The 72,089-nt window shown below is 35.2% G+C and overlaps 2 long non-coding RNA genes and 2 pseudogenes across 3 annotated transcripts; all 4 read left to right on the forward strand.

Moving 5' to 3' along the window:
* The first annotated feature begins 1,725 nt into the window (after positions 1-1,725).
* LOC107516201 lies at positions 1,726-9,285 on the forward strand. Its single transcript, XR_001598214.2, has 3 exons — positions 1,726-1,835; positions 3,386-3,465; positions 7,864-9,285. It is a non-coding gene; the product is annotated as an uncharacterized LOC107516201 (long non-coding RNA).
* Positions 9,286-9,407: 122 nt separating this feature from the next.
* Positions 9,408-31,089, forward strand: LOC118610054. Of its 2 annotated transcripts, XR_004953758.1 has the most exons (4): positions 9,408-10,031; positions 28,009-28,209; positions 28,299-28,392; positions 29,089-31,089. It is a non-coding gene; the product is annotated as an uncharacterized LOC118610054 (long non-coding RNA). The 2 variants fall into 2 exon arrangements; XR_004953757.1 differs by having other exon boundaries at positions 28,009-28,392.
* Positions 31,090-35,683: 4,594 nt separating this feature from the next.
* Positions 35,684-35,799, forward strand: LOC118610623 (annotated as a pseudogene).
* Positions 35,800-55,867: 20,068 nt separating this feature from the next.
* On the forward strand, positions 55,868-55,986 carry LOC118610340 (annotated as a pseudogene).
* Positions 55,987-72,089: the final 16,103 nt, after the last annotated feature.

The following is a 72,089-nucleotide window of genomic DNA, read 5'->3' on the forward strand; positions in this document are numbered from 1 at the left end:
CTCATTTTTAAGGAATGGATGTCTCTTACCATAATCCGAGATAGTGGAAAAGCAGGCAAGATAGAATTAAAGAGAACCAGATTCAAGTCCTAATTTCACCGCTTGGCAGTGCTGGGAAGTTCGACCTCTGTTGTCTGAAAATGATAGCATCTCCTCCACAGAACTGAAGTTGATCAAAAAGTTAGCGTGTGTAGAAACTGAAATTGGCATGGCACATTCTGGTAGAAATGAGCCATGTTGAAATGGAAGGGTGTAAAGCCTGCTTCTCACTCCCCTGCGTGGGCCACCCAGCTGCTTCCATGACTTGTCACGGCCAAGGGCAAAGGCAGCTGGAGGTCCGTGACTCCAGTGTGGGTGCGAGGTGATTCTTGGTGTGTTGTGGGTGTGTTGAGTGGAAGGTCAGGGTCGTGGCTGGGCCTGAATGCTGTCCTCCAGCCTTAGTGATGGAGCAAGCTGAGAGCATCTGAAGCGGCTCACGAATGGTGCCCAGTATCATTCATGTAAGAACATTTAAGTCTTTAAGAGACTTTCGAGGACAAATAGAAGGATTTCTTGAGAATAACTGAGTGCACTGTTTGATTTTCAGAACCTATTGTAAATATTTCATCGTTTATCATGAATGGGATGTATAGAAAAACTCTCACAGCCTCCTTTTTATTCCCGGCTTCTTCCTTCCATGAAGCTAACTCTAATCTCACGTTTGACCTCGTAACAGTCCTCTCTGAATTCCTTTCTATGGGTCTCACTTTGTTATTGTCTTGTACTGTCTACATGCTTCAAGCTATTATTGAAAATATAACAATTTTTAGTCTTTTTTTTTTTTTGATGTGTTTGCCTAAAGCACAGTTTTTAAGTAGAAAACATGCATCGATCAATTTTCTACCTCTTTCACGGTCTACAAAACACTGTCTGTAGCTCTAGGTATGTGTCTTTGTAACCTGCCCACCAGTGAATGTCTGTACATTTTCTTGATAAGTGGGGATTTTCTAGTATTAGCAGTATTGTTTGTGTGTGTTGAGGGTATGGGGGCTGCTTTTGCATTTCCTACTGGTGGAAAAGAAATTCTCAGCTACTGCATAGAACAGTGGAGGCCATAATATTTTCTTTTTAGAACTAATTTACTCTTCATTTGGAAAGAGCAATTAGAGCATATAAAATTTAACTATTTCTTGCACAGTCTACTGTAAAATAATACAGAAATGTGCATAATCTTATCTAGCATGATTTTATTTATCTTCTTTCATAATTCACAATAGAATTTCTATATATGTATTATAGGTTTACATACAAAATAGCTCCAGTATTTACTACCATGAAAGCAATCCTTCTCAAGAAAATGTATGAAATTATTGGGTAGGTAGAAACAGAAGCAGATGGAATATTTCCACCTAGCAAGAAATAGCAAGAAATCATTTCTATAAGCTAAATGAAATATATATTAGGAGATAGTCAAAATATATTTGAAGTAGTACTATTCTTTTTAAGCGATAAATGTTCATAGCCATTGCATTGGTTATAATTACAAAGTTTCTAGAAATGTAAAAGTTATGAATTGTGTTATTTAATTTTTCTCTCGACACTTTCAAGGAAGAATATTTTTAAAATAATATCAGTGATTTGGCACCACTTTAGTTTCAGAAAACTCTCAAATTATCAAGATTTCAATGAACATTTCTGATTTTTGAAATTAGATTAACAGTTACTATTTGTCTTTCATAGGTGGGAGTATATCAAAGTTCTATGGCGTGTTAATAGCCCATTATAAGCAATAGCCACAGATAAAAACAAAAGGAATGACTGCATTTCCATTCATTGTATTATTGGTTTCTGAACAAGTAAGTATCAAGTATAGATTTTCCCAACTTTTAAGAATCTTTTAAGATAAAGTGATAAAATAATTGAAAGACTGAGAATATTAGCTTCATGTTTTCATTAAACATATTCAGCCATCTCTGTGTTTTTATCTACATATTGATATTGGAAAAGGAAAAAAACAACTCTCCAGGCTCTATAGATAAGCAATACAAATAAGTCAAAATTAAAACTTAATTTCAGCATATGAGAAACTAACAAAAAAGTATAACTATAAGTATAAAACATGCTTCTATCTTTACAATAATAAAAAAAGACAAGCCATAAAAATTTCAAAGATGTACTTGTTCTCTTTAATATTAAATGAAGAGAACAAGAATGTGATCAATGCTCCTCCTGCCCCAACTCAGGACCAAATGAACTGGTTGAAAAAACTTAAGTTTTATAGACGAGGTCATCAGCCAAGTGTTTCTGATATTGACAGTACAGTCACTATGTTTCCTTCAGTTTTAATGTTCTAATTTTGTGTACAGCATCAAAATGCTTTTTATAAATCAATTTATTCTTGTAATAAATTTGGTAACTTTTTTCTTCTCTACCACAGCAACATTTGTGATCTTAAAGTGTAACAGTAGTCCCAGGTTGAGAATTCTACCTAAAAGTGCCTGATAACACAGGGTTTTCTTGAATATTCCTGTATTTGCAACATGCTTCCACTGCCAAGTTCAATTTATATCTGCATATTAACAAGTTGGAGACCGTGGCTCTTATAAAACTTAATGTAACTTAAGATGCTTCTTTGCAAATATCTTTTTGATCACTTAACATATAATGTTTAAATATAATCAGTAAATAAACTGAAATTCCATGGTATAGATTTTTAAAATATCATTTTCTATTTAACTTGTATATTCTCCATTGAAATGAAAGAATGGTTAGGATTTTAAATTTCTGCGTTCTCTTTCTCTATGTATCTGGTCCTTTTCCTGGCAACTAAAATTAATCCAGGACAAGTTTATCTTTTGAACTGCTACTATCTCTACTATCCTAATGTTGAATGATACCAAGAAATAGTAGTTACCTAGAAGGCGAGAAATGAAAGTTGGTGTCAGAATCAGAATTAGGAATTGCAGGCATCAGAAGAATGAGTACATTTCTCCAGGCCTTACTCTTAAATGCAAAAACAAAATAAAAACAAACAAACAAACCTTGTAATGCTAGAATCAGAGCTGTCCTAAGCATGTAAGGAGTTCCCTGGAGGACATTATCGCTAAGTGAATAAATGACATGACTTAATGAATATACAGAGAACTAGAATATTCATATTCCCACTGCACGTGAAGCATTGTGTTCTGTGACAGTGCCTTCCAGAAAGAGGTGTTACACCTTCTTCATCTCAACAAATGCCATGGCGAGGATCTGGAAAGATGCCTTGAGACCTTTACTTGTGCATATACATACGCACGTGCACAAACCCATTCAGAGCATGTGTATAGGCCCCAAATACACGAGTGATTCAATGCAAAAAAAAAAAAAAAAATTAATGTCTTTTCTGTTTTCACTTTTGCTCAAGGGTCCTTATTCAGTAAAAAAAGCCACAGCAGTCCTTGGTATTGGAACCGATAACGTAGTTGAAGAGAAATGTGATGAAAGGTACGTTTCTTAATGTATTCTCAATATACTCTAATTAAAAATCCACTTAAAAACACATGTAATAAAGATGGTTTTAAGAGTCATCGATGCAAAATATTTTATTATCATTCTGCTTGGTAGATTAAAATCCCTTTTCCTAGTATGTCAACATTTAGTAAGAATACGCTCCAGGATTAGTTTCAATAAATTATAACTAAAAGTAATTATGGGGGGGGAATTTTTAAATAATTTCTTCAATTAAATAAGTAAGTAAATAAATAAATTTTAAAAACCTAAAAAAAAATTTAAGAAAATTTTAAAAAAGTAATTATGAAAGAAGCACCAAAGTTATCCTAACCTGTAGTTAAAATTTCTTTACTAAAAAAATCTCATAGAAGTGGATTTGCCACCTATTTTATATTTAAAGTATGTTGAATTATCAATATAATGATGCTTGGAAACAAAAATTTCAAATGCCTTTGTAGTCTGTAAAATAAAAGTATATTTCCGTATGTCTTAGATCTCACTTTTCAGAACTAAACAGTATTTAAATATTATTTGTATTCTGGAAGATCACTTTTATGCATATCATTTCTGTGTAGTATTCTGTAGTTTGCTTTCTTAGTTGTTTTGGCTTGGCTTTAGGATTTATCTTTGAAATCTTATACCATGAATTCATACAATCTTTCCTTATTATTTCTCAGTTACTTCAGAATTTCCATTTTATAAATGTCATATAATCTCATAAATGTTATTTAAAAAGATATTTAAGGCTTTATCATAGATTTTAGAATTTAAGAACAGTGCTTACATGAATATAATTATATAAATATATTTGAATGTCTTATGTTTGACTGTCTCTCACTCACAGGAATTATTGGTTCAGAAAGTCTGCATTTATAATTTTATAAAGATTTTTCATTTTCCCTTCAAACATTTTTGAGTTCATTGATAGTCAGCTATAATATGAAGCCTGAATATTATAAATACTTTTAAATGTGAAAATTTTAATAGACAAAAATGATGTTTCTGAACATCTTCTAATATACTGTTTATGTGCTTTGTCCATTTTTTTGTATTTAAAAAAATTTTTCAGTTACGATTGACATGCAATATTATTTTATATTAGTTCCAAGTATACAGCATAGGGGTTAGACATTTATATAATTTATAAAGTGATCTCCCAGATAGGTCTAGGCACCATAAATTGTTATTACTGTATTATTAACTATTTTCTTTATGCTGTCCTTTACATCCCTGGGACTACTTTGTAACTACCAATTTGTACTTCTTAATCTCTTCACCTTTTTCACTCAGCTTCCCACCCTACCCCTCCCATCTGGCAACCATCAGTTTGTTCTCTATATCTATGAATCTGTTTCTGTTCTTTGCGTTGTTTATTTTGTTCTTTAGACTTCATATATAAGTGAAATCATATGGCATTTTTCTTTCTCTGTCTGCCTTATTTCACTTAACATAATACCCTCCATGTTCTCACAAGTGGTAAGATTTGATTTTTTTTTATAGTTAGTAATATTCCATTGTATATATGTATCATAGCTTCTTTACATAATTGTCCATCGTTGGGCACTTAGATTTCCTCTCTATCCGGGCTATTGTAAATAATGCAGGTTCCATGCGCCCTTGGAAAGAGTATATATTCTGCTGATTTGAGGTGAAATGCTCTAAGATGATCAATGAAACCTTTCTGGTCTAACGTGCCATTTAATGCTGCTGTTTCCGTGTTGATTTTATGTCTGGGAGATCTAGACATTGATTTCAATGGGGTGTTAAAGTCCCTTTCTAATGACTGTATTACTGTCAATCTCTCCCTTTATATCCATCAATATTTGTTTTATATATTTAGATGCTCCCATGTTGAGTGCATCTTTGCCCATTTTTTTATTGGTAGTTTATTATTTTCTATTGGCTTATAAGATTTTTATATATTTAGAAATTCTGAAGTATAAAATATATAGATATAAAATATCTTACAACTATATTTTACAAGTTTATTATTTAATGCTGTATTTATTTCAAGTTGTTTCATTTTCTTTAGATAGTCCCTGAACATTTCCTGAGAATTCCCCTCCCAGATAGTGTACATCTTTTTAATATTATGATTAGGGTATATTATTCGCTAGAATTAGTTTCGAAAAATAGAAACATAATTTATGTTTGTAACCACCCAATTGCTAAACATTTTTGTTTTCAAAAGTTTTTCAATAAATGATTTTAGATATTTCAAGTGTACAACCACACATGCTGCAATTAGGTTTTTTTCCCCTCTATTTTATTATCTACCTATAACTCATCTGCTTAACTAATAGATTATTTCTTCAGGAAAAAAATACTATAATATTGATGGTAGTGAGCAACCTTATCTTACTCCTGACTTTAATAGAAATGCTTTTAGTGAATCATCAATCAACATGGTAGATTTTAGTCTCATAACTGTAAAAGTAGAAAAATTTTGGCTTTTTTTTCTGTGTGTGTGTTTTTTTTTTTTTTTATAAAGAAACGTGAAGCTACCTGAATTCATGCCACCCTCTTTCTCCTCCTCCCCAATTTGGATTCTTTGATGTCAAGAGGTGTTTGCTTTATAATTAAAGTTTAAAAAGTTAAGGAAGGAGGGAGAGAAGAAGAGAGAAAGAAAAAGAGAGAAGAGAGGGAAGAAAAGAAAGATTGTCATTTTGTATCTTTCTTAGAAAGATCAGAATCTTCTGATTAGTAAGTTATGTAAATTTTAAGAGGAATAAATCATAAATTAGGCATTCTTTAACTCAAAACAATGTGAAAATTAACATTTCTTTTAAAGACCTGAAATTTTACCTAATACCTGTTTATACAGCTAAAAAATATCTTTGGGAGCTACTAAAAATTCATTTTTTAACTCTAGCATATCATTTATTCTAATTGACTTATTTATTTAATCGTAAGTCAATGTGTATTTGTATTTTTAAGGGGAAAGATGGTTCCGGCTGAGTTAGAGAAAAATATATTACAAACTAAAAGAAAGGTATGTTCTATAGTTTCATAATAAACATGCAAATGCATCTTTATTTATTTATTTTTACCTATTTAAATTAATGGAAAACAATTGATAAGGTAATCGCTAAGAGAACTAAAATAATCCCTAAATGTAGAAAAGTTTTTATAAAATTAAAGTGGAATAATTAGGTAATGTTGCAGTATTTTTTAATAATTTTGTTCCTGTTAATTATCAAAAGAAAAGTTATTAGGGTATTTCCTAAATAAAAAAATATGGTCATCTCTATTTGTATGGTGTTCTTTTCTGAAAATAACTTCAGAGAGACATAATAATAAATTAAACTCAGAAGCAATAATATCATCATATGGTTAAGCTACTTTCTATAGCAGTATAAGTGCCTCAGAATATCTGAAAGTATTAGGTACTTAATGCCCTTTAATCAAAGTTACCCAGCTCTTCGATGTCCAGAAGTGTAACAGGTAAGTAACAATGTTAGCTTCCTGTGGACTTCATAAGATCCCAAGAATGATTAGGCTTCTGTCATCACCAGGGACATTGCCACAGCCAGCAGCACAGTGTTTGGGGACTTTGACCCTCTCCATGACATCGCAGATATTTGGGACACCCATAATCTCTGGATGCGGGAGGACGTAATTCACATCCTTCATGCCAGCCCTAATTTCCCTTTAAAAAGTAACATTTCCTACAAATAATCCTTAATATTTCTTAATTGGCAAGCAAGTCTCTCTGTAACCTAAATTTTTGTAATGAACATAAAGGATAGTCTTATTTACATAAATTATTTTAAAATGGACTTAATACATTGTCATGGAAAGAAATACAAATGTATCAAGTGATTTTATAAAGTCCAAATTTCTACTGATATTCAACTAAAAATTAAAAAATCAATTTGATGGGATAGTTAAACCTCATTTGAAATCAAAAGAAGACTTAGACCATTACTCTAATATACATTACTTAATTAATACCTATTAAGGAAATGAAAACTTTTGGTGCTATTAATTTAGTATAATAACTCTGGGAAAAATTTCTTTGGCTTTAATTAGAATAGGACAAATTCAAGTTATATAGTATGGTCGAGACTTTAATTTTTCTGTAGTATTGCCTAATTTGATGCCAATTTTTTAAAATCTGTCTCTGGAAATTATATAGGAGGTGTCTGTTTGAATTAATTAGAACCTTAAAACTTTACCATGTCATGAATAAACAATGAGAATTCATAGGAAGAAATTTTAAAATGCATTGTTCTTATAAGTAAGATAATTATAGCCCAGTTTATAATTTTCTAGCATAGCAATTAAATCTTCATCAACTTCAGAAATAAATTTAACTTAGGAAAAAGTAGTCGATGCTATTTAAAGAGAACCGATTACTATAACAACATATGTTCTTTGCATCTGTTACAGGCAGCTTGGGGAGGAGGTAGGTTGCTGCTGTCCAGAAACCACGCCTGTAAACTTAGTGGCATTGAAAGGTGAGACCTGGACCATCACTTGTGAAAAAGCAAAAGAAACTGTGTAGGCTTCTCTTCTCTGCATTCGACCGTAAGCGGAGCTGTTTGATCATTTTGAGCCAACTCTGTGACTTGGATCCACATAAACTCCTGGGTGTGCCCCTTCAGGGCTCTGCTATCCTGGTCTGGGAAAAAGTAAACGATCCCAGTTTTTAAGTAGTGACAGAATGGATGTCTTGGTAATGACTAGTTTCATGGCGAACGTTTAAAAATAAAATGATTATGGTTTCACTGATTTGACGGAGGGTCCTACTGAGAAAACCCGACCTTCCTCCTTGATCTTTCAGCAGTGGCCATTGGATAATTGAAGTGCCATGAAACCAAATGACTATCGAGCGCAGTGTGGAAAAGATCTGGGGTGAGACAGTAGGGAGGCCTGTGGGAAACCTGATCATTCATGCTCACTTTTTAAAAACAAATGAGCAAATAGAGTATTTCTTAGAAGTCACATCTGGCCACTGGCTAATTTGTTATCTCAGAATAGAGGGCCAAAAAAATAGGACTTGTTTTCAGTGTGGAAAATTCTGAGTAACTGTGATATATTTTTTAGCATAAAAAGTACACATTTATGGGTATGTGATTATTTTCTGCTGATGTGTTTGTGTATTTTATCTCCATCATTAGTAAATGTGACACTCCTAAGAGAGATACAATTATAAATTCAACTCGAGAGTTTTTATCTCTACTTAGTTGTCAGGCATGCAAATACATTTTATGTAACTATCATTTATAGCTTAGTTTTCGTTCTCTCTTACAAGCAACCCAAAGGGCTTGGATACTAAAATAAAGTGACTGTTTTCCTATTATAAACTTCCTTAGCTGGCCCCTTGCTTACTTACTCTTGGGTACTTAATGCCCACTTCATTCCCTCTAGTTCTGAGATAATCTTTATTCTCTCCCATCCTAGATCATTCTCAGCAACTCAGACTGGAGCCATTAGCTCTGTGTCAGATTTTACGCAGTGGCCGTATGGCAGTAACATCCCTTCAATATTCTATCAATAACATGGCAGCTGCTTCGTGTTGAAAGCTGCGAGTTAACAGGCTCATACTTCCTTTCCACTGGTGTGTGTCCGGCACCCAGAAATTACCGTTTGATCGCGTTTTTTTTAAAGAAGCTTTTACGTTTGCTCCCCCTCTATAACTGTCCCCTAGAGGCCGTCGGGGAGCCAGGTATTTGAGCACTAGCTCACCTGTGTCTCCTTTCTTAAATCAACCTCTAATTCCTTTGCTGCAAACTCCCGTTCTTGTGTTCTTTGGCTTTGACGCATGCAGGCAAGACGGGCCCCACTGAGGTGACATTTTCTACAGTCTTCCCTGATTTCTTCTCCCATAGTGAGTATGTTGAAGTAGTAGACTTTATTCTACATAAATGACATCATATGTTTCTCGAATAAGTTTGTACTTTTTGTTTTGTACTTCTTTTCTGTCTTTTTTTTGAAGATACATGGTCAGTGGCAATGGAGCAGAATCCCCCATTGACTAAACTCTTACTATTTTTAAGGCCCTCTCCATTCTCCCTGGAGTTACTATAAAAGTCTACTTATTAATATTTTCTGCCTTCAATTGTTCTCTCCTCTAATCGACCGTCCATATTTCAACCCAATATGATCTTACTCAAATATAAAACTAGAACTAACCTTACTTGTTTAAATATTTTGAGGAATGGTTGTGCGATGGCCAGCTAAAGATTTTTGAAGAAATCGATAGGCCAGACCCTGTGGAGGGCGAGCTGCAGAGGTAGGAAAACTGTTGAGTATTATACAGGAGGGTATTGGAGAAAGCCAGATTGGGTGCTTGGTGAGGACAGCGACTGTTTCTTTTATCTCTATTTCTAGTGCCTGTCATGTGTTAAGTCATGTATTAAAACTGTTTTTAAAATATATCAAACATTAATTAAGATACTTCTGAAATAATTAAGGAATTATGTAGAGTGTTAGTGACACTTGTAAAATTTTGATCTTCGATTTAGCCTGAACTCACCAATGTTTGCTTCTGGTACTTTCCACCAAGACTTAAACATATCCCAAAAAGTTTTGAAAGACATCAAGAACTCCAAAAAGTAAGTTTGTAAGTGTGTGTGTGTGTGTGTGTGTGTGTGTGTGTGTGTGTATGGGGGGGGAGGTGGGATGGGCTGTGGGGGATAGGGGGTATTTTTAGTTTAATACTCTCTCTTAAATAATTTGGTTAGGTTGATCAGTTAGTGGATGGTGGTCACGTGGTCCTAAGCAACTGGCTTAATACTTATAAGGAACAGAGTGAAATCTCAGCCTTTCGATCATTTTGTACATTAATTCAATTATTTATATAATTGAAAATTATTTATTGGATTCTTATTACGCAATCAGCTGAGCTTTCTACTCTTTGGTTAATTCATGCATCAGTTAATAGTTGCTGGGTGTTTCACAGGTATAAAATGAATAAGAAGAATCTTAGTTTTAAGTTGAGTAGAAGCTGTAGTGGAAGAGAAGACAAAAATATAAAAAATTTCAATTCCTAAGAGCAATGAAGTGGTATTTAGAGAAGTGAACTTGAAATACTTATCATGCGGTCATCTGAGCAAGGATCTGAGAGAGATAACAATGAATAATCCTGAAAAAAGGAATCCAAAAGAATATCATCTTTACCTTAATAGTGTAACTTAAAATAAAGAGGATCACCACCATTATGTTATTTATCACATGTATTTATTGTAAGCTTTTAACCTATCTTAAGCTTGCATCATATTTCTACATTTTCTAACATTACCACCAGTTTTGAGTTATACCAACATCACAACCACTTAGGAAATGTGAGAAGCCCTGGTATAAGTTGAACACAGACTATCTGATAGTGTTTAATATCAACTTTTCATATATCATAATATTTCACTGGCTTGCAAGTCCTAAGAGAAAGTAGAGATTTCTTTTGATTTCTGCTTTTTATAATACTCCTTGTTTAATTGTTTTATGGTTTGAGATGAGTGTTAAGAGAAGCTTTTAATTTTTCTCTAAACATACAAGTGTTATCTTCTAGTAGGGTGATTATGACCAGCTAAGAGTGAGTGAGGCGTGCGTTCACCCAGACTTACGTACAGGTGGCCTTCCGGGAGTCCACACTATGTGTTCACCAGAGAGTCATCCTCTTAGGGCCCTGCACACTCTCCTGGATGGAAGGCAAGGGGGACTATGAAACAGTTTGAAAAATATTGCAGGCAATATCTAATACCTATTATTTTATGGTCGTGTTGATTAAAATATTAATAGGGAGAATATATACATGTGCATATATGTATATAAAATAATATGTAATATATATTTGCTTCTGCACTGCCATTATAGAAACAGGTTGGTAATATTTCAAGGTAACCACATGTAGGAGCAGGAGCAGAAGTGTGGAGATGAGGAGGATGTTAAGCAGGTATAGAATTCCCTCCTCTGGCTGCCCTGAGTGGCAGGACCACTTTACCCTAAAATAACAACTCGAGAATGTACTAACGTGATCCAATGTCACATGTGGGTGTCATTTTAGGAGCTGTACAAAACAGGCGGAAATTTATCTCTGAATTTTACAAAGAAACATTTTACTGTAAAACAGTGACCTTGTAGAAAAACTCAAGATGTAACATAAGTCGAATAATGAAAATTATAATTCCAAAATATACTACTATTTTCTACTCTTAACTCTTTTCTAGATACTTCTATTTGGATTGCCATATAAATACAAGCAAAATGTCACACAACTTTAATTAACACATCTTAGCACGCTTGCATTATCTTATGAGTTGGGTAACCGTGAATCATGGAGTAATGAGAGCTACAGTACAAATATAGAACATACTGCTTTTTTTTTTCTGTATTAAGCTGCTGCTTAAAAATTGTCCTTGACAGCTTTAAATTGCCTGCAATTTACTTCAAGCTAATGATAGTTATGTAGCCATCTAGAATGTGGAAGAGTATTTACTTGTAAAATTTCCTTTTAATAATGTTTGCGTTTACATACGGATCGCTCCAAAGATTAAAGCAGAGATGACAGAGAGCATAGCCATGGTAAGCTGCCAGCCCTGTGGGGACAAAGTAAATTTTTTTTTGAATGGTCTTTTCCAACCCGTCCACAAGACAAACAGATGTTGACTATCTTATCAACGAAATTAAAAGGTTTAGGAAGGATTTATGATACTTCACTAGGAACTTGAATACCAAATGTAAACATTACCTTAAAAAAAATCTACTGCTGAAGATAACAAGCAAAGCTATAAATGATGCCTTCTCTTTTAGAATTTCCAATTCTCTTTTTTTCTTATACTATCAAGATGATGGAAGGGGAGCCATTTGTTGAAGATAAATGGATAGATTTGTTAGTTAATGTTTCTGTATAAAAACTAATACAAGTCTGTTAAATATGAAGTATTTTTCTACATGTGCTTAAAATACGTTAGTAAATATGAAAGAGAAAAATCTCTCCTCTTAGAAAGAAAGAAGACTTTCCACTGTGGACATTCAGTAACTTAACATATATTTACATGCTTGAATTAATTGAATTAAGACTTCTGGAATTGAAATCATTTTCAATATCATATAGTAGTAGTCTATCTCTCTAAAAAATAAAATAATACATATGATGTTTCACTTTCTCAAACATATCAGGTAAGTGAAATGTTCTGTCTTTTGGAGCAGAGAGTTGGGGAAAGGAATGGCAGGGCCTCACATATTAGCCTTCTATGCAATGATTAAATTAAAATTTTCTCCTGCAACACCATTTTTAATGTCCCCAATGATCAGAGGCAGCTACCTCCTTTTACAATTCTCCAAAAGTATATTAGCCATATTTCACAGAATGGAATCAAATAACTCCATATTGATGAATAATTCACATTTTTAAGCTCCACTTTTGAAATAATAATAGCTAACATTAACTGAGCACTTACTGTATATCAGATATGGTATGCTTAGCCTCTTAACTTGCATAGTCTCATTTTGTTCTCTATTAATAGTATGATTTAAGTGCGTTATTATCTCCATCTCTTAAATGGGACTATGATTTAAAGAGTTTAAATAATATGTCTAACATCATGCTGCTGATAAGAAGAAATAAAACCAAAATTTGAAGCTCTCCAGGTTTCTTCTCAAGTGTGTATGACGAGGAATCTGCCAAGTGCCTTGGCACAATTCATGTACACAAGTCACCAGAGGAGCTGTTTGTCAAATCACTTGACATAAGCAGGTCCCTTTCCTCTTCTTTGAAACGGTATTAATAATAGTGCCTATGCGACAGAATTGCTGTGAGAGTAAAATAAAATTGTTAAATTTTTTTTGAAATTGGAATCACCCGGAATGTGTTCAATTTTTTCTTTCATAATGTCTGCATATGTCAAATCATCATGCAGCACACTTTAAACATCTTAAAATATTATAGGTCAATTAATTTATACCTCAATAAAGCTAAAAAAAATATTCTCTTAATATAAAAAATCAAATAATTCTGTTACTTCAAAGGAAGCTGAAATCTTAAAAACTACTATCACATAATAGCAAAGGTAGACAGAAATAATGGATTGAGTTTAGAGAAAAATATAAAGAGGGAAAGAATTTAACATAGTATGTATGTAACCCTTCCTTTATAGCCTATGAACAATTTCCTTTCTACCAGTCAGACAAAGAGGAAGGTGGACCCAATAAGAGACCTATAGTCTTGGCTGTGTATCGGTTCAGCGCATAATTAATGTTAATTTTGTAAATTTAAATTTTTTCTATATCAAGTAAAGCCAGAGGTTTAAAAAAATATAGTAAGTAAAAATAAAGTTCCATAACTTTGATTTTATCTGTATTAATCATTCAGAGCACAAACAAATATTATCATGTTTCTTCATTGCAGAAGACATTGTCCCCTTCTATTTTCCAAGCTAAGTTGCTTGCCTTGATTCAAGTTAAATGCATGAGAACTTCTATATTTTAGAAATAAAAATACATGAATTGGGATAGAGATTTGTTTCAATTGTTCTTCTACCACATAAATAAAACTTTTCATGTCCAAAGTTTTTCTCAAAGGAAACATAAAATTGATTATGCTACAGGCTTTGATAGCCTGTGTCTTTGTGAAATATAGGGACTAGCGATTTAATTATCTAATGCAATGTATTTCTAGATAAGAATTACTGCTTTAGACAGGAGGGTGAGCTGGTTTGTCAGACTCAGAAACATAAATCTGTTTTTCCTTATGCATTATGAATGGTTGCCTATCATTACATAAAAGTGATGAAAGACAGATGAAACATTTCTTTATCAAAAAGTGCACCTCAAGTTTCTTTGTCCCTATATTCACAATTTTAGGTATTGGTTTTCTTTCTTAACAGGCACTTTGAAATAAGAATATACCGAATCATGCTACTATTTTAATATAATGTATATATTATACGGATTATTTAAACTAGTTAAAGGAGCGCTTTATTCCAATATAAATTCTATTATTAAGCAAGTATATTTGTAGTTTCTAGAAATCTACAATGTGATTTATTTAGTAGTGCCCTGTTAATAACGAGGAATAAATAAGAACTGTTCTCTCCATTATTTTGAGGTACGAAGCATTTTCAATTATATGGATACCTATTTTACACGTTGTTGACAATTTGTGACATTTCAGCTAAAGAAAGACTCATAGTCATCAACCTATCCCACACCCCCTAACCTTGAACTTATATTGTTTTTTTTCATTTCATGCCAGTCAAAATTATTTGAGCCACAGAACACCTAACCATTCCCATGTTCCAAAGGCTGTGTTCGCTCAATCAAGGATGTGTCGCTAACCTTGTATTACATGAAATGATGTGTGGGTTTGCCTTCCATAACATATAGAAATTCTATTTTAAAAAATCTCTTTTCTTGCTGCTGAGAGACTTAGTTTAACATAAAAATTCTTAAAGGGCTATTACTAAGTTCAGTTTTTTCCTTTTAAACTTTTTCCAAACATAACACAATATATTTTTATCACAAGGAATAACGTGCACTTAACCAACAGAGATGATTACTAGAGGGACTGCATCTCCAGAACTCAGGGTAGAGCAGGATATACCAAAAGAGGAAAATCATGGATGTTTTAAACATTTTATTTTCAATTCAAAGGGCTACTACAGAATTGTGCACAGCATGCAGAGAAAATGTGAAATATGTAACAACCGACATCCAATTCTGAATGTTGTTCTGAAATATTTAGATTCTTACCAGGCAGATGATGAGGAACAATAAAAATCAAAGTCATGTGCAAAATGAAAAATGCTTTTAAATAAATAGTTCGATATTGCTGGAGTAGAGTGTAAGGTACAGAATTTTGCTAGAAGTAGCTAGAGAATTAGAAAACCTTAGTATTTTGAAAATGTAAAACTACTAAAGTGATTTAAATAGGGGGTAATATGAGACTTATATTGAAGAGAGAGAGAGAGAAAGACACTGATTTTTATGGTAGCTTCAAGAATGGATTAGAGCAAGAGGAATTCAGAACATTAGTTTTAGAGGCTATTGTAATAATCCAAGGAAGAATAAGGACATAGTAGTGCTAGGTAATAGAAAATCAAGAGCTATTTAGGAGGTAAAATTGCCAAAATGCACTGGAAAGATAAAGTGCAGAGAGCCTGAAATTTCTAGCTTGAGAGACAGCTTACAGGGAGCCATATTAGCAAAATGTCATTGGTCTATTTAGCTTGCATACCATAAGCAAACTGGAATTTACAGATTTATAGGGCTTAGCTCTCTGGAAAATATCGCACAAGCTATATAACCATCTGTGTATAAAGTGGAGATGTTTCATGACTGAATAAGCTCCCTTCTGCATAATTAATGTAGCATCATACATTGCTTAGAGATTCATATGTGAAAGTAGGTCATAGAGCATTCTGAACCAGCAAAAAAAGACCTGGAAACCATTTGAAAATTCCATCCTTACCTCTCCCTACTTTGTGCTTCATGATTACTTTTGTCCTTGAGATTTTTAGTAAAGCTTAGTGCTGGGCCAGGACTTATTGAGTCTCATTTGACAGCTGGTGGTCCTTTGTAGGATCTCAATGATTATCTGGCCCAGGAGACTGAGAGGGCATGTTTGAAGTCTGGCCTGGGTTAACTCCTTAAATATTTCCAATGCAGCCCTGCAGGGGCGGAACGTGGAAAAACCACTATGGCCCCGGGTGGATTCTCAACGGTGTCTCTTTTGCTGAATCATATTGTTCTACATCCTTGTATTCTTCAGTTTTCTGTCGGTCTCAGCTCGGTTGGTCCCTAAACTGCCTTTGATGGAAGGGTCGGTTTTGTTTGTTTGTTTTTGCCTTGAATGTCTGGCTTTGACATTAGTCTTCCATCTAGGACACAACTTTTAATGTTCATTCTGCCCAACCAGCCCCTTGCTTTTCCCCCGTGAGCTGCTTGTCAGACCCTTAGCCCCCAGACCGCATCAGGACTGAGGAGTATTGGCCCCAGTCAGATGCTGCGCCTCACTCGGCATCTCCACTGTTTGCTGTAATTCGAATGGTACTCAACTCCTCCCATCCAAAGTGCTCCTGTTCTACTGAGGTCAGATCAAAGCACCTCCTTCCTGATATTTTTTTTTCCTAATCCAGACCCCTCCAGTATGGAAAGCGGTTACAAATTCGATAAACATTTTACAAGATTATTGAAATTTATTCCTCCAATCTAGTGTGAGATTTCTTATCTCTAGGTCCCCATATTTATTCCACAAATGCAATAATTAATGGATGTTAAATCTTTCTGTTCTTTATTCCCATTAGAAAACTTTGCAAGAAGCTTCACTGATAAAGTGAGGATAATAGCTATGCTGATATATTATGTAAACTTATATAGGAATAATAGATATCCCATTAAACTACATTCATACACTTTCAAACTAATGAACTATTTATGAAGAACATGGATATGCCTTAAATTATGCAGTTCATTGGATATTTAACAGTCTTATCACTCAACTTTTGCTGCATATCCTGAAGTTTATTTTAGCTGATTCCATTTTCTAAAGAAGGTATAGATACAAACTCTGTGGGACAAAGGCGGACAAAGAGGTTAAGAACACAGATACTGGCCCCAGGCTTCCTAGGATTGAATACCAGCTCTGCCCCTTTACTAGCAAAGCGAATCAGGCAAGTTCTCCATCATTCTGTGTTCATTTTCCCATCCCTATAATTTAACAATAATAATAATAATAAAATAATAAAAGCACTTCCTCACTGGTAAATGAATGTTTGTACATGTTAAGTTCTTTAAACAGTGCCTGGAATGTAGTAAGCCTTCAGTATATGTTAATATTATTAATATGATAATCACAAGCTTTCAAAGTGGTTTTTGAGAGAGATTTTTGAGCTTGTTGTTCAAAATTTCTATTCTTTCTAGTTTGTCATTCTGCCTTTCCATGTGCAAGGACTGTGGTAAAGGCACGTTTACAGTTAGTCCTGGAAGTATGGGTAGAAATTTGGCAGGTGACAGTGTCAAGAAATGTATGATCTGTAACTACTTAAGGAAGAAAGATGTAAAGACTATGAATTACTTCAGTGAAAAATATTTCAAATAATTTGACAAAACCAAAAAAATTGGGAAACTTTTCAGTTGTACGCTGGTTCCAGAATTTTATTTCCTAAAAATAAAGAGTACCACCTTTCTGATAAAATGACCAGGCTTTATCAGGAAATGTAATATCTAGGGAGAAGAAACATACTCTTATAAAGTTTTCCATGAATTTTAATCATGAATTATCCTTGATCCATGGTCAGTGAGCCTGTTTGTCTCTTATGTTAGCATACCCCGTGAGCTCAGTGTCAACCAGTCTGAGATAATGGGAAGAATAAACTTTATTTTTGAGAATCCTACTCTCTATATTTACCATTATAAAGAGATAAATAAAGAAATTTATGAGAGGCTCGGGAATTTTAGAGACAGCAAGCAACACACTCGGATCAAAATAATGAATATGACATTTGGTCCTATATTCCCAGGCAGATTGAAAAATCTTGGCTGCAGAGACCTTGCATGTATTTGGAGCTTGTACTTGGAACTGACCCATGATTTCAAATTTTCTCTTGGCAACCCTGCAATCCTGTCTGGGAGCATTTTACCGCTGTGGTCCATTTGGAATATTTCATGACACATTTAATCTTTCACACATAGTAAACAGTATTTCCAAGTTTCAGCTCCCTTATTCCCCTCCATCACATCATTTTAAGGTAAATAGAAACAGAAGTGAAGCCATACCCAAATTATCCTTAGTTTAGTCAAGAGCTAGAGGTATGACATAATTCATAGTTTATGTTAATTCCCTTTGCCCAAATCACATATCTCAGGGAATAATTGGAATAATTAAAAGTGCAATAATCTCATTCAACAGTGTTAATTTGAACACATGCACTATATTTCAGTGATTTATGGAGAACTTTGAAAATCAACATTACTCACCCCCTCTAAAATCCTATGAATTGATCCTTGTATAATTACAGCAATGGCATTCAGTAACTGTATTATAAATTAAAACTTCTTTTGAACAGATGACATAATAATTCAACTGTGTTGGATTCTTGTTACAATTACTCTGTATTGAAAAACTAAATGCCTCCAGGAAATAAGATGATGAAAATGTGAAAATGCCAACTGTATGGGAGTTGTTTTATAGCTTTGTTAAATTTGGTCTCTACTCTTTCCTTGATTTCTAAAGTTAAGAGCATTTCTAGGATTTTTACCCTCTTATGTAAGAGGAGCAATTTTGCATCATTTAGCTTTTAGTTTTATACTTACCTCTCATCCCCTAAATTCAGGGCCATTACAGGTAGAGAATTTCTGAGTGTAGTGAGGCAGGACTTAGGCTAGGACCTGACATCTGGCAGAGACCAAGAGGAGCTGGATTATTCAATGACTGATTCACACATTCACCAGTCACCGCAAATATGCACACATCAAAAGGGACCACATACAAGTCAAAGGTAGTTCTGTAGACCTGACTACAGGGTGCCACTTATTTGTGACATTTAGAGTTTTTGATGCAAATTGCAGTAATTTATTTCTGTCTTCTAGGAATAGTACATGCTTTGTAGATTTATATATTCTAAAATTGGCATAGGAGAACTCTGCATCAAAATATTGCAGGCATTATATTCAAATTAATTACTATTTATTAATTGCTTTCTTAATATCTTTAAAAAATTTCATATTATTTTAGTTCCAACAAAAACTTGGGATTCAGAGTCACTGAAAGCAATACCTGTTTACAAGAAGACTGAAGATTTAAAAGTATTTAAAGACAATACAAGATCAAAATGCAAAAATCAGTTTTATTTCTATACACTAGCAATTGACAATCTGAAAATGAAGTCATTAATTTAATCGCCAATAGCATAAAAAATAATAAAATGATTAGGAATACATTTAACAAAAGAAGTGCAGGAAAATGTAAAATATCACCAAAGAAATTAAAAACATAAAAAAATAAACCATGTTCATAATCAAAGTATTGTTAATTGCAGTTATAATATTGTTAATATTATTAAAATAGCAATAATCCCCAAATTGTTCTACAGATGCAACACGAGCCCCATCGAAATCCCAGGTGCCTTTTTTTTTTTTTTTTTTTGCAAAAATTGACAAGTTGATTCTAAAATTCATATGGAAAATCAAGGAACCCAGAACAGCTAAGAAAATCTTTAAAAAGAACCAGTGTCAAAAATATTATCATGCTGCCGTACTACTGAATTTTTAGGCTTAACCATTTCTGTTACAGTTCTTTAACCAGGTGTATTCATCGTTGCGGCTTACAACATGGGTAGATTTTGTTTACTTTGTTCTGGAGGCAGAAACTTCAAGATGAAAAAAATGTTAGATCCAAAATTTTATGATGGATTTATCAAGCTAGCAATATGGATTTTAGATGTCCTTTCCACTGTGGTTGGGACAAAGATGTCTATAATTGTTTTTATTGCTAAAAACAAAAATTTAAATGATCTATTGGTGGGTATTCCTTATGTAGAATCACTAATGATAAAATATATGGAGACAAATAATTTACTTGAACATGTTCATTAGACATCTAAAAAAGAGAAATTTTACAAATCAAATTAAAAGAGCCTATATTTTACAACTAGAGCCACATGACAATTTCTGCTTTGGCAGAAGATCTGAACATCTATTTTGACAGATGATTTGAAGTATGAAAATAAAAATGACTTACAAAAATTTGGGAGAAATAAGTGTTTAATAGAATTCTCTTTAATGGGCTTCTGATGGATTCTTCTCAAGCAAGGGAAATGGAGACGTTTACATCAGAATTTCTCTCCTTAATTTCAAATGACTGATCACTCAGTGGATCTTCTACATTTGTTGCCATGACAACAGAGATGTGGCAATAAAGAAACTATTGACTGTGGCTCTTTAGAAACTCAATTATATATTTGATAGGGTGATGTAGCTAATAAAAAAATGACAGGGCAGCATATTGCCCCGTAGGCTCAGTCCAAGTTCTCCTTTAGTGCAAGCTGTCTTCCTAACCATCTCATCAATTTTTATGATGTCAAACCCTGGTGAACCATTTGCTTTTAATCCAGTGATCTTTATAGGCTTTTGTTTCTCCAGAAGACATAAATTCTATCAACATTCTCTAATGAAGAACCTACTGTTGCGCCTGGTACACATACATTATTACCAGTTTCATAGTTTTCCTGAAGCTTGTTCATTTCCAACAGCAAGTTCATCTTCAACTTGCCTCTGGAGACAATCAACTGAGCTATGACTCCTAACTCTGTCTTTACATGTGTATCCCTACCGTAGGCATTAATCACTCATAGGAATTTTTCCCTTAAATAATAACGTCTCCTTTAATAATTGATATTCCTTATATTCAATAGTCTATCAGCACTACAAGGACAGGGTCTATGTCTGAAATACCCTTTTGTATGTAACCAGTGCTAATGAAATTAGTGTCAAGAGTACAATTAATATGTATTTACTGACTTATAGCACTAAATACATTACATTGAAATGATATGCTTGGAAAACTTGCACTATCATTGGACAGTGACCTCTTCTGGGCCAGTGACAATGTCTTATTCTATTCCTGGCAAATAATGAGAGTAAGTACAATGATGACCGGTGTATCAGTGAGTGTCAGGCAGTCAGCTATACAGAGGCAATACTTAGAGGTTTTGATAATACCACAGAATGGTGGAATTTAGACTTGTTGTTCCCTATATTTCTTTATACGATGTATTATTTCTCATCTCCTATTCGCAGTAGAGAAATGGTAGAGGAGTACAGAATAATTTAATACTGAGCATATGCTACATAAACTGTACATATATAACAATTACATAAAATCAGGAGTTACTTCTGTCATTAACTGGACAGGTCCTAACCAAGTCATGAAATATCCTGAATTTTATGATTTTAGGTGGTGTATCACAAGGAAGCAGAATCAGAAATTTAAAATACAAAATAGTGGCTCTATCTGACTACTTTTCACACATGATTTTGCAAAGGTTTTTATGGCATTCTCCTCGATCATTAATCAGTTTTCTACAGCGTGCTATTAGAGAAAGATTACCTGGCTAGAATTCAGTGCTTTGAGTATTCAAACCTTGTCTCGTCTTTGATAGTTCTTTAACCCTGGGTCATGACCCTTGTATGTTGGCCCAATCCAGTGGTTTGCCAGGGAAGCTTTTTAAAAAAATACAAATGCATAGACCTACCCAGACAAATTAAATCAGAATTTCTGAGGTTGTGATCCGAATATTGGTTTTTTTTTTTTTTTTTAAATATCCCCAGTGATTCTAAAACACAGTTAAAATTGAATCACTGGCTTTATTGGCATAAATCAATAAAGTTAAATAGAAAAGTCTGACCTTGCTGAATTTTATTCCCAGACTAGCCATCAAGAAACTGGCTAGTTTCTTGAGAAAATAAATCTACACATTTATTGTATACAATATTTTACTCTATCGCTATATTTGATGAAAGATCAGATATTTACTCTGAGCCTAAATAAAGTTCACAATTGACCAAAAGTTCATTATCTAAAACTTTAATATGTTAATAAAGTCATTTGCTGTATAACACTACATCCACACTTTTCTAGACCTGCATCTTAGAGCTGTTATATTTCTCTGTATTCTCACTCTAGAACCTCTCCCTGGATTGTGTCTCTATCTCTCTTTAGACTTAGTTGTGGGTCCCTGAGAACTGTCATTCTTTCAGGAGACAGCCGCCCCTTGAGTCTCATTCCCTTGAGCTATCTGGACCAGTTGAAAGAATTTACTGGGAACTACCTAAATCCAGTCTTTGACTTCAACTAAACATGGTTAGAGAAACTTATGAGAAAAATGTCCTACTTTTAAAGTATAAATAGTGAGTCTACATTGGAGAAACCTAAAAAGTGTATAATGCATCTCTAACTAATATCAAGCCTTGAAAGAATAAATATTTCTAAGAAAAATTTGACCTCCAAAAATACAAGACTTCTATTTCCAACACAGTTAAATATTTAAAAAACTGAAATTCTCTTGCCAAATGAAATATTCCCCAGATGTTCTAAATAAATACAACAAAGTTCTGGCAAAATTCCCAATAAAAATATAGAAGTAAAAATTAAAGATTTCAGAGAGATTTTTAAAATCATAATAATATTCAAAGAAAAAAACGAATACTGATAATTTTGAAAGACATACCTTTCTCAAAAAGAAATAGAAAAAGAGAAGAAAGTGACAATGTGGCAATATTAAAGGAAGCGATTCAGTAACTTTGCTACACTACGAATAAAGACACACGCCAGGCTCTGGTAATTTTACAGTTGGGTTTTACACACCCTCAAGGAACAGATAATCCCAACTTTATACAAACTACTTTATCACAGAATGAGAAGAGAGATTCCCAATCAATTTTATATATGTGTTCTGTTTTAACAAAACCAGAATATAGCAGTATAATAACATTACATCGTATACTAAACTCCTTTGTGAACATGCTGCTATATATTCTAAATAAAGTACCATCAAATTATATTGGGCAGTGTCTGCTCATGTAAAGGAAAACTCAATACCTTAAAACGAAATGCTCTCTTAATCTTTAAATTCAAAACCATTTCAAGCAAATTCTCAACAAGTTTTTTTGTTGTTGTTTATTTTTTTAAACTTCATAGTCTGATTTTAAACTTCTTATACAGGAATAAAGAGCCAAGATTAGCCAAATCAGTTTGAAGGACAAGTTTAAGGAAGAATTTTCCCTACAGAGTATCAAAACTTTCTGCAAAACTCAAGTAATTCAGGTACGGGGGTACTGGAGGAGACTAATAGATCATTAGATGACCTGAAATGAAAGTGAGAATTCATACATATGTAAAAAAAAAAAAAATTTAAATGTGGGCAAGCAGGATATGCACCAATTTCAGGATTAATAATTTCCTTCTTGAAAGGGACAGAGTAATGAGATGGGAAATAGTTCAAATGGCACAAAATATGGAAAGTTCCATTTCTTTAAGTATTTATTAGCAAATATGAAAAAGTATTAAGGACTATTTTTCTGAATGATGAGTAAATGTATGTTTGTAAAACTATCTTCTATGTGATTGAAATATTTCATAATTTAAACAAATTGCAAACTCATTTTTGGTAAAGTTGAGAAAGTTAAACCGACAGTCAGAAAACTTGAATTTTAGTTCCTTCTCAGCATTTAAGTATCTCGATTACTTGTCTAAATATCCGTGTTTTTTTTTTTTCATTTATAAAATAAAGCCACCAGTGGACAGATATGGTGTAAGACCATTCTGTGCCCTTACCCACCAAGTGGCAATGTCCTTTGCTACTCCAAACCATGACTTAAATTTTTAACTCATTAATCAGCCTGTATTTGTCAAATAGGTTACTATAGTTCTTTTTGAAAATAATTTAAATTTTTTCAATTACAGGTGGCATACGAATTATATTAGTTTCATGTATAACACAAGGTGATTAGACATTTAAATAACTTAACTATAAATCAAGTACACATCAGACACCATATATAGTTATTACAATATTATTGACTATATTCTGTATGGTATACTTTACATTCCCATGACTGTTTTGTAACTACCAATTTATACTTCTTAAACCCTTACCCTTTTATCACCTACTGCCTCAAACTTCTTTCTATTTAGCAGCCATCGAAATGTTCTCTGTACCTGTGAATTTGTTTCTGTATTGCTTATTTGTTCTTTAGATTCCACATGTATGTGAAATTATATGTCATTTGTCTTTCTCTGTCTGACTACTTTACTCAGCACAATACCCTCTAGGTCCAATCCATGTTGTTGCAGATAGCAAGATTTCTTTTTTTCTTTTTTTAATGTTTTTATGGCTGAATAAGATTCCATTGTACATATGTACTACCTCTTCTTTATCCATTCGTCTATTGATAAACACCCAGATTGCCTCCAAATCTTAATTGTTGTAAGTAATGCTGCAATGAACATTTGAAGGCACATGTCCCTTAAGAGCAGTGTTTTAGGTTGGCTTGGATAAATACTCAGAAGTTGGATCACTGGGTCCTTATTTGTCTTCTGTTATAGCCTTTGTTTTAAAGTCTATTTTGTCTGGTATAAGTATTGCTACCTGAGCTTTTTCTTTTTCTTTTTTTTTTTCCACTTTCATGAAACATCTTTTCCCAACCCTTTCCTTTTAGTCTGTGTGTATCTTTTGATCTGAAGTGAGTCTCTTATAGGCAGCATATATAAGGGTCTCATTTTCTTATCCATTCGGCTACCCTATGTCTTTTGATTGGAGCACTTAATCCACTTACATTTAAAGTAACTGTTGATAGATGTGTAGTTACTGATATTTTATTATTCATATATTTAACATTTTTCCTCCTCTTTCTCCTTTAAGAAGTCTCTCTAACATTTGTGTAGTACTTGCTTGGTGGTGATGAACCCCTTTAGCTTTTTCTTGTCTGTGAATCTCTTTATCTGTCCATCAATTCTGAATGATAGCTTTGCTGGTTAGAATAATCTTGTTGTAGGTCCTTACTTTTCACCACTTTGAATATTTCCTGCCAGTCCCTTTTGGCCTGCAAAGTTTCTGTTGAGAAATCAGCTGACAGTCTTATGGGAGCTCCCTTGTAGATAACTGCTTTTCTCTTGCTACTTTTAAGATTTCTCTTTGTTTTTACCCTTTGGCATTTTAATGGTGGTGCGTCTTGGTGTGGGCCTCTTTGGATTTCTCTTGTTTGGGGTTCTCTGCACTTCTTGGGGTTGTTTGTCTATTTCTTTCACCAAATTAGGGAAGTTTTCAGTCATTATTTCTTCAAATAGGTTTCAATTTCTTTTTCTCTCTCTTCTCTTTCTGGAACCCCTATAATGTGAATGTTAGTATTTTTAATAATGTCCTAGAAGCCCCTTAAACTCTTTTTTTGGATTCTTTTTTCTTGTTGCTGTTCTGATTGAGTGTTTTATGCTACTTTATCTTCTAAATCACTGATTTGATTCTCTACTTCATCTAATCTACTGTTGATTCCCTCTAATGTACTCTTCATTTCAGTTATTGTATTCTTCATTTCTGACTAGTTCTTTTGTATGTTTTTTATCTCCATTTTCATGTTTTCTAGCTCAATGGTGAAGTCCTCACTTAGTTCATCTACTCTTCCCCTAAGTTCATTGAGCAGCTTTTTAACCAGTGTTTTGAACTCTGCATCTGGTAGATTGCTTATCTCCATTTTGTTAATTCTTTTTCTGGAGCTTCGTTCTGTTCTTTCATTTGGGACATGTTTCTTTGTCTCCCCATTTTGGCTGCCTTCCTGTGTCTGTTTCTATGTGTTAGGGAGGGCTGCTATGTCTCCCAGTCGTAGTAGAGCGAGTGGCCTTATGTAGTAGGTGTGCTGTGGGGTCCAGTGGTTCAGTCTTCCATCGGTGGCACCCTAGTGGTCACCTGAGCTGGGTGCTCCAGACGTGTCCTTTATATGGGCTGTATGTGCCCTCCTGTTGTAGTTGAGATGTTGCTGATTGCACATGTCAAAGGGAGAGACTGATCCTTGGGCCGATTGGTCGTGAGGACTGGCAGTACAGAGCAGTATCTGCTCTAGCAGGGGCTCTGGGCTCTGCCCAGTCTGCCATGTCATTCTTGGATGCAGCCCTGGGTGGTGCTCTGACTCAGTCTGAAGCTGGCCACTGAGTGTACCAGCCCCAGGGCCTCCTGGGATGGGACCCTGCAGAGGGCCGAGTTCAGCTACAGCCTGTGCCTTGCCTGGAGCCACCTGGAAAGAGACGTAACTACAGCTCTTAACTCCTCTGAGGAGACAATTATGATGCTGTAGTCAGTGTAATGCACTAACTGGCTCTTAACGTTTAGCATCTCCAAGTTCATCCTCATTTAATTATGGCAAACACCCATCAATTTAAAGATCTACGTGGGGAAACAGTAAATGTGTACTGGGTTCCATCCAAAAGAATACAAACAGCCTGGCCAGGCTCCAATTTTGTACTGAAAAGAAGACCTAAGCAAGGTCTGTTAAGGCACAGAGGTCTCTGTTGGTCTTTCTCACTTCCTGTACAGCCTTTTCCATGTTCGATTCAAGCAATCAAAGACACCACCTTACATAATCCTCTATACTGGCAACCTCCGGAGGGTCTGCTTTACATGCTGACCAGACAGTTAACAGGGGATCGTAAGAAATAATCACGGCTCTTGTTAAGATAATTAAACTCCTGCTTAATTATCTTAACAAGAGCCATGATCTCTTGCTGTCCTCCAGGCAATTCTAAAAGCTGACATTTAGCATGGTCAGTTAAAACTGGGACAGGGAAGACTTATACAATATGCCCGTGAGAAAGGTAAGGGCAGCATAAGCATTCTCTCATGATATCCATCCCACTAATGCATTTGGGAAAAGGCAGTGAGACTTCGGAGTGTTTTTCCAGTTACACTTTCCAACTTGTAACCCAATCGACACCTTAGTATTCTCTCCAACACGGAACTTCCATACTCTCCCTCCCCCGTTTCATTGCTGGGCCTCTCAGAACACGGTCTCTGCCTCTCAGAGGGTTAGTGTATGCTGAGCACCACGCCTGGCAAAACGGAAGCATTTCGTACATATCGCTTCCTGGCTGCTTCACACAGATCCTCCCATAAGAACTAAGATCCCCACAAGAGATCGGGTGATTCGACGGGCAGGCCATGGGCTGTCGATCTTTTTCAGATTCTATTGCTTTAACTGAGAGGGTGACCCAGCTATGTTACTGGAGTTACCTGGCAGGTCTACTTTAGTTTATAACTTAGTCCTAGGGCACGTGCACTTTACTTTGAAGCTTGGTCCTTAGTCCTAAATCTTGGCCTTTCTGGCATCTCAGCTGAATGCCTGAGGCCCTCAACAAGGCCTTGTCACTCTGCCTGGTCTGGACCCCCCATCCCAGTTAGTACCATAGCAGCTTTGGGACTCACGGAGTCTCCTTCTGCTCACGTGTAATTCAGCCTAGGAGACGTACAGGGAATCCACACCCAAGCTTCCCCAACCTCCCTCTGCACAGCGGCCTCTTCTCTGGTACATGGCGGATGACCCCCTCTGCCTCAGCAGTCCTGAACTAAAAGCTGCACCTTCTCAGCTCAGCAAGACCTGTCCCCTTGGGCTCCAGCTCCTGGCACCACACACAGAAGGCAAGTACTCCAGGCAGGAAAGGTGAGCAAGGTGACTCCTGGGTCTCTTCTCTTAAGGACCATGGTCTCGCGCCGCCTTTGCTCAGTGCTGGAGAAGCGTCCATTGCCTCAGATGCTGTTGTCTGGTTTTACTGTTACTCTTGGCTGGAGGGCAGCACAGTACCAATTACTCTGTCAGGCTAGAGAGTGGATGCTTGACTGTCTTTTGCTCTGGGATAATTTTTTAAAAATAGCCAAATCTGTATATTTTCATGAAAGTACCAGCAGATGTCAGCAAAAGGCAAGGCAGTGACATAGGAATTTTGTATTGGGAGGTGAAATCTTTAACTATTAGAGTCAGAGTTTGGTCAAACATCTCAATTTTTTAAATCTAATGACTCCACCCATAATTTTCTTTTTTCTTTTTATTTGGCAGGGGCGGATTGGTGGTACTGGGAAGAGGGTAAGAATAGATCTATCAATCATTTAGTTGTTCCGACTTAACACGATGGCCCAGAACTCAAACTCAGAGGGGATTCACGAAGAAATCTAACATTTTGAAGGGACTGGTACCTCATTACACCAGATGCCTGACCACACGAGCCTTAACATGCCCAGTAGCTTGATTAAACTCGAGGTAAGTTTCTTCAAGACTCAGCCCTGACCTTCCTCTTCTTAGAATATTTACTTTAGAAGACTTGTACATTCTTTCTCTGTCTCTTTGAGATATGAAACTTTCGAAAACTTCTTGCAAGTTTTAGAACCCAAAAATGTCTTTCTCAAGGACCTGGGAGCCATGCCTTTGAAATGTAAGCATCAGGTAGGACAGAACCCCTGTGGCCCAGGTTCTGTGGGAGGGTAGGAGTCTAGCTCCAAGTGGTAAAACGACCTCCTGTCATGACAATATGAGAATACTTATTCTCCCTTTGGGTAAGGCCAGCGAGCAAACACAGGAGCCTACCTTCTCCCCACTCCAGCTCTTGCGCTCAGCCTGAGTTCTGGCCTCTCTCTCTTACCGTAATAGCCTTGAATAATGTCTTCCTTACGTGCTTCAATTTGTCCGGTGCAATTTTTGCTTTGACATACCAAATCGGAATATATTTTAAAAATCTCTAAGTTATCCTTTGCATTTTTTTAAAAAAAGTATGATATTCAGCATATTTAATATTACGTACACATTCAAACACGGGCTCGTGGTTTTTGAATTTGATGGGCTTATGTATGATTTTTTGTTCCTACAAAAAAATTCATATAACCGTAATGATGGTTATACATATCTATGAATATACTAAAAACTATTGAATTGTACATGTTAAATGGGCAAATTGTACACTTTGTGAATTATTTCTTAAAAAAGCTGTTATGGAAAATAGAATGGTCGGAAGTTTCTAGAGTCTAGTGCCTGTCAGCTAAATTGGAGGCTAAAAAAAGACAAAAACTAACTCTTTCAGTATTAATAAAGTTCATAGGGTGTGTTGCTATTTCACACATTAACAAATTCCTTTATCTTTTTCAGATGCTTTAGAAACATCATTCAGACAATTATGTAACCCATAAAACGGTGATCACTGTGCAATGTAGGGATGACTGAAATAGAATTGTTTGACTTTGCATGCTAAGGAAGTGAGCTTACTAAGCATTCCTTTAAAGTAGACTATATTTTTAATAGCTACAAAAAATCATAGCTTTAGTAGATTTTCAAAAGGGAACCATTGATCTTCCTGAGCAAATTCATAATTCCCTTATTAATAATTGCTAGATATACAACTTTAAGACATGTATTTGTTAAAAGTTATCTAGGTGAATTTTGTTGACTCCATGCAGGAGAGCAGTATGAATGTGACTGTATGTGTAGCAGTAGAAAACACTTGTTATATAAACCAAGACTTTATAATAACCACTTTACAAAGGAGAACTCTTCTATGTATGATAAAACCAAAAGATAGCTCCTTTCTCATATTTGTTAAAAGTAAACTGGAAAAAAAGGATAAAGTTATTCAGTGTAGCCCTTGCAAATAAGCCATAATATAAAGTTGTTCTCTTAAATTTTCATTTTGAAATAAAAAATGTAATGGTTGGTTATATACTAATTTCTTTACTAGACCCTGCACAGAGAAAAAGGTACTGTGTGTGATTTTGTATTTTACTTTGAACTTAATGGTATTCTAAAATAATTTAGGCTCCTGAAATCATATTCTACTTATGCTGTAACTGTAAATAAAGACAGTGCACTTGGGATCTTTTTAATACAAATTATATATACATATATACACACACATTTACACCCACATATGCATGTGTACTCTAGATATATCTTTCTATGAAAAAGTTTTCTAGACTCATTACTCTTTTTACGTACTTACTATTTACAAAGAATACTTTACAATGAAGAGACCTGGCAGACACCACCTTAATCATGTGACTGAACTTAACATCACCAGTAATAAGACATATTATTAATATGTGACACACGGAAAAGGCGTAAGTAACATCATTTCTGTGGTAGCCTTGGCAAAATATTGTGATTTCAATCTCATCATGAGAAACCATGAGGCAAGCTTGAATAGAGGAGCGACTCACTACTTCTGATTTAATACAGAATACTGATAATCGAGCAGTGTTCTTCAAACGTGCCGAGGACATGAAAAACGACGAAAGGCTGAGTATCTGCTGGGACCGGAAGAGACCGAGGAGGCAGGACACCCAAATGCAATGGGAGATCCTGAGTTTAAAAAGGACGGAAAAGGGACATCGGCACAAAAGTGGTAAAATTCTAATAAGGTTTGCAGGTTAGTTAGGAGTTTTGTATCGACATTACTTTTCATGATTTTGGTAATTATATTATGTGTGTATAAGATGCTAACATTAGGGGGTGCTGTACCATTTTTTTTCCCAAATTTTTCTGTACATCTAAAATTATTTCTTAAAAAAAAATAAATTATTTTTTTAAGTACCAGGATATATAGTCAAGCAATCTATTCACAAGTTTTTTTGATGCTTATGTTCAGAAACATCTTATGCCCTAGTGTTCTAAACCAAAAGTCAGCAAACTCTTTGTAAAGGGCTAGATGGCAAATAGTTTAGGCTTCGAGGACCATATAGTTTCTGTTGCAAACATTCTGTCATATTGCCGTATTGTGAAAACAGCCATAGACAATATGTAAACAAATGGGCGTGGTTGTGTTCCAATAAAACTTTATAAAAACAGGTAGCAAGCTGAATTTGGCTGAGGGGTCATATTCACCAACCTCTTTTCTAGACTAAGATCAGAATGTGCCTTTTGATTAACAAGTTAATCAGACTTACGTTATTGTGGTATGGACATTTTTTTTTTCTTCCTAAATCCAAGCACACCCATGAAAAATAGAGCTACAATTATCCATTTTAAATGTAAAACAAGGAAATTTAATATGTGTCTCCATATGATTAACAAATGAGTTCTCTGTTCTTTCCAACTAGTTTGCTATTTTTCCTACTTTCTATTATGCTATTTTATACATTATTTGTCTTATTTAAATTATACTTCCCAATATTATAATCCCTTATGTTCCTCATAGTTATATTAAATTATAGCAGACAATATAAGTTGGGTTTTGGTTGTTTATCCTTGGGGAAGTATAAAATATGACACATTTCATTGTATTTTAATATAATAACAAAACATTAATTTAGTTTATGTTGCTTCCATTTCCAAGAGAATGAAAGTAAAAGGTGCATCGATTATTTCCAGAAGAGTATTTATTTGGGGTGCCAAAGGCAACCATAATAGTGCTAAAGAATGATCTGAAGATCTTAAAGGACCCATGTTGGTACTCTGTAAGCATAAATATTTTCAAAGCCATTCGAGCAGTACTATGGAGCATATACATTACGTAGGCCCAGAAACAGACCTTAAGCCCAGTGTTTGAGGTTGTCTGAAAGGGGAAGGGAACACCTGCGTGGGAGTGAGAGAGGCGGGCACTAAGGGCGCCTCGCCCGGCTGTGAGTGACCAGAGCTGCATCCTGCTGGTATACTGTGAAAGTCAGTCGAGGGCTGGTTTGGAGAGCTTGGTCCCTTCACTGCAACAGCGAGAAGAAGCCCGCATGCAGAGAGGTGGTTTTTCCTCCTCTTTGGGCAAAGAGCAAGTTTGTTTAACAGACTTTTTAGGGTCTTTCTGTTTTTAAGTTCATACAAATTTAATTATTGAAAAAGCTGATCACAAAGCAGCAGAAAGATATATATATACACACACATATTATATATATATATATATATATATATATATATATTTTTTTTTTTTTTTTTTTTTTGCTGAGTCCTTCCTAGCATTCCTGCAGATAGCATGTCGTGTGCGGATCTGTGAGCCGGCAGAGGCGGCCTTCGCTGGAACACGAGGCCTTTGCCGGAACACGATGTCGAGGGTGGGCTGTGACCCTGAACCCGCACGTCCTGCTTCCTTAAATTCATCAGTGTTTGTTTCGTTAGTTATTAGGTAGAGCACAGTTTGCTTCGGATGTCGTTGGTGTCTGCGAGTGCCATTTATTTCTTCAATGTATTTAACATACGTGTACATGCAGAGCAGGGGGATAAATTAAAAGTGAGCTTAATTTGAACCATTAACCTACATGGATAGCAGAAGAGAGAATTTCTCCTTTGTTTCAGAAAACAGCTCAGTGTCCCTGTCAACTGGTGAGGTGGGGCCCCACGATGTTTAACCTAAGATAAAGGGTAAATTTTCTTCTGAAATAAAGAACAAGGGGATTTGGAGTTGCATTCTGTTCATGCCTCTAGAAGTTGACGGAGAAGAGACAGAAGAAAAGGAAAAAATAGGAGAGAGAAAGAAGTGTCTCAGGGGGTGGGGAACCAGTCACTGAACAGAAGGCTGGCACCAGGGGAAGAAAATGACCTCTGAGAAGTTCCTCATGGGGGAGACTGGCTGATGAGGTGACAGATGCGGTGTTTTTTGACGCGCCATCAAAATCGTTCTAATCTGCAACGTAATTTTTCGCTCTGAGCCAAAATACTTTCCAGTGAAAAACCTGATGCAAGCAAAAGCCTTGGCTAGTGGAGTCTGGAACACGAAAAGGAAAGAATCACAGTGTTATGTAAGAGGGTGAGCACAGCAAGCGGTATTCAGTAACCAGAGGGTTTCCCTACAGTGCCCATTCTCTGAGCAGTGGCTGTGAGACTGACCAGCTTCCTCCTGATAAGAGATTCTGCTGAAGGAACATCCCACACTGTGGGGTTTGCGGACTCCTAAGAAAATACCACGTAAGAACAGAACGTCAGCTAGTCTATAACACGACCGGCCTAGACTCTTTTAAAAAGTCAATCTGGATAAAGTTAAAGAAGGAGATTAGAAGCACTGAAAGACTTCTCTTTATTACTGCTGCACAGCAGAGAAACAGCCTCCCAACACATTACTGCAAGGCAATTAAGCCGGCAAAGGATTTTATAAGCTTCGGGGGATGGAGCTACTGTGACAGCAAGTGGCTGAGCCTTTGGGAACGAGACCCAGAGCAAATTTCCAAGCACTCTGGCCTGCGCGGTCTCTAAACAGCGTATCCGGTTGACATGAGCAAGAAAAAAAGGTTCTTATTTCTCTGAGAAAGGTTTGAGTGGTTATTTCTCAGTAACTTGGCATTAACTTAAGACTAAATAGAATTTCCCAGCTTAGAGATTTAGGTACAATTTTATTAGATCAGAGAGATTCGAGATAGTTCAAGAATAGCATGAAAGACAATAAATTTGCATGAATTCTCCATTCTAGATTTAGAAACATAAGAACCAAATGCAATGTGCAAAATTTAATTAGATTTTTAAAGAAACAAAAGAACTGTTAAAAAGACATTTTGTGACAATTAGGGCAATTTAAATATAGTCTTTATGTTACATGATATTATTGAATTGATATAAATCTTAGGTGTGATAACAGTATTTGTGATATGTAAAAAAAAATTTATTAAGAGATAGGTATGCTGAAATGTGAAATATTTAGCAGTAAATTTATAATGGCTTCATTTTTAATAGTTTTACCAGAAAATATGTAGGGATGTGTGTGGTGTGTGTGTGTGTGTGTGTGTGTGTGTGTGTGTGTGTGTGTGTATCAAGATAATGGAAAAATGATAATGGCAAAATGATAACAATTGGTCATTCTATGTAAGGGTGTCATGTGTTTATCATATTATACTTTATTCTTTACTGTTAAGTTTGAAAATTTTCAAAGTGAAAAAGAGTGGGGAAGAAAAGTCTTGAACTGATTCTTGATGATCTCCAAAGCTAAAAGACAGAGACTGAATTAAAGAGATGTTCCAGTTGGAATATAAAATCATGACTAGGTTGAAAGTTGAAACAGAGGGAGAGAAGTGAAAAAACAATAAGTCATTCACCAAGAAGGTATCACTTTCCTCTATGTGTATTTGTCTAACAATGGAGCTTCAACATACAATAAAAAATGATAAGATTTAAAGAATTAAACCCATATACAATTAGACTTCAATTTCCTCTTAGTAATTTATACCACAAGTAGACAGACTATCAATAAGGTTGAAGATGTATCACTATGTCGTATACCTGCAACTAATATAATATTGTATGTCAGCTGTAATTGAAAAACTAAAACATATTTTTTAAAAAGGATGAAGAAGGCCTAAACACTTTATAACCAATGTGATCTAATGGCATTAGAGGGATCCTTCATACCAAAAAGAAGATATGTGGATGGCAAATAAACACAATGAAAAGATATCACCATCTGTAGTCATTAGGAAAATGCAAATTAAAGCATAATGGAAAACTATTAATACTTATTATAATAACATACAGAAAACTGACAATACCAAGTGCTGATGAAGAAATCAAGCAACAAAATCTGTCAAAGATTACATTAAAAAGTAGATATAAAGGCATAGAAAGTAGAAGAATCACTCTGACAAATATTTTGGCAGATTTTTTTATTTTTAAAAATTAAATGACTTAGCAATTCTACCTCTAGATACCTACCCAAATCAAATGAAAATGTATGTCTACAAAAAGCATGTTTTTACATGTTTATAACAGCTTTATTCATAATATTTCCAATAAACGATCCATTAAGCAATAGCCAGATAAATTGTGATGCATTCATCTAATGGAATACTATTCAACAATAAAAATAAAAACGACTGATACATGCAGCAATATAATTGACCCTCTTAAGCATTATCATGAAGCCAGGCACAAAAGGCTACACGCTATTTGATCCTATTTATATGACATTTTCGGGAAGAAAGAAATGATAGGAACAAAAAGGATAGCAGTGGTTTCCAGGGCCCAGAGGACAATGGCTGTAAGAGGTGAAAGAAAAAAACTGAAATAGTGGAAATATTCTATTTATTTTTAAATGAAATTTATCAGGTTAACACTGCTTAATAAAACGATGTAGGTTTCACATGTACAATTCTGTAATACGTCATCTGTATGTTGCATTGTGTGCTCACCACCCGAAGTCAAATCTCCTTCGGTTACCGTATATATGACCTCCTTTACCCTTATCTACCTCCTCCCCTCCCCCCTTCTCTATGACAACAACTAAGCTGTAGTCTATGAGTTTCTGTTTGTCTTGTTGATTTGTTGCTTTAAGTCTTATATCCCACGCGCAAGTGAAACCATATGGTTGTCGACTTTCTCTGTCTGACTTTTTCCGCTTAGCTTGATTAGCTCAGGATCCATCCATGTTGTCACAAACGGCAGTGTTTCATCTTTTCTTATGGCCGAGTAATATCCCATTGTATACATGTACCACAGCTTCTTTATCCAATCATCTATCGAAGGACACTTTGGTTGTTTTCATGTCTTCGCCATTGTGAATAATGCTGCAATGAACATCGGGGTGCATGTATCTTTACGAATGTCTTCAATTTGGGGGGGTAGATACCTATTCTCAGTTGTGATGCTGGTTATATAGTTGGATACACTTGTTAAAGTCTGAAATATACAAGGGTGAGTTGTACTTTGTGTGAAGTATATTTCAATAAACCTGAGTTTTAAAAAATGATAAAGAGAGGACGTGGTTCCATAGCGTAGCAGTTCGCACGTCTGCTTTACACGCAGAAAGTCCTGGGTTCATGCCCCAGTGGAGACACGGTCCACGGTCTACGGCCATGCCACCCTGAACAACCCCAATGTCTGATCTCGGAAGCTAAGCAGGGTCGGGCCTAGTTAGTACTTGGTTGGGAGACCACCTAGGAAGACCAGGTGCTGCAGGCATAAATAATAATAAATAAAAAATAAATAAATGATGTAGAGAAATGCTCGACAGAGTGGGGGTTACCACTCTACCATTGCTGAATCTTCACCTAGGATACCAAAGAAGCTTTCTGGCTGTCCAGCTGGGTACATTTGTCCTTCCCACAGAGCAGAGAGTGCCTCACTCTGAGAGAGGAAGAGGAAGAGTCCACAATGCAGGTGCCACTCAAATAGTCTCAGCGGGCCTCCTCAAGCCAGAGCAAGGGGCAGTTTTCCACTTTTCCCTTTGTTTTTCTTTTTAACAAGATGTCATTGTTCCCTAGAAACCTTCGTACTGGCTTCATATAGTCTGTCTATATCCAAATGGAGGTCATATCTGATTTGGTAATATCTTCGTTCATAGAATTTTTGTACATGTAAAATGAAATGGAATAGAAATCGTTTTCTATTTATAAAAATTTCAAAGGAAACAGAAGACTGTGTGCCATTTAACCAAAATTTTAATAAATGAAATGGTATTCAAAGAGTTGATAAGCTGGGAAGATTAACTGCTATAGAATGCCTAATTTGTTTCAAGTCGCAGAATTTAATTTCTCATTTAAAAATTAGAATATTAATATACTCCTTGCAGTGTTCTTTTGTGAGGATTAACTGATATTGTGAGTGTAAATTATCTGAGACTCAGAGAAATTAAGCAATTTGCTTAAGTTTACTCTGCATAAATGACGAATGAGGAATCAGGTACTAATTATTTGTAGACCTTATTAGATATATGTGGGAAGAGGTTGGATATCATGGCTCTTAAGAACTTATATTTTTTAGATTCAGTTGAATATGCCATTTTACTGTGACTAAACACAAGAAAATTTACTATAATCCCTTTACCACTTTCCTAATATAAAACACTCCTACGCCAAGTACCTAGAAACTTTCCTTGCATTGATTTAGTTTGCCCACCAGATGGCATTATTCATCCATAGTCTATCTAATATTCTTGTAAAAGTTCTTGTAAATGTTAACATCTTTTATTTGTGCAGTTAAGTAAACCTATGCCTTAACCATATCTGTTCCCATGCATTTAATGTCCCTTCACCATTTTCAAATGAAATATTACTGAAAAATCAACATGATAAATCGTTTTAACCACGTCACCGAGGGTGAGGTGTGGTGAAGCCAGCTGCAGTTCACGATTGTGTCACCAGAGACCAGGAAAGAAAGAGTGTTAGAGTTTGGTCCTCTCAGCGACCTGGGAGAATACAGAACTTGTGCAGGGCTTCTCGGGGAAGGCACCAGAGAAGTGAGCTCTGGACAGGAGACTTCATGGTACTTTCTGTGGGATAGAAAGGGTGAGGCAGGACTGTAGGATTGGCTCATTTGAATAATGTCAACCGGCTCTAGGAGCCCAGAGGGCTGTCCCTGGTTTTCTGGTACCTAGCCCTGGGGACATACGGGTGGTGAATGAAAGTGTAGACTTAATCTACAGGAAGGAGTACTGATTGACCTCTAGGCAGGTCTTGAAATGGGGTCAAGACCACACACACACACACACACACACACACACACACACACACAGTGTGGCAAGTCTACTCATATTTCACAAAGGCGAAAGACATCCAGACCTTTCTCCTTTGTTGAATGTTGAGAATTTCCCATTCATTCTTAAGTAATCTTTGTGAAGGAATTCTGGCCAGGACTGTGTATCTTCCTGGGACAGCCAAGTCCTCACTGACAATGCCTTCGTAACGAGTATGGGTAGATTTTCTAGATGCAGGCACATGATGTTACTTTATTTGTAGTTACTCAAATGGCAAAGAAAATTGTATATACATCACAAACTGTACATCAGGTTTTGAGGCAAGGATTTTTGTCTATTTTGTTCAGTTTTTATCTGCATTGCTTAGAATTGTGCAGGGCACTGTTAGATCTTTAATTCATTTATTCTGTTGAATGCATTAGAACCAATTTTATTTGTCTCTGATTGCTGTTTTGAAAGAAGCAAAGAAAAAAACAAGTCAAGGTTGAGTCATAGTAAATTTTCAAAAGCAAAACGGAGGCAGCTTCAATTACATACAAAAATAGTGTTTCGAGAGTGAAAACTATAGACTTTGGAAGTGGCAGCGTAAAAGAAGAATGAATCTCAGATATGATCAGTTCTAATAAAGAATAAAGATAACTGAATTGGTTAAGGATAGATTCTCTGAAATAGTTGAGCATAAGTTCCTTTAGCAAAGGCACTTGTCTGCTTGGTCCCCTTTTGTCTCCCCAGTGCAGAGTGCGTGGTGCGTGTACAAGAGCAATGAGTGACTCCAAGGAGATGAAGGATGGATGCTCGAGAGCCTGCACATACATTGCAAATAGATGGCCCTTCGCTTGTAAATTTTATACTGAGAGAAAAGACACTATTTGAGAATAAAGGATTGAGTTCATTGTTTGAAACTCACTGGCAAAGTAGCAAGAGAACAGGCCAGTAATGAAAGGGAGGAAAAAAGGTTGCTTTGTCAGTGAGCAAAGGACCCATTGAGGGCATTTTTCATGTGGAAATATCCAGGGAAGACTAGGATAGATTGTTTGCATTTCTGATTTGCATCGTAAATTTTTTGGATTTCTTAAATCACCGATGATGATGTTTTATAGTTCATTCAGTGTATCTTAATTGTCTGCTAGTCCTGTTTCTTATAGATCTGGATATTTCTATGCTAGTGGATCTTTCCCCCAATCTCATGACTGCTCTTTTCTGAGGCCAAGGCCAAATTATACATGCATCTTTTGAAAGACAACGGCTCTGTAGTTGCAGAGTAATTACTTTTCCAACTTCCATAGTAAATTTTCTTTTAAGACACTATCTACAGTGTGAAATTGAGTAGACGTTTGATGAAGCTCAACCCATTTATTTCTCCCTCAAAAAATCATTAAGTTTGAGTCACACTGAAAACTGTACTGACATTAAATAATGCATTCTATTGCTTTAAATTGCTTTTCTACCTATACATTATCCAGGTACAAAAACACCTCACGATCTCCCGTATTTTCAGCTCATGTGTTTTAAATACACACACACACACGCATTATTCATAGATAACAGCAACATAAAGCAGAGAACAAGTTGACTTACATTTTCGAATTTTTGGGTTACGATATCAATTTTTGTGATCAGAGATGTTACTGGCAATTGGGTTGAGTGTTATTTAATTTGGTACTACTTTTCCAACAAAAGTGCTTACTACATTATAATTTATTTTGCCATTTATAAAATTATCTTAATTATGCAGAAAATGTTACCATTATGGTTGACTTTTAATTAGCATAGTCCAAGAAGAGAATTTAATCCAAGCAAGGATGTAAAGGTATAGATTTTCTGTCTTCGATGTCACAGGGTCAAGTATAATGTGGGTGCTGTTTATATTAATATAAATTCCTAGCAAAGCATTGAAATCTGTCACTATTATTGATTCCTGTTTTAAACAGCCAATGCCCATTGATTTGAGCAGAAAAATTATTGGGATGGATTTGGCCCTTGCTTGCTATGACTTATAGTCAATACTTGAGCTATTGAACAGACACATTCATAATATTGTGCTTTATGCATATCCATCAAAGTACACAGCAAGCAAAAAGATACAGTGAGTAGGTATATCAGAAATATCCTGTAGACCACTTGACCTTGTTGGTTGTTTTAGGATGGCATTCTGGGGAGTTGGAGGGAAATTGTGCATAGATGTGTGAGTATCTTGCCAAGATGTATATAGCAGAAGCTATGGTATCTGAAATATTTTGGTGGAAGTATCTGGAATTTGTAAAAAAAAATTCCCAAGACACTGAGAACATTAGAGTATTAGGGACTTTCTGGAGTCCTATAGAATATAGACCATCACAGAGGTAATGACAGTATAGGCATTAATGAACATATGGCTAAGTCTGAAAATTCAACATAATGGATCTGAAAGCTTATGGGGTGGTATAGTTTATGTCTCAACATTTCTCAAATAGTAGATACCAATTATGCCGAAATTACCTCATGTTCAAAGGAATTCACATCTTGAAAGCAGAGACACCACACCTCATAAGCTCTCAAAACTGCTCACTCAGAGTTATCCTTGCTCTAGCTAGACCCTTAGATTCATTTAATACGAATCTGAACTTATGCTTTTGATTTACTCTTTGTCTTGTATCTCACTCCTGGATTACATTCTGTGCCCTTGGGACCAACTAATTTTTTTGGCTTGTCCATATATTCTGTTGTCAACCCTGCCGATTTTATATAGCTTCTGCTGGTTATGGTCTATCTGCTGCCCACGTGAACCTGATTTTCCAACTTCCTATGATTTTCCTTAGGGCAAAGAAGAAAACATACCTTCTGTCTTCAAGAACTGTACCTTAAGGTGATTACCAGAAAGCAAACTTTGTATATCACGTTTTCATTTGCATAGCTCCTATGCTTTTCTTTGTTTCTTGAGAAAAGTGTAATTGGGAAGGAAAATTAGCCAACCATGAGCAAGTTATTTTGTCTTCTAAGATGCATATCACTAACTTGTATAATGATGATCTTAATTTAAATTTTCTAAGTTATGCTAAGCTATAGAATGTCTATTTGCCTGTATTAGTAGTTGAAACACAATTTCCCTGTGCTGGGATTTCCAGGCCTATAGTTGTAGGCAGTTTGGTATCTACTTGTCAAGCACTTAAGTTATGGGTTAATAAAATATTTGTGTTTGGCTAAATGTTAATGCATCATGTTCTCAAATATATAAGGTTATTAAATTTGGTTGTTCTTAGATGAATTTCACTCTGTACATCTCAAATGTAAGAGTCTTCTTCATGGTTTCACCTTCTTTCCTTTGAAAAAAAAAATCACAAAAGTGTGGGGACATTGATCAAAAGCTTGTCTCCGGAGATTGGCAGCCTTGATTTAATACTGGATTCCACCACTTAGTGACTATAAACTATAGCAACCACTCAATTTTTCTAAGGATATTTCCTTATCTGTTAAATGAGAATGAAAAAATGTGAGACTTAAAATTTTTTACATAATAAATGTATCACATAGTAAGCGTAAAATATGTTTGCCACCACTGTTATCAGTATTACTATTATCATTACTATTATTATTAGCTACTTAGTTCCACCAAATTCTGGCTCGACATTAGTTAAGCTGGCCACAAATCTTTACAGTTTGATGGATATTTTGATGGAATACTCGTGTCCCAGATGGTTCTGCCTGCTTGTTTTCACAGTAGGAAGGGATTACAGTCTACACAGGGCATAAAGCTAAGCACATCTCCATAAGAATATAAGACCAAGTTTTTAAAGAAGACTGGAAATCGATTGTAACACTTTGTAAGAGTCACAACATAAGAGTGTGTTCATTTTCTGTTGCCACATTATCCCAAATTTTGCAGCTTAAACAACCACCATTTATTAACGTCCAGATTCTGTAGGTCAAAAGTCCAAGCAGAGCAACATCGGGTCTTCTGTTCAGAGTTTCAAAGGCTGAAATCAAAGTTTTGGCCAGGGCCGTGATCTCACTCGTCCTCCCCTGGCGTCCTGGGTTCTCTCCCAAGCTCCTTTAAGTTATGGGCAGAATTCAGTTCCTTGCAGTGCAGAGCTAGGATCTCTTTCTTTGTGGCTGTACGGGGATCGCCAATAGGATATAGCACAGGAGGCTGCCCCAGTGGCGCCCTCCAGAGGCAGTTCACAAGGTGCGCTTGCTTCCAGGCCAGCAGGAGCGCCTGCTGCCCTCTTCTCTCTTTTAAACGCTCATCTGATTAGGCACAACCCGGGATAATCTCTGTTCTGATTAGGAACTTTAATTCCATCTACGGCATCTCCTTTGCCCTATAACATGATCAAGGGAGTGAGGTCTCATCACCTTCACGGCCTACCCAATCCACACTCAAGGGGAGGGGATTATATAGGCCGTGGGAATCTTGGGGGCTGTCAGAATGAAAAAGTTATATATCAAACTTATAGATTCTTAAGTATAATAAATTTATTGATTAAATATTGATTCAAAAACTTTCTTACAGTCCATATTACGTTTAAAATGTTTTAATATTTGTTCATGAAAAGAAAAATTAAAAAAAAAAACTGGATGCTAGAAAAAGGAACTTCCTCCTGTGTGCAGTAGCTTTTTCAAACAATAGCTATTATAAGACACTGTGAAATATTATACAAAAATTCTGCCCACCTTTGGTCCAGCATCCTTGTCTTTGGAGCTATGCTGGTGCCAATTAAGATGTCTTTATTACCATGTCCCCTAAGTGCCAGAGTCAGAGATTCAGTAGGCTGCATAGAAGATCGAAGTTGTTTTCAAACCAAAAACTGGCCCTAAGAAATGTTATTTAAACCTATCTAGAAACAATAAATCTTTTAAACTACTTTAGAAAAAATAGTCCACGGTTTCCTTAGTTATTTATTTAGGGAAATTTTGTTTGTAATATATAAGCAAATTTTAGGTTATGTAAACACACACACGTATTTTAGTGTATAATCAGATTAGATACATTGTTAATTAGATAGACTGATGGATAAAATATCTAAGTCTCAGATTTTACCCAAGGATAGATGTACTGTTATTATTGAGCTGACCCTCAGTTGTCCACCCCTGTTAGATACAAGATGGTACCCAGTTCCACTAAGCTAATACAAAGTCAGTTCTCTGCTTAACTCGACATCATATACTAATTGTCCTGTGTAGACTCGCATCTTCTCTCATCTGGGTCTCAACGAAATTCAATCATTGTGTTACTTTTTTTTTTTTTTTTTCTGGTAAGAGAAAGCCATTTCACAGCATCATCTAAGGGGAAGCAGCGCATTACCACTTCTGGATGCTGATCACTTGGCAGCATTTTTTTCTTGGAGGATGAGGCAAGTCTCCTGGAGTCCCAGTGTGCTTATTATAGGTTTGCTGCTTCCATTGCCTTGCTAGACGTTTCATATAAGACATCAGGTCAGAAATGTCCTTTTCTATGCCTTTCTATGCCTTAGCAGCTCTTTTTACCTTTTTTTTTTTTTAAAGTCCATTCACACAGTGAGAAGTTATTTCAAGCAACGTTTTTAAAGGGGGGTGGGTGGAGACACCAATGTCTTGTAAATAGCATTTAATTTCCTGTAGGAGAATAATTGCTCAAAAATGGTAATTATCTAAAACACTGAAAGCCTCCAGTAATCATTAAACAGGTTTTAATCTTTTGATATGAAATAGATGGACAAGATCTAAATGACAGAAATAATGAAAATTTCTCTATTGGCATAACATTTTTTGTTGTTATCAATATTTCAAAATTCCACAAAACATTACAAAAATCAAAATAACAAATTATGAACAATTAAGCTTGAAAAACATAAAGAGAATTATATATCCATAACAACAGAGATTAAAATGAAGGTGGTTTTACATATTTTTCACGCAGCATTCTTTGTTCTCTGGGCTTTACACGACATCAGAATAAAAATTCAAGAACATTTCTGATCATTGTTAAGAATTGCATTAGGATTTCCAATTCTTTTGTTGCTTTTATTTTAAGCAAGTAAAAAGAATTGGTTATATTTTGTCAATTCTAAAAATAGTTCTCAACATCATGTACTCTACGATGTTCACAACAAAATGTCTAGTCTCTTTATCAAATACACAAATGTTTATTTTAACTTAATGTAGTGTTTCCAGTTCAATTAAGAGTCTCCTGTGAGAGTGAACCATCTTAGAAATCAATTCTGATGCTTGCTCATTTTGTAGTATTTTTGCTCTCAATTTGTACCACCTTAAAGTCCTTTAAGCCTGAATGAAGTGCAATCATTCTGTAGGAAATTTATTTTGCACATACTGTTCGGGTCAGATTAGTTTTCCTGTTCTGAGTATCACAAAATGCTTTGAAGTTCCGATGAAATCTGTGTGGATCTCTGGATCATCCTCCTTGAAAATAATATACCCAATTTTGGCAGATCTATTTCCTTTAAACTGAGTTCACGAACTTCAATTAAGGGACATCAGTTTCTTTCTTTCCCCTATGTGTGGCAAATGTGAATTTAGAATAAGAAAACAGGAAAACAAGTGAGCTGTTAAGTTTGAAGTGTGATGACTGCTTCACCTGTCTGCATCTCAGTCTGCTCTTTGGCAAAATGCGGTGATTGAATGAGATGATCTTGGAATCTGTTGCATCTATGACATTCTATAATTATACATAATAATTATAATGATATTGATAATAATTTCTGTAGAACAGCTATCTTCAAATTGTGCTCTTCAAGCTATAGGGGGATTGGGCAGTGCTTAAGAATTTATCACAAGGCTGTTAGTCAATGAACTGGTTTTAAGACTGCTCACATCCTAACCAAAAACAGTTCCTCTTGAATTTGTTTAATATATTAGGTATCTGTATGTAAGTTCATTTAAAGAATATATATAAAGAATATGGCAGTTACTGCCCATGTGAGGCTGTTGAGCACTTAAAATGTGCCAGTGTGATTGATAAACTGAAATTTTTATTTAATTTGAATTTAAATATCCAACTGTGGCTAGCTTCTATGATGTTGGATAGGACAACTATAGAAGTTTTTGAGCTGAATAAACTGGCCTTGCTTTCTCTTATTTCTTATTGAGATAAATTGACATACAGCATTATATTAGTTTCAGGTGTATGACACAATGATCCGATATTTGTATATTTTGTGGAATGATCACCACAGTATAAAATCAGTAAGTCCTGGGGCTGTAATGCACAGTGGGGTGACTATAGTTAACGACACTGTGTCGTATTTTTGAAAGTTGCTAAGAGAGTAGATCTTAAAAGTTCTCGTCATTAGCAATCTTTAAACATCAGTTTATGACTAATTAAAATAATTATTTTAGAGGCAATTCAAGCATCAAATGCATAATTATACTGGGTGACTGAATTATTTTTCATAGTTGAAATCCAGAAATTCTTTTGCTAAGAATATGAACTAGGCGCAGACTTTAAAGCAGATAAATTTGGTTTGAATTCCGTCTCTGTAGCATAGTGGCTGAGTGTCATCTCTGACAGCTGGGTTGCTAACATCTGTAACCCTCAGTTTCTTCGGTGAAGCAAGGACAATAATTCCAATCTCATAAGATTGCTGTGAGGATTAAAGAAAATAATATGTGTGAAGTTTCTGATGTAGTACCTGGCTCATGAAATTGATTTTCTACAAATGTTATTTCACCTCTCTATGTAGTTATAGAACATGTAACTCAGGCATGTTTAATTCATCCTTTGAAATGTACAAGTAAAATCTGTCTTTAGCTAGTATTGAGGACGGATTACAAAAAAACAATGGTACAGATGCCCTTAAACTAGTTTTACTTCTCCAAATGTAGCTTTTAATTTGACAGCCAACAGTCCACCTATATCCCAAGACTGGTGAAACGAAGATGGAGGATAAAGATTTTTCTTTATAGCTTAATAGAAATAGTACAGATTTGAATCCTGCAAATAAATCCACTGCCACTAGCAATGCCATTACCATCGACTCTCTGCAGAATGTACTTGTCTTAGGCTTTGAATACTGAGCAGGTGCTGATGTGGATACGCAATTCCTTCCTTGATTTGCCTTCTTCTCCACAGGAATACATTAACTTCAGAAGAGGAAAATCGATTTCTTAGAAAGAGTGTACAAGGAATAGCACTATGATAGCGCCTGCCCAGAATCGACTTTCTGGGAATAGCCCCACTTTCTCGTAGGTCAAAAAAGATGTTTCCTGGGCAAAATTCTGAGTCAGGAATACTGAAAGGAGACTCTATTTTCTGTTACCAAATAAATTCAGTGCTCTAGGCATGCCCCGTTACCCACAACCTTGAGACTTGGACACAAATGTCCCAGTCATATGTATCTTCCACTTATTCCTGACAGTAAATTCTAATTCACAGATTTCCACTCTAAATGTGGTTAAGAGTTCTTCAGTTCTTCAAAAATTTTAGTGTAAGTGATACATTCCTTCATTCCATGAAAAATCTGAACTTCCTTATAGTTGAAAATCAGAAGCCTAACACATAATTTTGTTTTATAGCATCTGGTTATATACTTCTTTCTTTGGAAAGAATTATTTCTATTTTTTTTGGGGGGGGGGGATATCTTTAAAACCTTAGTGATAACTCCTCTCTTGGAATTCTCTTTGAAGCCTTAAAGCATTAAACAGATCTCAACAGACTCACAAGACATTTTACTAGGTCAGCCAAAAAATAATATATATATATATATTTTTTGCTGGAGGAACTATGCTTTTCAGAGGGCTAATAAGGGTCTGAACTTATTTCACTACTAAAGATATATTTGTAATTAATAGCCTGTTTACAGATACAGACCTTCTCTGATATTTGGGAAGGTGTGTCTAAACAGACTGTTCCAATTGACTTCGAAATGCAAAATGGCCTCATGGTGAATTACTGAATTTTAAAGCTCCCCTCTTCCATCAAGATGAACTTTATGTAAACATTCCTGGCATCTTCTGAGGAGGCCTGACCTGCAGGGAACCTGTCTGTCTAACTCTGATGTTCCACAGAACTATATAATGCAAAGCCTTCTACTTTTTCTAAAAATAGTAAGTATAATTAGTCTTGCAAATCAATGTTTCCACTCATCAGGATGACAAAATAACTTGTTAAATAGCATGCTTAATTTACATATCCAAGAGTCAACAAAAGCTTCATTTACCATTTATTTCATTATATTCTTTCAGGAGAAAAAAAATATAGTTCATTGGCCAGCTGTCACTCTCCAAAATATAGAATGTAATTAGAACCATACTGTTGTCATGTTTTCATAGCAAAATACAATCTGCTTTTAGAGCAAATATGCCATTATCTTATCTGGGGCTCCTTTATTCATAATTATTATGATATTTATGCCTATGGGTTAAATTCATAAAAATTAGGAATTGAAAATGGATTTCACATGTAATATATTGTGACTAATTTTAGAAATGAAATAAATATATATACATACATGTTAATTCTTCAGTTTTTTTGAATAAATGACAAAAATAATGTATAACAGTAAATGTTATTTTTAAACATAATTAATGCCAGTGACATTTCCTTAACTAATGTTTTCAAGTGACAGGAAAAAAAGTAAATCAAAAATTTTACTGATACTGGAATTGTACCATTATTAAAGTATTTTGAGGACAAACAGCAAAAATGTACTAAACTTATGCAAAAATATAAAAAATTTTTACTTATGTGTCTGTTACTTCTGTATTTCTACATTCGTCTTTGGATGTAGGTTAAATTTGTTTTTCATTTTAAAATGGTTCCTATGACATTCATTTATTCCCCTAATAAAGTAATATTAATCTCTTTAGTTTTCACTTACCATGTCATGTTCAGTTGACTCAAAGCTTCCCGAAACAAAAATGTTTCATAGCTTTAAAAATATGTCAATTTCCTTGTAGTGTATACATTTGTCAAGAAACTGGAATCTTTGAAATCAGCATGAGTACACTCTTTCCTTCTTGGCTACCTGGGAAGAAATTCATTGTAAGAAATTAGCTTTAATAGCATAAGCTTAGAATCGAGGATGATAATTTTTTGACATCAGAACAAAAAGCATCATAATATGGATGTTATTTATAATGGGAACTGTAATTTAATTATTTAAAATCATAAATGCTTGTTGAATAGGAGCATTGAGTTAGCCTACTGTGTTTTTGACACTATGCTAAGGATTGATAAACCAGTAATAAATAAGACCAAAATGGTCACTCTCCTTACAAAGCTTAAGTTTAAACAAAGAGAAGAGAGAAGACCAAAAGTTCATAAATAATTTACTAAAGAGAGACTAGTGTACTTTGAAAATATCTAGTAGGATGAGCTGGGCTTGTGCAGAAGTTCTTTAAATTTTCTCTGAGTATATTAAATACAAGCTAAATTCTGAAGGATTAGAAGTTTAAGAAAGATACTTAATTTACTCTTTCTTTTCTTGGTTTAGTTTATTTTGAAAGCATTTTACATTAAATGTTGCATTACTTTAAGACTATGTCTTCTTTATCCATTCATCTCTTGATGGACTGACTACTTAATCATAAAGAAAGGTGAAATCCTGCCATTTGCAAAAACATGGATGGACCTTAAAGGTATTATGCTAAGTGAACTAAGTCAGATTTCACTCATGTGGAATATAAACAAGAACAAAAAGCAAAACAAACTAAAAACCAAAACAAACCCATAGAGGTGGATGACAGACAGATCAGTGGTTACACAAGAGGGAAGGGAATGGAGGGGGTTGAAAAGAAGAAACTAGGGTGATGGATGGAAACTAGACTTTTGGTGATGAGCAAAATGTAGTATTTACAGTTGTCGAATTATATAATGCTGCTCACCTGAGATTTACATAATGTTATAAATCAGCGTTCCCTCAGTTTTTTAAAAAGTTGCATTATTTTATGTTTAGAATAAATTACTATTTAGCCTACTTTTGTAATGAGCTATATAACACAAATATCACTTCTATTTTATAGGCTCAGAGAAATGCAATAACTTTTCATAGATCACATAGGTAGGAATTAGAGTAAACAGGCTCAAGGAAATAAGAACCAATTATTCATTTCTACCTAAACAGTCAGCTACACATATGGAATTTTCACTGTGTGAATGATTCTGTAATAAGTTTGCTAAGAAATTAGAAATGAGTTACCAATCCATTATGCATGTTATTCTAATTATTATTATGATCATCCTTATATTATAATTATGTTAATTCACTTTATCAACAATTAGATTGTCCTTTCTATGCACTAGGCTCTGAGCATACAAAGAATCTAAGCCCTAATACAGTGTACAAAGAACCCACAATTCAGAGAGAAAGTCAAACACATAATAATTATATACATAGTTTGGGAATAAGCAATAACTCTTGTAATCTCATTTGATCCTGAAAAAAAATAATGTAAATGAGAGGTATTTTTATCACATGAATTTTAAATGGAAGAGTTTAAATGAATTCCTTAATGCCATGCATTTTGTAAATTACAGAAGTGGGCACACAGTGGCCACAGATTATAGAAACTCACGAAGCTAAGTAAAAACTACTGGAATTAGGTCTAAAAATTAGAATAAAATATAGAATTTTTAGTTAAAAATTCTCCCTAGATAATGGTATAATGGTTCCTAAGGCAGCTTCTCCTGATTCACTACTAGAAAAACAATTAAGAAATAAAAAAGAGATGAACATTAATCTAAGAGTGGCAATTAGCTATTGCCAACATCTGGGACTGGAGGAGACATTCATTAATTATAAGATGTGTGGATCCCAAATAACAATCATAATCAGCAGTTATCATTCATTCATTATTAAATGTTCACTGTGAGACAGACATTTTATTCTTTCTTGAAAGAAAGGTAGTATTGTAATTTAGCTTTTTATCCCTGTTGTTTTGAATCCGGTTTAAAAAAAAAAAAAAAGCCTATGCTGGGTAGAAAACAGGGCCATTAGTCCTTCTTTCTGAGATGGCCAATATGAATATGGTCACTTTCAGGTTCCCAGAGACTGCCACAACCCTAAAACAGAAGGGCAAAGAGTCTTAATCTGTGTCCACTACATTGTGAGGGGAAACAAAGAATCAGCACTGGTCCCAACATGAAAACTGTAATTCCAGAAATAAAGTGAGTGCAAGTAGGAGAAAGAGCTGGAAAGTCTTTGGTTCGTTTTGTATTACTACTTCATATCATCTAAAAAAAACAACAACAACAATAACAACAATTAAAGAGAAGATAGTATTTCTGTCCATCTATGTTTATCAAATGGTATGCTTGCTTATCTAATTCGGCCTTGTGATCGATTATAAACCAGGGCCACACAGTCTAGCATTACCATTTACAAATAAAAATTAGACTGGTCTTGCATCTCTCTTTCCATTATAAAATCTGCTCACTTCTAACAGGACCCACATGGATACGACAGGGACAAGATGAGTTCATACACCCTGAATGCACCACATCCGTACAGACCGCTTCTAGCACGAATAAACACACAAAAATACCCCTGAGTTCTGCTGCTGCTTAGGATGCAGACAGCTTCAAAGGAATATTATTTCCAAAGTAACAATGAATGAAAAAGGATGTGTAATCTACAAATCATAATTTTTTATTGAGCTCATCAGAATTAGTCATAAGGCAAACAAACTGAACCCGAGAAACGATCCCCTTTGGTGAGAGACCAGGCATAAGAACTGTGTATTTTAGAGACTAGAAGAAAGATGTGAACACCAGACAGACCAATAAGAAAAATATGGCTAAAATTGTAATACATTATGAAAGAACAAATGTGGGCTAGCATCATGTTGGCATAGTTAGAACGCCGAGGGGTTGGGGGTTTGTTGTTATTGCTGTTGTTATTTACAATCTCTTTTGCATAACTTTCCAATAAGTGAATAGCGAATAGTTCCCAGTAAGAGACTGGAGAGCCCCCCAGGGTGGTGCTGGAACGAAGGTGTCCGGCCACTGTTGGGACACAGACTGCAAAGCCCTGCCAAGTTTCCTTCCTCATTCTCTGCAACAAAGCGAAATCTTTAAATCCTGGGACACCAGCAGCAAACACTCAACCCTCAGGGCCTAGTTAAAAATTAATTAATTCTGAGAATGGAATAGGAGCAAAATCCCCTTTGTCTTTGGATGAGGGTAGAAAGCCCTCTTAGGATACAGGCAAAGATCAACGTGATTAGAGAAAAACCTTCTGCACCTGGGAGGGAGGCGGGGCTACCTCATGGCCTCGGGACTCTGCATCCATTTCAAGCGGGGATCTGCTCCTGTTGGAGGATGAGCAGGAGATCCTCTCGTGCACGAGACAAATAAATCACAGACGCATGTCTGAATATGCTAAGAAAACCTTGTCCCCCAAGGCCAGGTCTACAGGGCCTGCCTAAGGTGGAGGCTGCCCAACGCAACGGACTACCAAAGCGCTTCCGGAACAGAGCTAGCTCTGAGTCAAGTGGCAGCGCTCCCACTGGGAAGAAGCAAGACCTTGCAGGGAGAACCCTCTGTGGCCCAGGTGTGTGGGACCGCTGAAAGCCGAGGGTGGAGTAGGGAAACTGAGAAAGACCCCCTACACCAAGCCCTGCTCGCAGTCCAGGTAAGAGCTGCCCTTGAAGTCTGTGGCGCACTGAACAGAACACAACAGTGAAACCCAAATCCAGATCAACTCCTGCCCCTGTTGAGCTGGATCTCCGTCTGTAATATGTTTCTAGCTGATTTTAATATCTGTTGTTTACCGTTGGTTTTCAGCAATTTGACTATATGTCAAGATGTTTTTGCTTTTGTTTGCTTTTGGATTCTGCTTAGAATTTGCTGAGATTCTGGGATCTGTGGGTCAATGTTTTTCCTCAATTTTAGAAAGTCGTCAACCATTTTATTTTCAAATACATGTATATTTTCTGTATAATTTATTTTCTCTTTTTCTTCCTGAAATTCAATTACAAGAATGTTAGACTGAAATGTATTATATAACAAATATCGGATGCTTTTTTTTCTGCGCTTTTAAACTTTTTTAGAGTTTGAATCAACTTTTGAGAACAGTGATTTTAAATAGTGTTCTATTTAACTACCAGATAAACTCTTCAATTTGATATTATATTTTTCATTTCTAACATTTCCATATGGTTCCTTTTTAGAGTTGCCACACTTCCTCTCTAATTACCTTCTCTTCATGCATATTACCTACTTCTTCCAAAACACACTTTTGTACTTTTTATCATAATTGTTTAAAATCACTGTCATAATTTCAACTGCGCCATCTCTGAGTTTCCTTCTATAGATGATCCCTTGTCTTATCTGTATGTTACGTTTTCTAATTTTTTGTAAGTATGTTTTGTGACTATATGCCATCATTTTTATACAAAAGAATAGATAATACCTAAAGGATATTTGCTTTCTGCACATCCATTCTTTTGTCAAGCTATGGAGGCCGAGTGAAGGGTTAATCTGGTGTGCAGTCTACATGGGTCTGGGTTTTGTTGAATACTGAGTTTGATCAATTTGCCACTGACTTCAGATGTTTTGAGAGTTGGGTGGAGACCTACCATCAGCAGGGCATGGGGCTGAGAACTGGTGGGCCCGGCCACGTTGCCTGTGCCTCAGGGCTGAGCCATCAGAGATCTTTCTTCCAGGTTGGCTGCCAGGTTTCTGGGTCACTGGGGAGTTCTTGTTGTTCTCTTCTCCTTCTGCATTTCTGTACCTTCAAGAGATCTCTATAGTCCTGTCGTCCCTTCCTTCAGAAGGGAGGCTCCCTTCTGTCACTGGGGTGGCTCAGAATGTCTCAGAATTTCTCTCTGATCCCCTACTGGTGCCTCGAGGCTTTGGTTTCTGTCTCCATGGAGTTTCTCAGTTTTCCTACCCCACCTCCAGATCTTGGTGATTAAAAGCCCTGATTCCCTTCAGTGGACCCCCCTAGTCTGCATGTTCAACCCTCAGCTTTTGGTTGTTGAAAATCTGGGGAGGTTGGGAGGATGTTTTATGAACATTCCTTCCTCATTGTCTTCATAGCCCAAAGACCCGAGTGTTTCTGCAATTTCTATTAGTTCTCCTGCCCTCCCACTGCTCTCTAAAGGTGACTGCTCTACACTGGGGAGGGGGCTGCCCGTGTCCGGGGAAGACTCTTTCTCAACTGTCCTTCCATGTCCCAGCTTTTGACACAATTCCATGCATCTGGTGAAGACGTATGGGACAATGTTGGCGTTTGAGTGTATACTTGCCCTGTGGTGAGGATCCTCATAATTCTAATACCACTCGCCAGACCACTTGCTGTATGTTAAAAGTTTTTAAAAGTTTGTTTTCATTTTATCATTCATGGTAGATTCCTCTTCCACCCACTCTTTAGCTAGGGATAAGCTCAGCCATGGGTCTTACATCTCCTATAAATGACTTGCCACTTTTCATAACTAAGTGTTCTAGGTTTCCTTGAGGCCTCAGCAAACTGTTGCTTCTTTCTTATGCTTGCTGTTCTTCTTTGAATAGCTTCTTCTCACAAGATCTTTATAATCTATAGGCATTCACTAGAAAGTAACATTCAGTTATTAAATGGTGACCCTTAAATTATTCTTCACCCTATACTATGATATGTGGTTACAACACGTCACACTCTATATATTTCATTACCCTGCTTTAAAAAAATTTTTTTTCTTAGTCTTCTCACTGCATGAAATCATGTTATTTATTTGCCTACTTGTTGATTGTCTACGTCTACCCTTCAGAGTATAATCTTCATGAGGGCAGGCACCTGGATTGTTTATGTTGACAGCTCTATTTCAGTACCTAGGAGATTGTCTGGCACAGGAGAAGTGCCCAATTAATACATTTTGAATAAATGAATAAATAAGTTTTGGGGGAAAGAGTTCGTTTGCACAACTATGCAAAAGATCCACTTTTTCTTTGAGAAGTACTTGGAATTGGAACTACTCTTTGCCTCATTAGTCTGTGAGGCTGAGTGGTGAGTGGTGTACAGTAAAAATCATCTGACTCTAGAAGTCATCATCAATGCAAATGAGCTTCTTCAACATATCGGTTCCATTCTCCTTGCTTCACACAGCCAATTCTAAACAAAAGCTGGAAATGACCAAGTTGGTACTGGTATTTAAATAAATGAAATTGTGAAAATAATTAAGAGACAAAAACTATCGCATCTACAATCCAAATAAATATAATTTAAGGAGTTAAATGTAAAACGAAAATAAAAACGAAAGCTTGAAAACTAATAGAAGAAAATGTAGGGAAATTTAGCTTATCACAAGAAGACATTTGACACATAAAACAAATGAAGACTTATTTTGAAAAAGTAGATCTGGTTATATAAAAATTAAACCTTTCAATTGAAGATCATCATAACCAAACTTAAAAGCAACCAGTTATTAGGGAAAATATTTCAATATATGACAAAGGATTACCTTCTTAACATAGAATACTTTATAATAACAGAAAATATGACACTTCGAATGGAAAATGAGTAATGGCCACAAATGAATAATTTTTCGCAATTAAAGTAAATGATATAAAACAAAATTGTCAGTTATTAACTAGTAAATGAAAAAGGCAACATCAAGATGGTATTATTTTACGCCTTTAAAGTTGGCATTAAAAATTTATGTCAGCCAGTGTATCGCATTTGCAGAGAAAGATATATTATATGCTGTGAGTTGATCTGTAAAATTGACTAAAATTCCCAGATCCAGGAGTCAGCAGATATTTTTCCCCTGAGTCCTCTCTCCTTGGTTTGCTGACAGTTGCCATGTCACTGTGTCCTCACATGGCCCAGCATTTTGTCTGTGCGTGCCCTCTCCTGGTGCGTCTTCCTCTGTTCATGAAAACACTAGTCCTATTGGATCAGGACTCCCATGACCGCATTTAAAATTAATTACCTCCTCAAAAGCCTATCATCAAATACATTGGTAGTTACAGCTTCAACATGTGAATTTTTTGTTGTTGCAGGGGACACATTTAATTCATAACAAGTACTTTTTGTTTTACTGGCCATGGGGACCTTTCTTGAGAAGTGCTATTTTAAGTGTTTTGTCATTTTCCTATTTGGTTTTCAGCTTTTCTCTGATTGATTGATTGTTCTTTATACATTTTGCATATTTATCCTTTGTTAAATATGTATATCATGAATGTCTTTTCCTCGTCTGTGGCTTGCCTTTCACTCCTGAATGCTGTCTTTTGATAAACAGACATTTTTAATTTTAACGTAGTCAAATTTATCAATGTTTTCCTTTACATTTGTTTTCTATTTAAGAAATATTTGCCTATCGGTGAATGGCAATTTTCTTCCGTTTCTTCTAAAAGCTTTATTGTTTTATCTTCCTCATTTACATCTGCAGTCCATGATTTATGTACATGATATGAGGAAGGTATGAAGAATAATTTCTGTCTGTATATCTATTTGTTCCAATATTTATTTAAAATGCTAGCATTTCCTTATTTCTTTGCAGTATTATCTTTGTCAAAAATAACCATATCTCTTTGGGTCTGTTTCTGGACTCTTGGTTTCAAGGTCTCTTATTTATCTGCTTTACAAAATAAATAAATAATTTAAAACACATAAATTGAATGACATCCTTAAATTTTAAGAAATACTTTAGATTTTTTTTGTTTTGATTTTTCTATATTAATCCCATACTACTATAATAACAGAGAAAAATCAATACTGAAAATGTAGAATGCAAATCATTTCTTTCTTGGCATAAAAATACTTGTGTTGTAATATGAATATTCTCCTAAAGGATACCATTATCTCTTTTGGTATATTTACTCAGTCGGTGATTGAAATACGCTTTCTTGACACCCACCTACATATGCACATATGACGTTGTATCTGATACCCATGTTTATGTTACGGTTATTACATGTTGGGAGCTCCCCAAGACCATCCGCGAATTCAGTGATTCACTAGAAGAACTTGCAGAACTCAGCAAAGGTGTAGTCATGGTTGCAGTTTATCACAGCAAAAGGATACACAGCAGGCTCAGCTGGGGAAAGGCACATGCGTGAGAGCAGGGTCCAGCCGGGATCCGGTGTGGGGGTCCCCACGTCCTCTCTCAGCAGAGTCGTGTTGGCAGCGCTTATTTCTCCTAGCAATAATGTGCAGCGATATGTCACATTGGTTGGAGTACTGCCAGCCAGGGATGCTCTCCTGATCCTTCCTGTTCAGAAGTTTTATTGGAGGTTGGTCACATAGACGTGGCTGACTGCCCATGGGACTGACCAGCCCTTCCAGAAGTCAATCTAAAAACCATGTGGGCTGCTATAAATCACATTGTTAGCACAGATGATTTGATATGGTCCATGGCCCCCAGGTAAATGAAGGTAGTCTTTTCATTAAGGGCATATCAAGGGTGTAGTAGTAACTTCCCAGGAGCTGGGGGCAAAGGGCCAAATCCTTCCTCAGGGCAAGGTTAATCTTTAAATGAACAGTTCTATATAAGTGTTTATTCAATTAGGTTATACTAATTGTTTATCACATAAATATACATGTTTATTTCTCATCTTTTTGTGCATACTGATTCAGTGCCCTATAATAAACCCAAAAAAGAAAATTACAGAAATATGGCAAATTGACACAACAGCTTCCTGATTTTTGACATAAATTATCACTTGTCTACAGCCATGCTGCCCTGAACGAGCCCGCTCCTGTCTGATCTCAGCAGCTAAGCAGGGTCGGGCCTGGTTAGTACTTAGATGGGAGACCACCTAGGAAGACCAGGTGCTGTAGGTGTTAAAAATAAGGGATTGTAAACTGACAAGGTCCTTGAAATCTGTGAGGTCAACCAAGGGTTGCCTTGCCTAAAAAATAAAAAATAAAAAAAGAAAGAAAGAAAGTATCACTTAATTCCCTCATTCTTTTAGTTTTTCTGCAATAATTTCAAGATTTCAATTAATAAAGTACAATTTTAACAAAATTAATTTTAATAAAATTTTTAAATAAAATTTGATTATATTAGAGGAAATCTTGAAAACGCTGCTGAAAAATACATTAGTAATCAACTTTTAAGGGAAATTATGCAGTATAAGTAATGACAAATGATGCTTAGAATTCATTGAGACATAAGTTTCTAAAATGAAGAATCAAACAAAGATATCCATTACCTTTCCTTACTTTTCCATTTGCATTAGAACTATTATTTATGGCAATTAGAAGATAATGCATTTTAAATATATACGAATCAGAAAAGGTAATAAAATCTTTCATGTCGATGTCATTACCACTCATATTCCCTTATACACAGAATTATTAATAGTGTTAAAAACAAAATTTGACCAAGTAAATTTGAAGATCTGTTTGGCTTCACTGAGTCATGAATCCAGCAGCATCCCATCCAGCAAAGAGAAGGACACTCTGAGGGGTTGTACAAAATGGAAGGTTTTATAGGAAGAAGGCTGTGACAGGGGATTTATTAGCAAAATAATAGAAAGGGCTGTTTTTAGACCAGGAGGTCTTCCTTTAGGGGAAAAGGGATGGCAAGGGTTTTATCATGCAGACTGCCTCTTCTTGTTGCAGAGGATAGAGAGGGCCCAAGTGATAAAGGCTGACCAGAAAATTCTAGACTCTGTGAGTAACATTACATTTGTAGGGAAGGTCGAAACTGCAGTTAGGTTAGGTATTAAGTCTAGGTTTGGAATCATGAGGTTTAGTATAACTCATGCCATTTGGGGCTCTGGTTTTCTCTCTAACAGTAGTTATTGTAGGAATTGGATCTAATTATTAATCATGAAGCACATTTTTTCAACTGTGAGCATTTTCCTATTATTTGCATTTTATTTTGTACACTTAAATCTGTGAAAACAAGTTTGAAATGAGAAATAACTAAATGATCAGATTAAAAACTGCATCAAAGATAAGGGGGTGTTATGAGAATATTTAACAAAACAATTTCTAGGTTTTTTTAAATCAAATGCACCTAACCTGGTCTTTGTGCACAAATGTATAATGTGTCATTTGACTACAGATCATTTGCATTTCATAAACAAATTTCAATGTATAATTCTCCTAAAGAAGAATTGTCAAATCATTGCTTGCTTCTAAGAGTAATAGTTTCTTCAATTAATGAAAAGAAATGCTTAATAGATGTTTCTTCCTACACTGATAACGAACCTGATCTAAAGGACAGCCAGTTATGAAGGGCTGTAAAAGTTAGAGAACCCAGAGGATAATCAATAAAAGGCAAGAAGCAGTTAGAGACCTCATGATTTCGGAAGGGAAAATCTTTCTTATGAATCCAGAACTGAAAATAGAGGGAGAAGATTGTCCCTAGAATGCTTTTCTGAAGTAGATGCTGAAACCAGTTTCCATGTTAATTCTATCTGGGTTCTGAGCTGATGCAATCTACTTTAATTATTCAAATCTAAGTATTTTGCACCTCACTCACCCTCATAAGAATAGCCTTTACTCTCTCAGGTAGCAGCACTATGGACAAAGCATGAATTCCTTGGGCTGAAAAATCTGGAGAAATAGTCATTCGAAGACATATTCCATAATATGAAATACTGCCATTTGCGACAACATGGATGGATCTTGAGATTATCATGCTAAGTCATACAGAAAAAGTTGAGAACCACATGATTTCACTCATATGTGAGATATAAAACTGAAAGCAACAAACAAACAAGACAAACAAAAACTCATAGACACAGACAACAGTTTAGTGGTTACTAGAGGAAAAGGTGGGAGGTAGATAAGGGCCAAGAGGGTCAAATATATGGTGATGGAAGGAAATTTAACTTTGAGTCATGAACACACAATGCGATATACAGATGACGTATTAATTAATTGTACACTTGAAACCTATATAATTTAATTAATGTCACCCCAATAAATTTAATACAAATAAATAAAAATGTAATTAAAAAACAAATTCAATTACCTGCAAATTATAAAATTAAAAAATTCTTTTATTTTTTAAACAACAAAATATGGACTTATCAATGAAAGATTGGTGGGTAAAAGTCTTGTACATGGGGGTAAGTGGACTGTCTCCTTGGCATTTAAAAGCACAAAATTTGCTGCTCATCATTAACTATACAAATTCTAGTTCTGTTTAAAAGAAGTGCCAAGACACCTTCTTTATCAAAATGTGGATACTCTGGTGACTGCTTAAATAAAAGGAACCGTAATCTGGCATTTGTAAGAGTTTTTGCTGTTTCAGAATTCTTATTATAATGGTACTTATTGCTATTGATTTTTATTTGCATTAAATATCTTTCTGTATGCAGAAGGTAATGTTCCTGATGATATAAAAAGGAATCAATTGGTGGGTTTGAGTCTTCTGGTAGGTAGTAGTCTGAGAACAGTAATTCTAACATTAGCAAATGTGAAAAGGATTACCTGAACATGAGCAAACATATAAAACACCATTAAAAACTCATTAATTTGGTCATACCCTACGGATTTTACCATTATTTGAATGAAATTCATTAGTATATACTTTTGATGAATAAATTCTTTCTTCACAGGGCTAAGTGTATAAATAAAATACTTGAGGGAATATTATGTTTACAAGCCCTTTCAGACACTAATATACATAAGTGGCACACTTAAAAATAGTTCATTCACAAGAATTTTTTTTTTTTAATGCAAAGTTGTAACTCTCTTTTCTTTATCTCTGAAAATGCTCCGATTTTTCCCAACATTAAAATAACTAACCCTAGTCTTGCGATATCCTCTTGGATATATATTATAATTCTTTTAATGGGAAACTTTTAAAACTTTGTAGTTCTACCATTTGTTCTCTTCTTAGAGAACCAGTACAACCCCATACAAAGACTTGCACACAGTATTTCATCTGGGAGCTTATCTAAAAGAGAAGAATTGAAGAAGCCAAGAGAGTGAGACAGAAAGATCAATATAACAGCAAATTACAAATGGGGACTTGGTTCTTATGGGACCTCCTAAGAAGTACGCCAGATCCATCACTGAATTATTTATCCAAAGTATAGGAGACAGGAGTGTTATCTAATACCTCTCACACCTTATTATTTGAGGTTTTCCCTGGGGGCATTAACTCCCTTGCACATCTGAGCAGCACAGGGATGTAGCATGGATCAAATCCTCCCCAGATATTTAGTGAAGGTAGAGTTTCAAGGCAAAAAGCGAGGATATGTGGTACACAGTTGAGGTTATCACACCATCTGCATACAGGGAGATGAAAGGCACTAGACCTGCCCATGGGATCCGCAGCTAAAATTCAAGCGTAGGTCAAGGGGGATATGAGTAAGGCTGCAAGTGTCTCTGCTACAGTCCAATCACTGCGCTTATCAGATTCCCTCCTGCTCTCCTATCATCTAGAGGTCATGGTGGTTGCCAGATGCAGTCTTCACAAAAGACTTAATAAAGGAGCCGTGATGGAATAAGCTGTATTCTCCATTGCTACAACTGGTCTCTAGATCATAATGAGGTTTGAATACCTCTCTCTACTACCAATTCTAGATGTCCTTCACCTATAGCCAGCACTTAAAACTGTCCACTATGTATGTTTAAAAAACTACAAATGGGAAACAAACAAACAAACAAACAAAACAGAAAATGTGATGCAGTGTCAAGAGAATAATCAGGTAATAAAAATTATCCTTGAGATGACCAAGCTGTGAAAATTAACAGACAAGGACTTTGAAGAGTAATTATAAACTCTTAATAAATTCAAGTCTTAAAAAAGGAGCTGACAATAATACGTGGACATATAGGAAATCATATATGGGAAATTAAAACTACAAAAATTGGAGGTTTTGTGATTAGAATGCATACTATCTGAAGTAGGATTTTTTTCTTGATGATCTTAGAATCATACTAAAGACAAACAAAACAATAAAATGGAAATCACCCATTCTGAAAAACAGAGAAAAACACTCAAATGAACATAGATAAGTGACCTGTGATATAGTATCAAGTAACATAATGTATGTGTAACTGAAGTCTTAGCAGAAAAAGAGGGCATATGGGCCAGAAAATATTTAAAAGAAAAATATCCCCAATTTTCCCAAATTTGGAAAATATTAAGTTAAAGATCTAAGATAGTGTAAGCTTCACATTATAATTTTTGCATTAAAAAGTCAATTATATCATAAAGCTATTTGAATATTTTTTTTCTTTTAATATTCACCATTTCCAGTCCCCTTCATTCCTTTGTGTAGATCTAGATTTCAATTTGCTATCGGTTTCTTCTTCATGGAAAACTTCCTTTACATTTTTCTAGTGCAAGTCTTTTTAGTGCTGGAGTCTTCCAGCTTTTGTATGCTTAAAAAAAAAATCTTTATTTCAATTTCATTTTTTGAAAGATATCTTTGCTGAGTACAGAATTCTAGCGTGACGATTTTTCTCTTTCAGTACTTTATAGATGGTGCACCACTGTCTCCTGGCTTGCATTGTTCCCAACCAGATGTCTTCTTTTATTCTGATCTCTTTTTCTCTGTACATATGTGTCATTTTTAAACCTTTCTGTCTTAAAGCAAGTTTTTGTTTGTTTGTTTGTTTGTTTGTTTGTTTTTTAATATGACTTCATATACTTGCCTTCATGGTCATGTGCTTAGGGACACTTAACTCTTTGGATATGTGGATCTACAATTTTTATCAAGTTTTAAAGAAAAGTAGCTATTATGTCTTCAAATTTATTTTCTCCCCACTTCTTTGAATCTCCCGGTTACAGTTAGATTAGCCACTTGAAAGCCTCTTACTTGGGCTTCTCCAGATTCTCTTCTTTAGCTTGTCAACCAAGGTGACTGTCATGCTCTTCCTGACGTCAACTCCCCCCCGCCCCGGGTCTAGGCCTGGAAACCTCCCGTCAGCAGGCTTTAGCAACCATAAAGTCATCCCATTTGTTTCCCTTCTCTCAGTGATCACTGTCCTTCGCTGCCCCACCAATGTTTAGTGTCTTGAAATACCTCTGTTTCCATATTCGTCTTGCGTTTTAGTTGTTTCACACAAGATGGTTCGTAAAGTTCCAGTCAGTCTATCTCCTCTAGAAGAGGAACTCCTCTTGCTTTTAATTTAGCCTTTCTACTGGCTGTCAAATGGTATCACATGATAATTTTAATGTATTTTTTCCTGATATTTAATGATGTTCAACACTTTTTATTGGCCGTTTCTATATTGTCCCTTGTGAAATACCTATTTTTTTGCCCTGCATTTTTTTTAATGGTGGTGCCTCGATTAGAGTGCTCCTCTAACTTGTAGTGGACTTTGAGTTTGTATTTTAATGCTTTCCAAAAAGGTAAAGCATTTTTACAACAACATAATTTCATTTATTATCCAACTGTTAATCCTAATCTCACATACTTTGTGTCTGCTCAAAATGAAGTGTTATACTTTAGACATGAAAGATATACTTGTCTTTTTAAAAAAGAGTTTAAAGAATAAAAAGAAGTATATTTACTTAGATAGTCGACATTTTTTGATGCTTTTAATTCCTTCTTGCAGATATAAGTTTATATAAGGTGTCATTTTATTTCATCCTGAAAAAATCTTTATTTAGAATTTACTTTAATGTAATTCTGTGATGAGTTCTTCCAACTTTAATTATTTGAAAATGTTTTTAATTTACTCTCATTTTTGAAGGATATTTTTATCAGATATAGAATTGTGGCTTAACAGCTTTTTCTTTTATCACTCAATCCAGTAGAAGACAGAAGAAATAAAAAAGTACCAAAACCAAAATTAGAACTGATATAAAACATATAGCAAGATAATCATTTAAAATCAGCCATACTAATAATCACATTAAATATATATTATCATAAACTTAAAAGGTAGAGATGGTCAGATTGAATAAAAAATGAAGACCCAACTATATGCTCTCTTCAAGAATCCACTTTAAATATAAACATATGAATAGGTCAAAGGTAAATTAATAGGAAAAGATATACCATGATAAATTTATCAAGTGAATACAGCAATGATAAATATTTACACATCTAATAACAGAGCTATAACATTTAATAAGAAACAACTGATAGAGATTCCAATACTAATTTTTCAATAATTGGTGAAAAAATAAGTTAGTATACGACCACTTTATATAGTACTGACTTCTAACTCACCCTAATTGGCATTTATAAAACATTCTTCCCAATGACAATAGAACACACATTCTTTCCAAGTTCACATGAAATGCTAACACAGATTAACCATATTCTGGATGTAAAATAAGATTCAATAAACTTAAATCAATTCAAATAATACAAGGTATGTTCTCCATCCAAATGGAATTAAATTAAGAATCAAATATCCAAAGATATATAGAAAATAACCAAATATTTAGAAGCTAACTAGCATACTTCAAGTAAGTCAAGGTTCAAAGAAATAAATCTGAAACTTAAATCAGACAAAATATAAAAATTATATATCAAAATTTGTGAATGCCACAATTCAGAGAGAAATTAATAGCATGAAATGTTTACATTTTACATTCAAAAGAAGAAAGGTCTCAAATGAATAACCTTGATTTCTACCTTAAGATGATGGAGGAAAAGTAGAGCAAAGAAATCTAGATTAAGCAAAATAAAAGAAATAATACATATTACAATAGAAATCAATGAAATAAAAAACAAATACATTTGAGAAAAATCAACAAAATACAAGTTGCTTCATTGAAAATATCAATGCAATTAAAAAACCTCTAGTGAGACTGAGCAGAGAGAGAAAAAACAAATCAACAATATTAGGATTGAGAGAGATGAGGTCGTTACAAATTCTACAGATAACGAAAAGCATAAAAACATAGTATAAATGACTTTATGCCCAATTAGGCAAAATGGACAATTTCCTTGAAATGCAGAAAGTACCAAAGTTTATTTAAAAAGAAATACAGAAAACGCATCAAGAATTGTGAAGTAACAACCTGTAACATTCTGCTCCTCCATGAAAGCAATGAAAATACTGGAGAAAATTTCAAAGTAAACTTTTTCAGAACTCTGAAAATTAACCAAAGCCTTTCAACAACCTGACGAAGTTAAAGAAGACTGTTGAATTAATTGAATAATTATAAATCCGATTAACACAAAATAATAATCTGCGTTAGATAATATTCTGTTTGCATGCTAATCAGAAGGAGTACTTAAGAGTATTCCAACGTAATTTAACCCAGCATGTAATTTATAAGCAAATATAGGGAAGATCCTGTGCTAAATACGAGAGTAAAGTGTGATGAATAAACAGTAACCATGAGTGTGTTATGTTCTAACAGACCACGTCCATATATGTTGCGATCAGAAGGTGACTACAATATAAAAATAAGGGCCAGAGTGGAAACTGGAGTAATAAATTGTTTGTGATTCCAGTATAAAATAAATACATTTGAAGGTCCTGTAAGCTTCAAGAGAAGATGACATTTGAGGTGGACACAGACATGTAAAACATCCTGATGGCTCACATATGCAAAACCAGAAGGAGGGAGGGGGAAGTGTTTTAAACCTGAGAGGTAGGTCATCATAAGCCACCCTCTTAATTTTTTTTGAAATTTTTTTCTATATTTCACTGAATAAGGGAGATGAGATTATGGCTCCATGAATTAAACATAAGTATTGAATAATAATAACCATATGCTAGGTACTATGCCGATCATCAAAAAACATCCTGACGAATACATCGATCCTTGTTTTTCAAAGCACTTATCTATATAAACAAGTAGGAGGACAATATAGTATTTGCAAATGCTATTATATGGGTATGAGCCTGTCAGAAGTACCTTATCGAGCCTGAGAGTGGGAATGTGGAAGAACATGAGGAAAGATTCAGGGACTTCTTGCATGAAGGGCTGATATCTAAAGTGAGCACCAGAGGGTAGATGAGAATTAGCTAGGCGCCTGCCTGAGGTTTGGGATTACAGTATGCGGGTAGAGGTGAAGAACAGCAGGGCCTGCAAGGAGTTAAGAATGCTCAGAGCAGAATCCAGTAGAGGCTGTGGCTGCAGCGCTGTGGTCAAATCATTTAGGACCTTTTGAGCAATAGTGAAAAGAAGGTGTCTTTTCCCTGAAGATCGCGGGGTACCATGATAGAGTTCCTAAGGAGTAAAGTGATGGTCAGAGCATGCTGAGAATTCTGGTCGTAATTTGCAGAATGGATTAGCTGGATAGGACTCTAGGTAGACAGGCCGTTTAGGAAACTAGATATCTAATAGCAAGAGGATAGTGACTTTTCCCAAGGAAGTGACCAAAAGGGTTAGAGAACAGTGAAGAAATTCCAGGGAAATGAAAGTATAATTAAAATGAATGTAATAACTGCTTATATGGGGGATGAGAGAATGGGAGAAGATAAAAATGACCCAAAGTTACTGAGTTGAATGGTATTTTGTCTCGCAGGCAATACAGTCTGTGGCAAGTGTTTTATGCTTACCTTCGTCTTAACCATGGAACACTTATCTCTGAGAAGCTAGAGGGAGAAAAGGACTTAGTTGTTTTTTTTTTTTCAAGATAAGCTGAAATTGAAATTGTTTCCACTCTTCCTTAGCATAATTGAGAAACAGAGGAGTCAAGCAATTAATCATAATTTAACACAGCATGTACTATTTATTGTAACGGGTCACAGAGAAGGTCAGTCACCAAGTGGTTACTGATGCTGTGGGGAAGAGCTGTTGTTGCTGCCTTGGTGATATCACAGAAAGGCTGGGCTCCCAACAGAGGCTGGGCCATGGCATGACTAAGAGGCAGAGGATGCCTCAGGGGACACTCAACACCTTTCTCAGCAACTTCCAACTGCCTTCTTGGCCACGTCAGCCATTTAGTGCCCTAATTCGGGTTATTTTGATTTTGCAATTTGGAATTCCAGACAAATCATCTTTAATTTTGGGAAGTCAACGTGTCTAATCCTTTTGCTGGCTTAACATGAGAACAGGCTGGTCACATAATAGTGAGACAGAGCAATTTAAATTCCCAGAATTGTGTCTTGGGTGTGAGTTTAAATGTTAATATGGTACATAAGGTACGTATAGATGAAGGGGATGTAGCAGCAAGTTCAAGAGAGTTTGCCAGAGGAAGACTGCTCAAAACATAATTCTTAAGCCATCCATAGAATTGTCGGAATAATGTGTGTATAGTTTGAAATTACAAAATGTGGGTTATACAATAAATGTCCTTTAAGATGTAATCAAAGGCCAAATTTCCTATAATTTTTTTTGTGTGTGTGATTTTAGGAGGCAGTGAGAGTTTGATATTTTAACAATTCCTAGAGAAAGACTGAAATAAATCATTATAGTCAAAAGCAAGTTTGAAAGTGATATTCTTATAGACCATGGGTACAGAGAGCTTCTTAATGCTTGTGGAAGTCCTTTTTAGTTTTATACAAAAGGAAAGCTACTTTCTTTGGTAAAATCAGCTACAGGCATGTTGAAAGACATGGCTCCCGATTTCAAAGAGTTTTTGTTACAATACATGTGTCTTCCAAAGTGCTGTCCATTATAGCTCCAATCCCTCACCCATAAACAACAGCCAAACAAAGAGCTCTTCTGAAGAGTAAATGAGAACATGTTTGTGAGACATCAAGTTTTGCCTTTCAATAAATGAGGCTGCTGTGATTTGCAATGAATTTAGAAACCTCTACAAAAGAACTGCTTAGACAGATATTGCCTGATAGAAATATGTCAGCCAAATACTTAATTTAAAATTTTTCTTTTAGTCACATTGAAAGTAAAAAGGAACTGGAGAAATTAATTTTAGCAATTAATTTAATTTACTATAGCCAAAGTATTATTTCAACTTGAAATCAACACACAAATTATTAATTTAGTATTTTATGTGTATGTTTTTACTAAGTTTTGAAACCTGGTGTGTATTTTATGCTTACTGATATCTTAATTCACACAAGGCACATTGCATGTTCTCAATGGCCATAGTGGCTAGTAGCTAAATTATGGGTAGTATAGACCCAGACAGGGAAGTGTTAGCATTAGCTTGTTCTGCGGCAAGGGTGATCTATTGATTTGGTCTTCGGCATGTTCATTCTTCTGTCCTTCCTGGTATTACCAAACCTCTTCTCTTTCCCCATCCCCCAAGTCCTGCCCATCAGTCAATAATTATTGAGCATCTACCATGTACCAGACAGTGTTTTAGTTACTGAAGAAACAGAAAAATAATGCAAACAAGTTTTCTGCCCTCATTATGCTTATATTCTACTGGCTATATTGCTTTAGTTCTGTACCAGCGGTGGTCAGAGAAGTAGAGTTACTGATGACAATATAGAGTAAGGTATTTGTTATAAAGATTAGACCTAACACAGAGGTCGACAGAAAGCAGTTGTTTCTGCATCTAGATTGGCCTGAAGTCAGCAGAGCTGGAAGTCCAGAATGAAAGATAGATATAAACTGGGGAAGCACAGGGAAAAACTGCAACCCACGAGGGAAAACTGGAATCATGAGTTCTACTTGGAACCTACATCTGTCTCTTGCTGTTTTCAATCCTGATGCCATGGGTGACAGGTAAGCAGCACCATTCACCATGGGGCAGCACGTGCATCTGACCCAGGACACCTGGAATCCGAAAGAAGGACTCGAGTGGGAGCTGGAGGGCACTTTAGTCCGGCAGCTGTCCCATACCCGCGAGGTGACCAAGACCCCAACAGTGACCTGAATGAACGGCAGCAGCACCTGCTCCACAGCGACCTTAAGGAGCAACAAATAAGGGCTTTTTACTTCTGCCTTCTTGTTATTGCACAAATTCCCCTTGTGGCCAACCTTAAGCCGAAATCCTAGAACACAGGGAGTGCTGTGAAAAGAGTTTCAGCACAGCTAACGTGACACAGTACAAACCCACCATAATGACTGCCTTGTGGGGATTCCCAGAAACTTCCTCACAAACATTTACATTTGACATTCCTCTATTTTATCATTTCTGTTGTCACAAAAACTTTCAAATTTTGAATGTTTGAAGATGTCAGAAAAATAAGCATTTTGAGAAAACAAGGTTTATGTGAACCAATTTGTGTATTTTAATAATTTAAAATGATTACAAGAGTACTGTGAGTAGTAATAGGACTTCATTGAAACTGAGACACAGAAAAAGAGGGGTCCATACAAGGGAACAATCCATATATATCGAGGTTACTCCGTTAAACACATAAAAAATAATCTTTGCTTAATGAGGGTGTCATTATTTTAGTAGTCAATTCTGTACTGTAGTCATTGATGCCCCCAAGAAATTATAGTCATTTTCTCTTACCAATCAATAATGATAAAGTACTTCTGAAATAAAGTCAAAGTAGGTGAAATCATTCAATTAAAAATTATTTCTACACAGCTGCTTAGAAACTGACTGAAAAAAACAGCAAATATAAGTAATACCTAAACTGGCCAAGTTTTAATATATTAAAACTACTGATCATTTTCTGATTTCATCTTTTCTACAATGCGTGAGAAACTAACAAGAACAGACATCTGAAAACAGGAGCTAAGCTCCTTTAATCAAGTTTATAATTTTAATGTTCATTCACATCCTGCTGGTTCACCTTTTAAGTGTGGAGCAGCCACCAGACATCTAGACTTCCATCATACATATTGAAGGCCATGACTGCTAAACACACTGCATACTCCTGGATAGGGTCAAATTGGACAATTGGCAAAACTTGAATGAGGCATCTGAAGGAAGGGAATATGGATTTTCTGAAAAATTGTAATTCTTTGAAACAAAGAGTTTTAAAAATTCGTTAAAAACTTTACATAGAAAAAAACAATCTTAATACTTTTCTGTAATTTGGAGTAAGCCAATATATACAACTTAGTGTGTTTTAAAATACACTTTTCTATTTTACTATGTAATTACATGTTCTAATTATACAACTAATTTCTGTAAGCATACTTATATAATTAAATGATATAATTACAGAGAGTAATTGCATAATTATTGTAATGACATAATTATAGTAACTATTCAATTGCAAAACATTCAATGCACAAGTAAAACAACCAAATTAATTGTTCAATAAAATGTCTCCAAAAAAATCCATTTTGAATTTTAAATAAAAATTTCATTTACAGTTTAAATATCGCATATTTTAAAACTATAATATATATACAAATTTTAAAAGCACTTGGTTTTTTTGTTTTCATTCACCTTTTTTAAAATATAGATTTTTCAAGAAAAATATTTTATATTATTAAGTGTTTAAAATGAGTTGATGTCCTAAAATTTACTAAACTATCCAGTCTATTATTTCCTATCATTTATTTTTAAGTATTCAAATGGGAGCATGGAAAATGTTTTTGAGAATAAGTAATGTTCTTGATTTTTTTCCTTGTTGGTTCTTAACAAAAAATTCTCCATATAATGAGAGATTCATGAATAATTTTTATTGATCTCAGGGCAAACAGGAATTCCATAGTGTGTATGCAAAAGTGGATCCAAATTCTAACATTACATAATTATATAAATCGCCAAGGTGAATGTGCTCAAGAAGATGCCTAGACATGACATGCTGGTGCTAATTTTTTATTTGAATTAACATCTGCATGCATGTGTGACCATCCAATAATTTGGCTCTTATTTTACTTCTAATACTACGTGGCCTTGTTTAGTTTGCCAGTGCTTTCGTTGGCATAGCACTTCCTGAAAAGTGTTCTGCAGAGTTCGCTTCAGAGCAGTGAGAACTAAGTATATTCATGAGAATCCCAGCCTCCTTTTAAAATTATTATTATTATTTTGTCTTGCAAGTTTGTTCCTTTCTCCCAAACTTGTTAAGACACTATTTTTCTCTAGTATTTTTTAACATTAAATGTATTCGTATGACATTGGTTAATAAAATTAAATAAGTTTCAAGTGTACAACTCAATAACACATCATCTGTATATTGCATTGCTTGTTCACCACCCAAAGTCAAATTTCCTTCCATCACCACATAGCCGACCCCTTTTATCCTTATCTACCTCATTTCTTCCCTCTTTCCCTCTGGTAACCACTAAACTATCATCTGTGTCTATGAGTTTTTGTTTGTTTGTCTTGTTCATTTGTTGCTTTCAGTTTTCTATCCCACATATGAGTGAAATAACATGGTTCTCAACTTTTTCTGTCTGACTTATTTCACCTAGCATAATTATCTCGAGATCCATTGGTGTTGTTGTGAATGGCAGTATTTCATCTTTTTTTATGGTTGAGTAACATTCTATTGTATATATGTACCGCATCGGCTCAGACTTACTGAATCACATGGCCACAAAGAACCCTCCTTTAAAAATAAAAATGAAAACAAAATTCCATATGACTCTAACTACAAGATAAATATTGTAGTACAAATGTTGCCTAATGAAGCCCATCATGTGTATTTGCCAAAAGTACTCTGAAAGAAATTGTTCTAAAGAATCCAGAATCCTCTTCCCACAAAAATACGATAACTTTCTTCATCATGATCTTCAGATAAAAAAAATACCATGGAAGGTGAAAAATGATATAAAAGAGATATTAAGAGTGCGTTCTGACCCTATCATAATAAGTAATCACAGGGCTACGACCATCATTTCCAGCGTATCGTATAGACTGTTGAATGAATACATAATCTATTAATTCTTTTGTAGCAGTTTTTATAACACAAGCCCCAAAGAAGATACTCCAGTTGACATTTTTTTCTTCCATGCCATAGAATTGTTTAGTTTAGAAAAAGAATGGATGAAACCTGCCAACTTGCATCTTGACAATAAATTTTAAAACAAAATAAGCAATCATGTCAATGAGGCTTTTAATAACTATTCATGATACAACAGAGCGTTTTAAATTATCATGAAGTAAGCACTTCATTTGCATTTAACTAGGCATGGATTGTATACTAATTAAACCATCACAGTGAGGGATACATCATGTGTTAAAAATACACAGATAGTTAGTTCTTAATTGGGATTCTTATACAGGCTTTAAAATGGGGAATAAAGATTGCGTTTCAATTTTAAATTGTTTTGTCAAGATGTGTGGTATAGTAATTTAGAGACGAGACTTTAGATCTTAACAAACTACCACCAAACCCAGTCTAATACCTGTTCTGTAAGTAAAGTTTTATTGGAACTCCTCCATACTTATCCCTTTACTCTGTGTCTGTGGCTACCTTTACATCAAGAGGGCAGTGCAAATGGAATTTATAGCTGAACAGAAAAAAAGACAATTTAAATAAGTGACTACCTCACAGCCTGTTAACTGCAATGGCGGAGAACAGCCCAGCGTGACAGGAGCATCAATGGTGTGGCACCGTGTTAGTTTGCTAGGTCTGCCACAGCAAAGACCCAAGACTGGGTGGTTTAAACAATAGCAGTTCATTGTCTCATATTCTGGAGGCCAGAAGTCTGAGATCAAGGTGCCAGCAGGGCTGGTTCTTTCTGAGGGCTGTGAGGGAAGGACCTGTCTCGGACCTCTTCTCCTGGCTTGCAGACGTCTGTCTTCTCTCTGTGTCTGCACATTACCTTTCTCGCATACGTGTCTGTGTCCAAATTTCCTCTCCATATAAGGACACCAGTTATATTGGATCAGGTCCAACACTAATGACTTTATTTGAACTTAAATAAGAAAGACTCCATAAGCAGATCTGTAAAGACCTTATCTTCAAATATCATCATATTCTGAGATACGAGGAAGGGTTAGAACTTCAACATAGGCATTTTTGACTGATTAAATGTTTAGCTTTCTATATCCTTATTGATTTTATGGCTATTTGTTGTATCGATGTCTGAGAGATGGGTATTGAAATCTTTAATTTTTATTGTGGACCAGTCTATTTCTATTTTCAGTTCTCTCAGTTTTTGCCTCACAGTTTTTGCAAATGAAACGCAAAGGCAAAGATTGATATTCCAGAGTTCTCGAATGAGCGTACCCTATCTGCACTCAGGAAATATTCTCTAACACAGTCTCCAATAAAGCGGCTACTCCGATATCGTGTATTTCCTTGATAGGTACCGATATATTTCTAAGATGGTACTTGAAACTATAAATTCTGTTTTTTCAGTTAGTGTACTGAATAAAATTTTAAAAGATACATCTTCAGTTAAATGCACATGTATTTGACGGTGAATCTAATGTATTCAGGTTTTTGTGTTGTCCTATTACTTTCTCTGATTTTCGTCCATTTCTACTCCTGACCTGCACATCAAGAGGCCGATATTTTTAAATGAGCATTTTTTATGTTTATTTATTTTATAGTTAATTTAGTTATGCTCTTTTTGATAGAAATAATTATATCATCTATACCCCAAAGAGCCCAGGTAAGGGTAAAACCCTGCCATTTGACTCAGTGAAAAATCTAGGTGTTAGTGTCACGTAAATGAAAGTTTTCCCTCTCTTATGTTTGGAGAGCTAATACTTGACTTAATGGATTTTATAAAAATAGGGTGTATGCTGTGAAATATCAAATTATGGAATTTCTATAGATTATGTTTATTTTCTGTTTCCTAAGTTCATTTAGTACTTTAAATATTTTTTTGTCACTCTCTTTTCCCCTAAGATGAGTCCTTATCAATTTTTATCTTAATATTAAAACAAATTAAGCATTTGGGAATTTTTTAAAGTGGTGTATAATGAGGTAGTCAAACAATCTATTTATACCTTCATTTTGGGACATGACGATACAGTGTTATTCATGTTCATTTAAACATTCCCAGGGCACATAAATATTAACCCTCATGCCATCTTAAATATTTTGGCTTTTATCATGTCACAGTTTATTTTACTTAATCTCAGACCATAAAAATGTATGAAGATGATAGCTTTCTAAATTTAAGTTAATATGACACAAAAATGATTTTACAAATGTTTTGCGAATTTCCTTATTCCATTACACATTTATGAAAAGAGTATAATTTAAAGACCAGATGGCTCAAAACATTATGTAGCTATCATATTGCATGCTTCCATTGTATTTAAAGTCATTAAAAC

The sequence above is a fragment of the Rousettus aegyptiacus genome, unplaced genomic scaffold (assembly GCF_014176215.1).
Source record: "Rousettus aegyptiacus isolate mRouAeg1 unplaced genomic scaffold, mRouAeg1.p scaffold_m13_p_12, whole genome shotgun sequence".
Classification (NCBI taxonomy): Eukaryota; Metazoa; Chordata; class Mammalia; order Chiroptera; family Pteropodidae; genus Rousettus; species Rousettus aegyptiacus.